At 35.5% G+C, this 72,089-nt stretch overlaps 1 protein-coding gene across 1 annotated transcript; it reads left to right on the forward strand.

Annotated features, from left to right (window-relative positions):
- Nucleotides 1-9,183: 9,183 nt before the first annotated feature.
- On the forward strand, nt 9,184-9,829 carry LOC108330372 (uncharacterized). The gene has a single exon (XM_017564856.2). It carries the CDS (start codon nt 9,271-9,273, stop codon nt 9,694-9,696), a length of 426 nt encoding a protein of 141 aa, XP_017420345.1. The 5' UTR covers nt 9,184-9,270; the 3' UTR covers nt 9,697-9,829.
- Nucleotides 9,830-72,089: the final 62,260 nt, after the last annotated feature.

Consider the following 72,089-nt stretch of genomic DNA (forward strand, 5'->3'; position numbering starts at 1 on the left):
ATCTCATAAGCATGTGGCACACGTTAATAGGTGGACTTAAATGATTTTTTAATTTAAAAAAAAGTCTCTGCCACGTCATCATCACCATCTCTAGACAAACCCTAATTTCTCTCTAAGAAACCCTAGCCGCGGCACCATCCAGCGCCGTCACCGCCATCCTTATCTGTAGCCGTCCTCTCCAACGCGTCACACGCCACCACCAAAGTTATGCAACAAGAACATGAGAAACCCTAGGTCTCCATAGTTTGCTTGCAGGTCTGATTGTGGTTGCAAGCAAAGGCAAGCAGCGGCGCGATTAGTGGTGGAGAAGAGTGGCGATTCGCGATCTGCAGTAGTTGGCGATTTGGCTAGTGAAGATTGGTGGTCGCGGCATAACAAGGGATCGAGTTGGGTGGTGGCGCGAGAACGAAGGTGAGATACGAAGGTGATGGAGGTGCAACAAAAGGGATAAGACACTTTGGTGGTGGCGCGTGATGTGTTGGAGAGGACGACTGTCGGCGAGGATGGCAGTGACAACGCTGGATGGTGCAGCGACTAGCGTTTCTTAGAGGAAATTAAGGTTTGTCTGCAGATGGTGATGATGACGTGACATTTGCACCGTTATGTTTTTAACAGCGTGAGCGGAGAGGACCGAATTGAACATTTTTTAACGAAATGTGGGGTCTTACTGAACTTTTTTAAAAAGGTAGGATTAATTTGAACCAAACCCCTGAAAGTAGGGACCAAATGATGTATTAAACCTTATCTTTTTTATCTTTTAGTGCTAATTGGGTGCTCTAGTGCAGTGTTCTTTAGTGTCTGCAGGATTAAATCCAAAAGTCTGTATTAGGAGTACAAGATCATATAAAAGAGAAGAAGGTTGAAGAAGGTCGCAGGGCGCCTGACTTCCCCTTTAAGGGCCCTCAGCGCAAGATGTCACGCATCACCGCCTGGACGCCCTATTGAGTGCGCTGAGTGCCAGCCTTCAAGTGCCATCAGAATCTTTGTTTTTAGGTCTGAAAGTAGAGAAAACTGCCAATTGTAGATGAAGAAGGCAAATAATGAAGAGAAACTAGTTCACCAAGACTCTGTGCATGAGTGGTTAAAGATATCAAAGAGAATGAAGTTATTGAGATTGAGGCTCCTTATTCAAGGAGGGTAAAGATGGTGAACAGGAAGGGTAAAGATGTATTAGGAGTACAAGATCATATAAAAGAGAAGAAGGTTGAAGAAGGTCGCAGGGCGCCTAACTTCCCCTTTAAGGGTCCTCAACGCAAGATGTCACGCATCACCGCCTGGACGCCCTATTGAGTGCGCTGAGTGCCAGCCTTCAAGTGCCATCAGAATCTTTGTTTTTAGGTCTGAAAGTAGAGAAAACTGCCAATTGTAGATGAAGAAGGCAGATAGTGAAGAGAAACTAGTTCACCAAGACTCTGTGCATAAGTGGTTAAAGATATCAAAGAGAATGAAGTTATTGAGATTGAGGCTCCTTATTCAAGGAGGGTAAAGATGGTGAACAGGAAGATGCTGCAGATAAGTTGGTGTGATGAAAGCAAAAGGACACCAACATTATAGATGCGAATTGTGCTTAATGGTGTCAGGCTCGTGACGTTAAACAAGCGCTTATTGGTAGGCAACCCAGTTTTTGACTTTTTCTTTTTAATTGATTATTTGTGTAGTTTGGATTTGATTTTGTGTTGCAGTAATGACAACACCTACTGAGGGATGCTATGAGGACTCAGATGACAGCATCTACTGATGGATGCTGCTATGGTGAGTGTGATGAATGATAGCGTCTACTGATGGAGGCTATGTGATTAAGCATCTACTAATGGATGATATGTGATTAAGCGTCTACTAATGGATGCTACTGATGATATCTACTGATGGATGCCGATGAAGATGAGAAAGATCAACATTTACTGATGGATGCTGATTAGAAGGATTAGACATCTACTGAGGGATGTTACTAAGAGCATCTACTAATGGATGCTGATGAGAAGGATTCACATCTACTGATGGATGCTGGAAGATTCAGATGGAAGCATCTACTGATGGATGTTACTAGATCATGATTTTTGAATTGTGTTTATTTTTTTGTTATGTACTTGGTTTAATGAATTGTGCTGTAATGGTTTGGTATGATGTGATAAATTGTTATTTGTGATGAGTAATATTCTTGTGTTTGCTCCATTGTTCTATGATGCATGTTGGGTTAATGACTGGTGAGGCTTTTAAGCATACATGGTGGTTGCTCATAGTTTTGTTAAAAATAGATGCATGATTCCAAGTGTGATTAATATGCTGGGCAGGATGTTATTATATTGAGGAACTTGATTGAACCTGTGTTGGACTTTAGAGTCTTTGATTGATTGAATGTTATTACTTTGGAAACATGATTGATTTTGCCTAATTTTCTATGATTGAACCACTTGCTTGCTTGTTACACATGATCAAGCCCATGTTTTCTTTTCCTTTAAAGCCAATGCCAATAGGTGAACCCAACAAAGAACAATGTTTCTCTTTACCCTTTGAACCTTGAGCCTAAATGTGAAATTTTGAATACCCTTTTTGAAATCCTTACCTTGAGTTAAGTAGAGTATGATTTTATGGTAATGGAGAATGGTTCAAGTTTGGGGTTGTGAGAAACCGGAAAGAACTTTTTGAAATTCATTAAAAAGCATTGAGAAAAAGAAAAAAAGCAAAAGAGAAGAAAAGAAAGAGAAGAAAAGGTTAAGCTCAATGAAAGGAAAGTTGGGAATAAATTGAAGATTGGTTTCTCACATAAAAGAAGAAAGAGAGATTATTGTTAATGTGAATAAATGAATTGTGCACTCTCTTAACTCAAGGATTTTGTTGTCTAGAAAAACCAATTTTCTTCTTAGCCCGGTCTCAATACAAGCCTTGAAAAGTCCTTGTGATGATAACTTGCTTGTAAGTGTGTTTGATATGTGGTTAAATGAAAGGCAAAGTTGATTCATGTGACATTGTGATGGTAGAGAGTAAGAGTGTCACCTCACAATACACCTTTGAGATTGAGTGAAAAACTTTTGAGTGCTTGAGTGAAACACTGTCTTTGGTGAGGAATAGTTCCATGTACATAGGGTAACATTTTGTATACTGGGTGATCACTCATAAGGTTGTTGCATCTGCTGTGTATTTCTTAATTATGTGAGCACCATAGTTGAAGCTTGATTTGCTAAAACATCATTATATCTTGATTAATCTTTCTATGATGAGCAAACATGAGTGATTTACTTGTCCTAGAGGAAAATGCTTTTTGGTGTGCTAGACCATTGTAGTATGATTATTTTGTTTAAGCCAAGTTCATTTTGCTTGAGGACAAGCAAAATTTCAAGTTTGGGGTTGTGATAACGGTTGAAAATATCGTTATCTGTGATTTAATTTTGATACTAAACGCATCCTTTTTAACTTAGAAACTTGCTTGAACTTATGTTTTTGCTTTAGTTTTGCGAATAAATGAGTAGAGGTTATACTTTATGAATTTATCACTAAATTCCCTTTATTTTGTAGCTAATAATGTGCCTGAAAGAATCTCCAACAATATATAGAGCTATATAGAGCTGAATCAGCCATAAAAGTAAGCAAAACAGCAAAAAAAAGTGAGTTTTGGAATGCTACCACCAGGGCTGAGCGCCCCTGAGGGGGGCTGAGCGTCAGTTTTCTTCCCACACCACGTCTGGACACTCTTCCAAGGGCGCTGAGCACCAGTTCTCTCCCGCACACCGTCTGGGCGCCCCACTTAGGGCGCTGAGCGCCAACGACGTGAATTTGGACCTGTTTTATGTTATTATTTTGATCTATTTAAGGACTTGGACGTCCTTGGGGGTAGATTTGGGGATGTGACAGTCCTCCTCTTCTCTTTCTAGGGTTTTTCTATCTCTTTCATTCCATTGTTCATCTAGTTTCTCCATGTTAATGGGGAACTAAATCTTATTTGTTGTTGGGGAAGATGTAACCTCTAAACTATCATGTATTTGAATTTGTTTTAAGTACATATGCTTCTTTAATTAATTGTTAGGGTAATTTTTCTTCGCTCAATGCTTGTTATGTTTAACTCATTCATGGCATGATGTATGATTTGCATGAGTACCGGTATCTTACAATTCAGGTTTTGGAGAATTACTCCCAAAAGCAATATTACTCACGGATGAGGATATGAGTTTTTGTCATCTTAAGCTTCTAATCGTAATGCAGAATTAATTATTAGGGGTGCAAGGGATTGTGGTCTAGTAATTAAGGATAGCTTTTCTTCGCCGATGGATCGAGTTTTATGTAATTTAGAAAGTGATGTTAACAATTGAATGAAGAAGAAGAATTCATATATGCATGAGAGTGATTAGGTGAAATCTAAACCCCAACAACATTATCATCTCTTATCATCAACTTCATCCATCAATTCTAGTGTTTAGTCTCAATTGATCAAATTGCATTCATGTTTATTTGTATTGCATTTGTATTCAAAAACCCCGAAATTGTTCTTAAGTTGTAAGTAGTTAAGTAATTACATAACTCTCTAGTGCCGTGAGTCTCTTAAGAAACGATACTTGGTCTTACCATTTATTATTACTTGATACGATTCGATACACTTGCCAATATCTTAACAAGTTTTTGGCGCCGTTGCCGAGGATCAAAAATTTTGTTTAACAGATAATTTATTAAATATTTTACAAAAATAACTAATTTAATTATATACGAAATTATCAATAAAACAACCTTCCAAATATTTTAAAAACTAATAAAATCTGTTAATTATTTGAGAGATTTATTAGAAATTACAACTATCATACAAGCATACAATTGGCTATTTCAAGTTATCTATCTATTAAAAATAGTGCAATGAGCTTCCCTTACCTGAAAGACAGACCAAACCACTCAAGAATCCTATCAACACATCTTGATGCATAAAAACTTTATTTGCCCCAATCAACACAAACACGATTAAGACATACTATTAGGATCATTGATCAACAAAGACTCTTATAGAAGACTCAAACACTCCATGAGAGCCAATATAGTCTACATGCATAAAAAGAACAAACAAACGAATAAAAGAGGCAGAAAATCAACTTACTTTATTGGAGAAACTAATTAGACAAAAATGGGGAGCTCGCCTTAAGGATCACCCTAGCGATCTCTGATCTTCAAACAGATGGACAAACGGTTAGAAAGTCTAGAGATAATGGAGAGAGCTTACATAAAAAGAGTTTAGAAAGATTATATCATTTTAAGATAATGAAACTCAATTATAAGAATTCCATTTATACTTTATATTTTTATTATTAAAATAATCAAATCTCACTATTTAAAATATATTTTAAAACATGATTTTCTAAACTCTTACATCAACTATTTATTTTATTAAGGCACCTCCAAAACTTTGTTTCTACACATCTAGTGCTGTCAAAATAGGTTAGATATCGCGGACCAACCCATTCACCACAGGTTTGGGCTGGGTTGAGTTTGAAAAAAATGTAACATTTTTATACGGAACAATTTTCAACCCGACTTACTTGAAATCTGGCTCACCCTGGTTGAACCTATCTCATCCAATTTGAACCCGTGGTGAGCCTGATTGGCTCACCAACCCACCTAATTTAGTTTAATTATTTATTATTTTGTTTTCCAATATTACTAGTTAACACTTTTTTATTGTATTGTAAATGGGGATAAAGAAGACGTTTCTAGAGAGAAAAATATTATGGATTTATCCATTCAAAACTCTAATCTTATAAATGGATAAGTGACACAAAAATGATCAATATTAGAAACTTATTTGTTTGTCTTTTGTGCTTGCTTTTATATTACATTTGGATTGTAGAGTACTTTTTTATATTAACTAGTCTTTTGGAGTTTAATACCATAGCGAAATTTATTTAGATTTGAATTACAAAAAAATTGTAATTTTTTTTGGAGTTGAAAAAAATACTTGTAGTTAAATGAGCTAGTGAGTCAATCCGTTTAACCCATCAACCCGTGGTAGGCTAACCAAATTCGAATTTTTCACTTGCTAATAAGTGAGTCAGGTTAGGTTAAGTCACGAAGTGACCAAACTATGATGTGTCAGGCCAGATTGAGACAAATTATTCGTTTTGACAACACTAACACATCCATAAAATTTTGTTTTTATATTGTATAATTTGGAATTCATTTTCGAAAGTTAAAAATGACCTCCAAAAAAATGATAGTTATATTTTTTGTAAACACAAATCTTTTATTCATATAATTTTATTTTTCAAAGTTTCATAGTAAATATTATATATATATATATATATATATATATATATATATATATATATATATATATAAAATGAGTTCCCCTTGTATATATATTTTTATTTCTAAGTTTTTTTTTGTCAATGTTTACTAATTTTACTATCTAAGTGACTTATTTTTTAAAATTTAATTAATTTTTTAGTTTAAAACTTTTTATAATTTAATCATATTTTTAAAGAAATATAATAAAATATTACATCAAAATAAATAAAAATGATGAAATATTTATATTCTCTTTTATAATTATAATTTTATTATTTTTGGTTCTTCAGAAAAGAAAAAATAAATACACGTATAGCATTCGTGTTTTCACTAGTCTATAATATATACTATTATATAAAAATATTCCCACTTTTAGGTGTATATATTTTATTTCCAATATTACCTTTCAATTATTTTACCAATTTTAGTCATTAAGTGATATTTTCTTAATTTATTCATTTTTGTCAATCTGTGTTATGAGAAAAGAAATGATAGGAATTGTATTTCTTATTCCATAAGAAGAGAGTACAATTTTACATGTATATAATTGTTTGAAACAATATATAAACGGAATATAAATATAAAAATAGAATATAAATATATGAAGATAAATGCACAGATATGAACGGAAAATAAATTAAATCCAATATCCCCTCAAGTTGTAACATATATATCCTTAATGCTCAGCTTGGACAACAAAGATTGAAATTGTGCTGGATGCAAAGCTTTAGTATGAATGTCTGCAAGTTGTGCTGAAGTAGGAATGGACAGGAGCTTAATTACACCAGCTTGAACTTTATCTCTTATGAGATGACAATCAATTGCAATATGCTTTGTTCTTTCATGCATGGCTGGATTTTGTGCAATTTGTATAGCAGATTGATTGTGACAAAACAGAGAAACTGGTTGTGGTAGAGGTTGTTTCAAATCATGGAGCAAATACAGAAGCCATTGAATTTCACATGTTGTGGAAGCTAAAGCTCTATATTCTGCTTCGGTTGATGATCTAGATATAGTACCTTGCTTCTTGGATTTCCAGCTAATTAATGATGCACCATAGAACACATTAAAACCAGTCACAGACCTTCTAGTGTCAGGGCAAGCAGCCCAATCAGAATCACTAAAAGCCTTGAGAGCATGTTCTGTGTTGGAGGGAAAGAATAATCCTTGTCCTGGATTGTTCTTGATATATCTCAGGATTCTTATTGCTGCTGCATAGTGATCTTCCAAAGGATTGGAAAGAAATTGACTGAGAGTACTAACAGCGAAACATAAATCTGGTCTTGTGTTGGTTAGATATAGTAACCTGCCAAGAAGTCTTCTATAGGCCTGCACATCTGAATAGGGTAATTAAATTGTCCTTAATAGTTTAATTATTGTTTTAAAACTAACATAACTATTATCCTTATGACAATTTAATTGTTTAAGTAATCGTTTCTTAATATTGCTATTTTTTCATTTGACTATTTTTTTAAATTAGCTTTTTTAATTAGAATAATTATCTATAATAAAATTATAAAAATTATTTATATTTAATTTTATAATTATAATAATAATAGTTTTATATTTTTTTGTTATAAATACAAATGAAGATGAATGGACGTAACACATGCATTTTTACTAGTATATTATATAAAGAGATTATCAATATTCATATATACATTTTATTTTCAATTTTACTCTTTAAATATTTTTCAAATAAAAATAATTATTTTATCAATTTTATTTGCAGTTTTTTTTAAGAAAATATTAAGTATTCTTTAAACTAAAATAACTATTTATAATAAAAAAATTATCTTAAGAAAGACTAGAGTTACCTATAATAAAATGTTAAAAAAGTATTTAAAATCACTTTTATAATTATAATAATAACAATTTCATAATATTTTGTTATCATACAAAATATAACACACAACACGTATGGTTTCACTGGTTTATACTACAAAAATGATTTATCATTTTGATATATACATTTTTTTTAAGTTTACCCTTTAGTAAATTACGGTTTACCAATTTTACTATTTAAGTTACTATTTTTGAAATTGAACCGTGTTTATTAATTCAATTTTTTTAAAATTTAATCATTTTTAAACTAAATTTTCTATCTATGGTAAAATATTGTGTATAAATAAATAAAAAATATCTAGAATAAAATTGTAAAGTTATTTATAATTATTTTTATATTTATAATTTTATTATTTTATGTTATCATAAAAAAACAAACGCACATGTTGTCAATATTATATAAAAGAGGATTTTCTCCTTTTTTGTGTATGCTTTTTTATTTCAATTTTTCTAATCATTATTTTAAACTAAAATAGTTACATTTTTATTTTTACTTTTTAAATAACTGCTAATTTAAATTTCATTATTTTATAAATTAAAATTAATGTTATACTATTTTATCATTTTAATAAAAAATTATTTAATAATAACAAATTATACAAATTATTTATTTTTTGTAATTATTTTTAATAAAAACTATTTTATAGTGCAATAAATTTTTACTAGAATAAAAGAAATGGACACTCTATCACGTGTGTTTTTCCTTTAAGGTTATAAAAATACAATTACTAATAATTTCTGACAAAAAAATAGCTTTGAAATTTGATACAATACAACCCAAATCCAGTTTGTTTCATTATCCCTTTGTAACCAAATATGTCCTTACATAGCTTGTCAATCTCCTCTTGGATGAGTCAAAACTATGGTTAAAAATATGGTTATTTCACAACATAATCCCTCACATATTGCGTGTTAATTTGTTTTTCATCAACCGCGTTTTACAAGAACAACTCCTGAACAAATTTCTACCGTTGGATTGAAAACCCCATTTGATGATCTTTTTCACAACTCATGAAGAAGAAAACTAGAAGGTCAACCCATTCCCAAACAAAACCCCTCCTCCCATAAAAAGTTAAACCTAATTGTTGAAGATGAAAAAGAAGAAACATTGATTTTGCCTTTCACCTGTTTGATCAAATTCCACACCTTGTGCTGAGAAAGAAACAAATGTCTGTGACACCTGATCGCAGTTACGGACGCACGTTGATATGGATCATTGCGATTATTTTGTTTACGTGTGTCCTCGTTGGAGGAGGGTGCCTTACAGAGTACATGGTTCTCCCTGAGTCAAAAGTTCCATCTTGGATCCTCGTTTTAGGGTTCTTCTTGCTTTCTTTGCCGTGGGTCTTTTGGTTACTCACCTTCTTGTACCAAATTTTCTCACGCTGTTGTGGATGTAGAATTGGTTTTGATGTTGAAAGAGAAGGATTAAAAGTTGGTGGCGGTGATCGTGGCAGTGGTGGTGGTGCAACTGCTACCGTAGATGATCCAAATGTTAAACCAAATGCTAATGGTATAGATAGGACTCTATCTGTTCTATCTGTTGCTTCACACGAGAGTCAAATGCCATTGGCAAAATCAATGGTCTCGTGATCAAATTCTGATGGCTGGGTTCATGCACACCCATTTCTTTCATTTGAAATAATTGTTTGTTATCAGGTGGTGTAGTACTAAGTTGAATTCAAGAAGCAAATTTATCTCGGATCATTTATGTAACTGCAAAATATTATAAACATAGATAAGTCATAAAAAAGTTGCTGTGTTTTCTAAACACCATTTTAAACTTAAAAATAAAGTAGTATTTTAAATAATTTTTATTATTATAAAAGTTGTGTACACTATCAACTAACTCTTTCATTTTTGTTTTTAGTTTTTTTACGTATACAGGAAAAAAATCAAAAGCATTTTACGTGTATATAGGTAAAAATTTTAAAAATTACGCATTTAGGCAAGTTGTGAGGTTCAGATGACTTCAAAAGAAGAAGTCGTGCTCCCTACACGACTTCACCTTGACACAGTGATCAAAGGTGAAGTCATGCACTCCCAAAACGATTTTAGGCCCTGAAAATCAATTATCATGCTTTGTAATCGATTACACGGTGCTAAACTTGTGCAGGGAAAGTACGAGTTCACTTGTAATCGATTACACCCTTCCCATAATCGATTTCCAGCAGTGTAAATGGACAAAAACTCTCTGATAACCAATTACAGTAGGATTGTAATTGATTACCAACCGTATAATTCAAGAAAAACTCTTTAGTAATCGATTACAGGTCTCTGGTGATTACCAGAGGGTATTAATGCTAAAAGAAAGAGTTTGTTGGCATACTTATTTACCATGTATGTTATTATTGTTTAATTATTGTAAAGGCATTCATGACATTGACATGTACTTTTTTTTTACCATGAATTCATTGTTTTAGGATAAATAGAAATAAAAAGCATAAAACAAAGTCATAAATAAAAAAAAATATAAACTATTTTATTAAATAAAAAATTCAGAACAAAAACCTAAAAATAAAAATAAAAGACAATACCATTAAATTAAAATCTATGAAGAAGATCTCCTTGTGGGCCAAAATGATGATGAAGATACTCTATGTCTTGCTCAAGATGTCCAACTCGAGCATCAATAATATCAAATTTGTCGCCCATGTTTAGCTCAAGATGGCCAAATCTAGCATTCATATCATTGAAGTTGTCGCCAACAAATGTTCGCAGAAGTATCTTGTTGAAGGGGAGATAATTGGTGCTGAGGACGTTGGCGTTGAGCAAGAACATCTATGTGAACCCACTGACTATCATGGTGTTTCTTAAATTCAAAGGGAAAAATGACGTCTGTCGCAATTCTAAACTTCTTCTTTGAGACAGGTTGCTCATTATTCAATGGAATTTCCAAACGTTCCATGATACGAGTGACAAAAAATGCATCCGGTAAAGGAACACCTGGCTCAAAGTCTTCTTCATCCTATGTCGGATGAGATGACCCCAATTTAGTCTTTATAGATTATCACGATGATTTCGGCTGTCTAACCAACTACAACAATATGTAGTGCAAAATCCATATGCTTTATCATACCAATAGGATCCTGATTTAAGAAGTTTTGGAGGATTTCGACACTTTAGAAGCAACAAAAGCTATTCTCGTTCTAGAGGTTGCGAGTTGAAAAAAAAAACTCTGGTGGCATTTGATTTTCTTCCCAAGACTTTTCATTATCCATGATTGAAGCCAAGTTTGAGTTATGATTGAAGAACTATTATATGTATGTTTTCCCCTAAATTAAAAATCGATTTTTTAACGGATATTGAGATCTGCATTTGACTTCAACCCATTTAACTTCAACCCATTTAACAAGGCGATGGAAGAAAGAATAAAATAATACTGAGATAAGGTGAACCCTTGATCGGTTTTTCCAGTGGGAGAAGGAGAGAGGAGGTTTGTGAAAGGGGAGAGAGGAAAAGACCGATCTTGCAGGAGACGATGGCGTTGTTGGTGATTGAGAATAAAAAGAAGAGAGGCGGTGATGGTTATAGAAAGAGTGAGAGTATACAACGTGACATACTATTAACCAGTTAAAGACAAAATTTAAAACTGTTGTTTTTGGAGGACGAAAGTAAGAAGAGGAACTAAACAAAAAAAATCTTAATAATTGAGAAATTAAAAATATATTTAAAAAAAAAATGAGAATTGACGAAGAAAAATCCATGGTAAATGTAAATCGTAATGCAATATTAAGTTTACAAAAATTAAATGGAGAAATCTGTCCATTTTCCTCTTTAATAGTACCCACCCGACAACAATAATAAATAATCGACGAAGACTTTTAAAAGATATAAACGTGGAAGTCGCATCCCTCAATCATACAGAGTATTAATAGTAGGATAATGATACTCAAACATCTTAATTCTTATCAACACCAATCTAATACTAATAAAGTAATATTAAATACCTTTTATGGTGTTGAAAAGAAGTATAAAGATTAAAAAGTATTCATAAAGCTTGTTTTATAATAATAATAATTCAATAAAAAAAAGACTCTTTCAAATTAGATATCAACTAGATCTGCTTCTTCTTATGGACGGTATTTGTTCTCGTGAGTCTCATAACTTGAAAGGAAAAAGAGTACTGAGTTATATAAAACTACGTAGAAACAAAAAAAGAAAACTGAAAAGAGAATAAAATCTGTTTCTAACTTATTCAAATAAAAAAACTAACAAAATCTGTTTCTATTAATATCCCATCAAGTTGGGGTTGGGGTGGTGAATATCACAAAGGTCTAACTTATAAATAAAAATATAAAAAAGATGTATGATGAAAGAGTTTGGTAAAGTCATTAAGAAGCTGATCCAAAGAAGGAAGCCAATGAATTATTTCTTATTAAAGCTTTTCATAAATAATCAATCTCAATAATATGATATGTTTATAAAACATTGGATTATGAGCAAAATGATAAATAATAGAATGTAAGTCAAGAAAGAGATAAATTCACTTAAACAAAGTTACAAATAATTAATTATACAAACTATTATTTTGTAATTATAATATACGTCCAAACACAATTCATTGAAAATAAATAATAAAAAATTATTTTAATATGTTTTAGTTTGAACGAAACAAGTTAGTTTAAGTAAAAACAAAATTATTGAGCGAAATTTGAGCTCTTTTTTTATTAGAGTGAAAATAGGATGGAGAGTTAGAATTGATTTCTTTTCTATATTGTCCAAGCGAAAGATTTTCATTTAACTAAATATGTGAAAAATCGGTAACAAAAACAATTACTTTATAAAGATGTCCAAAAAACATTTTAATAAAATAAATTTTAATCAATTCAAATAATCGCTTCGAAATCATGGTTGTTCAAACATTATCTTTTATTCATTTCAAATTAAACTTGTATGTGTATCATGTATGTGTATCATGCTATCCAATACATAAATATTCCTTATTATTTACTAGTAATTGTTATTAAATTTTATTTGAGTTTTTCTTTTTAAAAATTAAATTATCAAAATAAAGTTACTAGTGAAAAAAACATTAATTATCAATTTTTTTTTTAAAAATTCGATCTTTATATCTATAATTTTTTATCAACAATAAAGAATAAATAAATATGATAGACCGTTTTATATATTTAAATGTTTTAAATTTAAATCTATAAAATTAAAATTCATTCATAAAAATATTAAGTTCTAAACCTTATACTTTGATTCAACTTATTTAAATTTGTCTTTAAAAAGAAGACTACATTTTTTTTGCATTAAGAATTTAATGTATAATTTTATATGAATTATATTTTAAAATTAATATTTTTACCTAAATTTATACTTTAAAGATTTGTTGTTAAATAATTTTATTTAAAAGATAATATATATATATATATATATATATATATATATATATATATATATATATATTCAATACGTATGAAGAAAAAATCATGGGTACTTTTAACAAGTATGCATTGGAGGTGGTGTTGCAACTCAGATTGAGTCTGGTGGCGAGGACATACTTGCACTAGATTCCAAGGTAGGTAGTTGAAAAAGATGATAAGATGAACGAAGGCAAGCCAGGAATCCAAGTAGAAGAAGGGTTGAACCTTTTGCGTAAACAAGAGGGAATATATTTTGTTCCTAACAACAACATTGACATTTCTCAGGTTTCTGATTTCTTATTTTCTCATTTCCATCCAATATTTCTATATCACCCTCTCAAACTTTTTACAGCTTCTGTAGATATCTGTACAAGATTGGGAGCATATAAACATTTTGTTGATCTGGATGATGCACAGATTTCTCTTCTGGTGGAGGCAATAACAACATATCCTCATCTTTGGAATTCTTCCAACAAGTTTAGTGAGCGCTTTCATTCTTGGAGGTTGAAAATTTTGGCAGATATGTTGTCGTTCCTTCAGAAGGAAAGTGGCGATAGTGTTATTCCTGAAAGAGAATAAGAGTTCCATAAACTATGTGAAGAAGCTATTGAAATTGGATTCGAGAGTTCATGGGTAGAGGAAATGCGTCAACGTGTTCTGACGAGGGATCCTAAACTTGGAAGAAGGTTCTGACTTGGTTGATAAAGAAGGTGAGATAGGTGTTGTTTCTAATGACCACATTTTGGCTCCGAGAAATGAAGAACCAGAGCAAGAATTTGTTGCAAAAATTTTCACTTCAGAAATACCAAGAATAGCAACATCATTAACAAACTCGCAAACAGTTGAAAAGCCAACACCCTCAAATGTGAGTCTAATAAATCTTTTTATGAGTATTGGATGAGACTATTGTGATTTTACACCTGTTTATTACTTTGTTTTGCCATTGGTGGACACACAGCTGACTAGTGAACCGTGTTTGATGGAGCAGAAAAAACCACTTGGTGAAATTCCTAAGGTAAATAACAAACAAAAATACCATAAATTATTCTAAATTAATATGCATGTCCACTTGCCATCAACAATAACCCTGCTAGTATAAGTCATAGAAAGAAATCAAGTCTGCAACTTATTATACCAAAGCTACACATCATTTGTTCTTGCGCATAGTATTGAGCAAGTTGCTGTGGATGAAACCATAGCAAAGAACACCAATATGGCAGCTTCAACAATTTTTTCCGAATCCGCCAACTCTCAGCTGGACCCAACAGTTACTTTACAAAGTGTTTCATTTATCAATATCTCTAATTAAATATCTTTGGTTATTTTAACCATTTGTTGAACTTTTAGCCCAATAATGATTCAAACAGTAATTACTTAAACGTCAGCCCAATTATGGCCCAACATTGATGTAGCGATGGATCGAACGACCCTTAGTGGATGAACCGAATGGTGCTGAGTGTTAACCGTTCAGTCCATACTGTATATCATTCACAAAGTAAATCACTTCCACATGTAAGTTTAGGGTGTTGCTCCCTCCACCACCCCAAGTGCTCCTGCACCTCCCCACTATTTTCTTTTATTCCAAAAATACTTTACACCTCCTCACTATTTTCTTTTATTCCAAAAATACCCTACATCTCCCCACTATCCTCAATAATTTTTCTCTCTCTGCATTAATGGAACATTCATATGGTTCAGATTTGAACTTGTGATATATTGCAAAATATAAAATTCAGAGAAACTTCAATATTAGTGTTTCTACCACTTCTACTTTATAAACTTAAAAGTTAGATGCACATACAAAATAATAAACATAATAATATTAATAGTAAATAATAATATATTATTATTATTATATACTAACTTTATAATAATGAAATAACTAAATAAATTACAAATCTTTAACAAATAACTTTTCTTTTATATTTTAAGTATTTAATAATATTTTTATATTATTTATCTAATAAATTAAATACTTTATTCAAGTTATTTGAGTCATGTAAATAATATTCAAGTTATTTTACATTTTGCAATATATCACAAGTTCAAATCTGAGCCATGTAAATGCTCCATTAATGCTGAGTGAGAAAGAGAAAGATTGTTGAGAATATAAATGTTCCATTAATGCAGAGAGAGAGAAAGAGAAAGATTGTTGAGGATAGTGGGGAAGTGTAAGGTATTTTTGGAATAAAAGAAAATAGTGGGGATGTGTAGAGTATTTTTGGAATAAATTAAAATAGTGGAGAAGTGCAGGAGCACTTGGGGTGGTGGAGGGAGCAACACCCGTAAGTTTATTTTATGCAATTCACATTTCCAATATCTTCGGTCGGAATACAATTTTTAGGAGTGGAGTTTAAAAACAAAAAGTATTGAATTTCTAAGTTAGAATTTATATTTAATATATTGATAAATTTCAAAGAAAGAAAATTCATCCTCCTTTTATTTATAGGCTACCAATATATATGCATATACACTCAACTACATAAAAACAAAGAATACTATTCCTTAAAAAATTCATCAAATGTTCATAATTATATCTATAAAATAATGTCTATATAATAGTATCCATAATTATGTCTATAAATAGGTTAAGAATATATCTCTCAATATCCTCCCAAGTTGGATCAGGAAGATCTTCAATGTGAACTTGCACAAAAAAAATTACTTTCCTATAACATAAGTGACAAAACTCTTATATCTCGTCAATGGAATTTTGTTTCCCATCCCCTTCCCATATTTGTCTCCATATTTTTTATTTGCATCACCATATCAACTCCATGTGGAGACATTACATTACCATTTACACACCACTCATATTGTCTCCCTTATTTCATTATAGTCTTCAGACAATCCTCCTTTTGGTTGTTCTCCTCCTTGCAAGGCCACATATGCATTCCTTTTTTTGATGGGTGACCCAAACGCTTATACCACATGTGAATTAATGCTTATGCCACAAATCAATTAACAATTCCATTTCCAACGTCAATGTGTTCACCTTTGATATACCTAAAAAAAATAAAGTTAATTGATCCATTCCCATGCTCCAATCAAGTCTTCACTAGGCGATCCTGTATTATGAACAATGCATTAGCATTAGTGAATTGAACAATCCAATAAAAAACATCAATGAATTGTGATACAGAAATTAAGTTGAAAGTAAATTGATTCACAAAAAGAAAATTATCAAGTTGTAAACTACCATCCAAATCACACTACCCTTCTTCATAACAACGAGATCATTCCCATTCTGCAATCCCACTGGTATGTGTTACCAATGTGGAACATTGGTGTCTTGAAGTTAATGATTTTGATGATTCTACAAAGTGAAGTATATGAAGACTCTTGCTGTATGAAATTTAAAAGCACTTCTGTATAAGAAAAGACATCAAAACCGAGCATCTAAGACCGAACGGTCGTAACAATTGAACCGAGCGGTAAACATCGAATGGTAGAAGGCATGACCAAGATCAAGTAGGGCATGAACGAGACTGAGCGGGTGGACGTTGAAGTTGAGAACAAAGGCATAATTGTGACCGAACGGTTTAAGACTTGACTGAGACCAAGTAGTTCGGACTGAGCAGTAGCGAGGAATGACTCAGACCGAGCAGCTAGCACCAAACAGTGGAAAGATATAAGTAACCAAGCCGAACGACAAAAGGTGATAAGGGCTCAGACCAAACATACTTGAAGACCGAACGACAGGAGGTTGTGACAAACCAAACCGAGCGGCAGAAGATGAAGAACTCGAGCCGATCGATTGAAAAGTTAAAAACCCAAACTGTTCCATGTCTCGCATGTAATCGATTATCACTTACAATAATCAATTATCACTGACAGTTATAATCTGTCGTTTCAGTTTCGGACCAGTAGCCTATATAAACCTTTCCAAACACTTTAGAAGAGAACTTTGCGAATTTGAGAATACAGTGAAATCTAAGGAAGTTCTTAAGTGCCAGTTCCTGCTCTTGTTAGGAGAAGCTCGCGCTTTGTGTGTCAAAGGTCGGAGCGGTTCTCTTCAAGTTGGCAGAGTTGTTGCTTCCGGTTCGTTTGTCGAAGGAAGCTCTTCCAGTTTGTTTGTCGAAGGAAGGTTCTTGCTGCACTCTTTCGGTTCGTTTGTCGAAGGAAGGTGTTTTTGTTATTGTTATTTTTTATTCACTTTCATTGTAACCGTGAAACTATTTTAGTGAAAAAGTTAATCACTATTCATAGTGATTAACGACTGGACGTAGAATCTTTTGATTCGAACTAGGATAAAAATCATTTGTGTGATTTTTCTACTCCCTACACTCTTTATATTTTCTGCTCATCAACTGTTCGATAAAACGTTTAAGAGAAAATTAAAGGAACATTTTTTAAAGTGACCAACAATTGGTATCAGAGCTTGATTTTATATTCTTTCAAATTTTTCAAAAATGACTGGTCATCAAAATCAAGTATATGCCGAGGGTGCTTCCATCAACAGACCACCACTTTTTACGGGTGATAACTATGCCTTCTGGAAAGTCAGAATGGAAATTTTTATGGGGTCTGTTGACAGAGGCATTTGGGAAGCTGTACTAAATGGTCCTTATATTCCTAAAAGAATTGTTGATGGTGTAGAAGTAGAAAAATCATACTTTAACTAGACTCCTGAGGAAAATAGAAGAGCCCAATTTGATATTAAGGCTCACAATATTATTTCATCTGTTGTTGTAATTGATGAGTTTTTATAGAATTTCAGTTTGTAAGACATCACAAGAGATGTGGGAGGTCCTCAAAGTCACACATGAGGGTACAAATGATGTGAAACGCGCAAGGAAGAACACACTCATCCAGGAGTACGAGATGTTCAGAATGCAACTTGGAGAAACTATCTCTGATGTCTAAAAGCGCTTCACTCATATTGTGAACCACTTAACTAGGTTAGGTAAGACTTTTGACACTAATGAATTAAATGTAAAAATTCTGAAATCATTGGACAGGTCTTGGCAACCAAAGGTGACTACCATCTCAAAGTCTCAAAATCTCTCTCAAATGTCAATGGCAATATTGTTTGGAAAGCTTTGTGAGCACGAGCTTGAGTTAAATAGTTTGACAACGGAGGAGGATCAAGGTAAAAGGAAGACCTTATCTTTTATGTCTGAAATCTCAAAAGGAAAGAGTTCAAGAAGAACCGAGGATGATGACTCTGATGATGAGGAAAACATGAACCTCTTGATAAAGAAATTTGCCAAATTCATGAGAGCAAAAGGAAAGGATAAACATCGTGGAGATAGAGAGGAAACTCAAGAATCTCCATCAAGCATAAAGTGTTATGGATGTGGAGAAAGAGGACATGTAAAAACTGACTATCCTAAAAACAAAAAGAAGGAAAAGAAATTTCCCAAGAAGAAGAAGGCTTACATTGCTTGGGAAGAAAATGCTTCTAGTACTTCAAGCTCATGTGAGTCAGATGAGGAAGCAAACTTATGTTTAATGGCTGACTCTGATGATGCTGGAAGCCAAGTAAGTGATTCTAGCTCTGAATCTAATGAATTAGATTTTGAAAAAGCATTCTTTGAATTAATGAATGAATTTGAAAAACTTGATGCTGCACACAAGAAACTAAAGAAAGAACATAAGGAGTTGCAAATTAAATATGAGAAAGCATTAAATGAATAAGTATTATTAAGTAACAAAGTTAGTAATGTTGAAACAAAATTGATTGAATCTAATGCAAATGAAAAACCTATTGAGTGTTTATCTTGTAAAAGTCACATGTTTGACATTGACATACTTGAAAATTTACTTTCTAAAGCAACCAAGTCTGTCTTACATGTTCAAAATGATTTTAGAAAGAACAATTTTAGAAACAAAAGTATGCATCAACATAAGAATTCACAAAATAGGAGAACACATAGAGTTTGGGTTGAAAAAGGAACACTTGTGAAAACCAAACTGCATGGTGTTTGTTGCTTCTATTGTATGAAAAAGGGACATACTTCAAACAAATGTAACATTAAACATTTTCGAATTCCAAATTGAAAATATGCATGGGTTAAAGTTGTGAAATGATGTTTGCTTGCCTGTACTAACCCCTCGGACCCAAATGAGATTGTGGGGACCAAACCTCTATTGGTTGATTTTGTAGGTTAAGTTCTCAAAAAGAGAGGAGAGATTCATGGTATTCTACCTTTGAAATTGATGCTCTAGACCAGGGAGTGAATCCATCAAGTGGTCTTCAAAGCCTTGGTTCGAGCACCATGTGATTGAGCTAAGTGCTGTTTAAATTGTGTTGTTGCATTTTAGTTTGCTTATGTTTTTTATTTTCCATTACTCGATTACTATTATATTAATTTATGTTTGAGCAAATGATATGTCCATCACTGGTTCATTCATCCTGTTGTGTGTTCTTGTTTGTTTACACATTTTTAATCAGTAAAATTCATCACGTGCTGAATTTGATTTTTGTCATGTTTAGTCATGTGCATTGTTATCTCAGTGCTTTGGTTTTTAATTGTAAATTGAATCTATGTTCAACTGGTTTAGTATTCAATTTCATGAGTACTTTGAAAGTTAGTCTTGGTGTCATCTATATCAAGTTTTAAAAGTTATGAAAGATTCATTTGAATGAGCTGGTTAATAGATTTCCATTGGCATTTTTAGATGATTAAGTTATTTGATGATTGAATTGGCATTCCTGTTTCAAAGTTGTTTCTGTGGAGATCTGTTTATATGCATGCCATATGAGCTATGATATGTTTCGCATAAGCTTGATTGGCAAATGTGAAAATCACAACAGAATGATTTTTAAAAGTATTTTGGAGAAACAACATTTCCTCTTTTGAGTAAATTTTCTAGTTTCCAATTCTGGTTTACCACTAGTTCATTGCTGAACATCTTGAAATCATTTCATAGTGTCTTATTTAAGTTCTCTAAACTGTCCTTGAGACCAATTCGGTGTCCAAAAGTTATTTGACCCTTTATATCTAAAATTGATTGGTGGAGTTATTTGAATTGGATTTGGATAAGTGAATCTTAGAAACACTGTTGTTTAGCATTAATCAGTGTGATCACAAGTTCATTTCATTGATTCAAACATGTTCATGGTAAAGAATCTTTAGGTTTAACAACCTTGTGTGTTTTCACTCACGAAATCATTTTTAGGTCATTTGTTGATAACAAGTTGCTTATTTAAATTGTTTACTTCTGAGGTCTATATGCTGCATCTATATTTGTTCAAAATTACAGCAAAAGCTTGGTACATGTGTGATTTCTAAAATAAAATATTCAAAAAGCCACTTTTAAATCATTCTAAAAAGTTGAAAGACCAGTGCAAGCTCAATTCTCAAAAGGATGTTCTTAAAAGAGTTTTAGGGGTCATAAATATGTCTTAGAATTACAATTTCTGATTTTTTCAAGTTTTTCGTACTTCCAGCGTCTTTAATCGATTATCATAAGGATATAATCGATTATCCTGGCTTGAAATCAATACTGATTTTGTTAAGATATAGGAGGATAGGATTGTTAGGCTCTGAAATAGTAACTGAACAACAACATAGGTAACCGAATGGTATCAAATAGACGCTGAGCAGTAACAAAGGCATGCTGAACGGTATGAACACGGGGAAAAGTACGTCAGTTACCGAACGATTTTAAGAAGTAAACAGTAATTGGGCTTTCCTTCTTTTAATTAAACCGGACGGTTCCCTTGGTACATTAAGTTTCTCTTATTCTCATTTCTTGCATAATTTGATTTGTTGAGGGGGAGAACATTTTGAGGGGGAGTACTTCTACTTGCTTTTTGCTTATGATAAAAAAGGGGGAGAAGAACAAACTGAACAAACTTCTAGGGCAGTTACTATTAAGCTGTTTGTAAGTTTTTATTCTATGCAGATACACAAAGATGCTTTTAAACTAGGAATTTTTTATCATCATCAAAAAGGGGGAGATTGTTACCAATGTGGAGCATTGGTGTCTTGAAGTTAATGATTTTGATGATGCTACAAAGGGAAGTATATGAAGACTCTTGCTGTATGAAGTTTAAAAGCACTTTTGTATAAGAAAAGACACTAGGACCGAGCATTTAAGACCGAACGGTCGTAACAATTGAACCGAGCGATAAACATCGAATGGTAGAAGGCATGACCAAGATCAAGTGGGGCATGAACGAGACCGAGCGAGTGGACGCTGAAGTTGAGAGCAAAGGCATAACTGTGACTGAACGGTCGTAACAATTGAGGGACCTAGCATCTAAGACCGAACAGTTTAAGACTTGACTGAGACCAAGTAGTTCGGACCGAGCGGTAGCGAGGAATGACTGAGACCTAGCAGCTAGCACCGAACGTTGGAAAGATATAAGTAACCAAGCTGAACGACAAAAGGTGATAAGGGCTTAGACCAAACATGATTGAAGACCGAACGACAAGAGGCTGTGACATAAGAGAAAATTAAAGGAACATTTTTTAAAGAGACCAAACAAGCTCTTTACTTTTAACAATCTGTATTGAACTCTGCTTTAATATTTCTGCTGCGCAAAATCGATACCGGTTGTTCCAACAGGTTGAGGTGAAGGTGCTTGAGATGGTTGCTAGTGAATTAAGATGTTTTCTTAAAATTCTCACTGGCGTCCCACTAGTCCCTAGCTGATAACCATATATGGGGAGGCACAAGGTGGATTCAATCAGGTCATGATTAGGATAGCCAAACATGAAAGTACCTAGGAGGCACTGCTGAAAAGTGAGTGTATAGAGCATTTTGTTCAGTGACCATCTATCAAAGCGTATCAACTTGCCTCTAAGCTTGGAGGCTCGAGAACAAGTGATCGGGATGTCGCGGCCCATCAAATTTGATGTGCATTAAAAATGTAGTATAGTGCTAGGAAGTGACTCCTAGGTCGTCTCTCAAGGACCAAATGTGTTTCAAGACTTAGGTCAAACACGTAGGGGGGGTTTAAAGTGTTTTTGTGACTAGAAATAAACAAAATTAAAGCATGAAATAAAACACAACCATACGTAAGTAAAAACGCTGAAAAAGATGTGGAAAGATGGAACAGTTTTAAAGTGGATACCGAATGGTTTTAAAGTGGATACCGAATGACCCCTAAAGAAAGGAAATGGAGATGCAAGAAAGATGGAAACCGAACGGTAAAAGCACACTTAACAGTAAAGGTAAAGGCCGAACGGTCCTACAGGTGACCGAACGGTATTAAAGCAGAAATGCAGAAAAGGTTGCAGTTAAAACAGCGAAACGAATGGTAAACTAAAACCGAACAGTACTGACAGCAGAAAACGAACAAGTCGTTCGGTCTTTAACAGACCAAACGATGTAAAACAGTAAAACCGAACGGTCTAAATGCAAAAGCTTAGAAAATGTTGCAGAAATGAAGCAGAAAACGCGATGAACAGTAAATTAAACTAGAAGAAGTGGAATGAACATGCAGAGCTGGAACGAAGCAAAACGAACTTCTAAACACAACTAGAAGATGTAAATCAAAACACAAACAGATGCTGCAATGAAATTAAGCTGGGAAACATAAATGGGCAAAGTTGAAAAACGTGAAATGGAAAGCTAAAATCTGACAAAATTAAAATGCACAATTGGAAATAAGCAATGGAACTGGATGAAACGAAATAAGCAGATACGAGAAAGAAAGTGAACAATAAATTGATTGAAAATGAAGCAGCAAAAACTGGATGAAACAGAATGGAGAAGAAAAGTAAATGGAGGAACGATTCAACTCTTAAATTGCAATGTAAATAAGATTAATACATAGAAATGGAAATGAAAGCAAAACCTAACTGTTAGGCGATTATGTCGGCAAGTGTACCGAATCACTTCAAGTAATATAAAATGGTAAGTCCAAGTATCGTTTTCCCAAGAGACTCGTAATACTAAAGAATTGTGTGATTAATAACTCATCCAGACTCCAGAACATAATATCAATTTACAAAACAAGTGCAGAAACATAAATTCATACATAATTACAAATTTGGACTCTGGTAGTGAAGACACTAAGATATGGAAAAAGGTCAGAAATGATATGGAACGGCTTAATCCCTTAGGTGAAAAAGTCTAGGTTTTCCTTATCAAATCCCAATGTCTTGGAAAATCTAACAGGTGAAACTGCATTAAGAACTAGGATCTTAAGACAACAAGCGATCATCTTCCATCTCTAGAACCAATAATCACTAGGACTCTTGTTTCAATTTGTTCTAGGTTCCACCTTACGTCTCCATAACCCATGAAACCTCAAAATCAAGACATGAACGTGTCCATTACATGCAGGCTTTAAGCTCAGAAACAAGAAACTAGAAATTAACAGAGCAGGCATACATATATTCAAATCATTCATCCATTACACAAAAATTCAGTAATTATATCAATTCTTAACAAAATGAAACTGGTTCTCCATTTCCATGGAAGAACCTCAAGCTTACAAACATGGTGGATGGGAGAAGAAGAAGACCCAAGGAGGAGAAAAGAGATGCTTCCACATGCCCCAAGCGGCCTCCATGAGCTCCTACAGTGAAGTCGCGCCTCCACACCTTCGTCCTTGAGCTCTGGGAGGGTTTCCCCCCTCCAAAAAATGAGTTCTCTGCCTCTGGTTCGCGTTCTTAAAGAGATTAGTCGTAAGTGATTTTTCGCTGGGCGAACAGGGTTGGCTCGATGGGCGACTGGTGCAAGCTCGATGGGCGAGCGTCATTTTTCGCTGGGCGCGCACGCTCGCTGGGCGAGCGTCCACTGCGCGCTGAGCGAGCGTCCACTTTTGCGTCCTCGCTGGACGAGCGTCCACTGCTCGCTGGACGAGCGTCCTCGCTCGTCGACGAGCGTCCTCTCGCTGGGCGAGCGTCTACTTGCTGATCACGGGCGAGCGCTCGCTTGACGAGCGTTCGCTGGTCGCTGGTCGCTGGTCGAGCGTCCTCGCTGGGCGAGCGTGCGTCCTCTCACTGGGCGAGCGTCCACTTGCTGGTCTCGTTGGACGAGCGTCCACTGCTCGCTGGACGAGCGTCCGTTCGCTGGGCGAGCGTCCGTTCGCTGGGCGAGCGTCCGTTCGTCGCTTGGCGAGCGTCCGTTCATCACTGGACTCACTCGTTCTCTCCAATCCTTATTCTGATGTAAAAATAAACACACAAAAACACTCAAACTGATACAAAATCAACAATATATACATTTTATACAACTTTTCATGAGATTTTACTCCATAATGCATCAAAGGAGATTAAAATAAGTGCTCAGGATATGCAATTCTTGACACTTATCACACCCCCAGACTTGAACTTTTTCATGTCCTCATGAAAAGCAACAAATTACTTAGCCTAAAGAACAATTCAACTGCAATGGTTTAGCAACTCAAGATACAATTTGAATCAAAATGAGCCAATCAATCATGCTTGCTCAACTTGTAAATCACATTCAAGAGACAATATAGTCTTAGCAAGCTTCACTTCAATCGTGGTGCTAACGATTCAAAATAACAAGATAGATGCAATTTATAGATCAACAAAAATGACAAGATGTTTTCATTGAATGCATGGAACCAATCCTCACCAAGGAAAGTGTTTCACTCAAGCACATTGGTGTATAAGGATGTTTGTCGTACTCTCAACTATCACAGTGTTACACAAATCAACTTTGCATTTCATTTCAACAATATCAAACACATTCACAAGCAAGTTACATCACAAGGACTTTTTGAGGCTTGTATTGTGGCTGGGCTCAGAAGAAAATTTGGTTTTTCTAGACAACAAAGTACCTTAAGCTGAGAGACCAAACAATTTAATTCATGATATACATCGTCTCTCTTTTGCTCCAAAATTGAATAAACCACTTCTCAACCTATTTCCCAACTCTTTTCCATTGAATTCAAGTTTTTGTTTTTCTTCTTCTTTCTTCTTTTTCTTTCTTTTTAACTCAACTTATTGTTTTCTCAATGCTCCCTTATGACAAGAACTTCCCCAAACTTAAACCATTCTCCTCATTCTAACATATAGGTTCATCTCAACTCAAGGTAAGGAGGTTAATGATTTTTCAATAAGCTTAATGTTTCAGGAATGAGAAAGTTTTCTTCAGGTTCAAAGGTTATGCATTGGCTTTTAGGTTCAAAATGTAGAAGAGGTAGAAGAACAAGATGACCTTGATCATTTGTAAAATGCAAATAACTAGTTCTAATAGAGAAACTCATGCAAAATCAAATGTGATTCCAAAGTATTAGCATTCAACAATAAACTTTGAGGCACAACATCTCACATGTTTACTCAGGGTTCCAAAATTTGATAAACACCATGCCAAGAATATTGATCACAATTAAAAATAAGCATCCATCTAAACAGATACAAGCAACCACAATCTCTGTTCAACAAGCTCAACCACATAATCTCAGTCAGATTTTCAAAACAATTCTCAGGGATAAAGAGCAAGCACAACAGATTTGTATTCAATTCAAGCATAACAATTGATTCACTCAAATCACCAGACCAATTGCACAAGAACTATCCACAAGGCAAGTCAAAAAGAAATCAAAAACACAAAAGCTAAAAGCACATAAAACTTGAAATTAAAACGAAAAACCAATCAAAATGGACTCTTTGCAGCTCCAGCAGTGTAAGACACTAGCTTCACTTTCATCTGAAACATCTTCCTCCAACAGTAGCTTATACTCCACAACTACTCCACCTCCCCCATCAGTAGGGGCCTGGTCCCCAGGCCATGCTACATGAGCATCAAAATCTTCAAGTCACAAGGTGCTCAGCTCACACTTAGCTCAAAGATTGATTAATGGTGGTTTTGAATCCTGTAAAGTTCTAAGGAAGATCTTATCCTGTAACAAGAAAGCTCAAAGTAAAATTAGTATCTCATAGTCAACCATTGGATAGAAAGTTCCAAAAACACACTAAAAGAAATGTGCAAAAGAAAGCAAAGAAATAAACTAATGAAAGTCAAAACAAACAAAGACAAAAGCACATGAACATAGAGGGAAGTCTTAAAATTAAGACTTCCAAAGGTACAACAACACAAAAAGGTTTAAAAACACATCAAAAGGAGTGTGTGAAAGAGTGCAAAGCAAGAGAAAACTCAAAATCAATCAACAAAAACAAATGTGCAACACCAGTATTGGGGGCACCAATTCAGATTTTTGCAGTGGGTACCCAAAGTTTTTTTTTTAGCCTAAATCTCGCCCAGACGATTTAGGTTTAGCTTAAGCACAACCATTCCAGTGAGCACCTTAATTTGAATGCACTTACACACAATCCAAGCTAAAAATAACATAATACACCTATACAAACCACAAAAACAACATTACAACTCCAAAAATCACAAACATGCAATAAAATACAAACATGCATAACACAAATCACTAATTGAAATTGAAACACATACAAGCACATGATACAAAAACAACACTAACACAAGTAAAAAGGGTAAGAAAGTTGGGTTGCCTCCCAAAAGCGCTTGTTTAACGTCAGTAGCTTGACGGATTACTCAATGAAGTGCGGAAGTTGTTGTTGGTGTGCTCCGCTCACCAACTCTTGAATCACTTGCTAGCCACCAATTCAATTCTCAAAGTTTAATTCTTCATTTCAGCCCTTCCACTACCTTGACATCTTCAAACACTCTATCCTCTTCATCACAGGGTGGTGGTGACTAGTCTTTCTCTTTTTCTTCTCCCTTTCTTCATCTTACTTAGCACTTGGAGCATCCGCAAGGGAGGAAGAATTTGGGGCAGCTTGTGATGCTCAACATAGTTGTCTCCTTGTGTCCTATAATTCCTTCAATCTCAGGGTTTTCATGATGCTTTTGAGGCTGCAGTCCTCCTTAGGTGAAAAACTCCCTGCATACACTTAGACACAACTAGGCTAAAGCTAGAAATTAGCCCACATAAAAGTGAAAATCTATTTACAACAAAAGAGTTAGTTCTATATACAACAACAAGTCTAAACAAGTTAGAAACCTCACAAAAATCTAGTATTGACACGAGTCCCCGGCAACGGCGCCAAAAACTTGTTAGGCGATTATTTTGGCAAGTGTACCGAATCGCTTCAATTAATATAAAATGGTAAGTCCAAGTATCGTTTTCCCAAGAGACTCGTAATACTAAAGAATTGTGCGATTAATAACTCATCCAGACTCCAGAACATAACATCAATTTACAAAACAAGTGCAGAATTATAAATTCATACATAATTACAAATTTGGACTCTGGTAGTGAAGACACTAAGATATGGAAAAAGGTCAGAAATGATATGGAACGAGCGTCTCTCAAATTCACACATAATTACAAATTTGATGTGCATTAAAAATGCAGTATAGTGCTAGGAAGTGACTCCTAGGTCGTCTCTCAAGGACCAAATGTGGTTCAGTACTTAGGTAAAACACGTACGGGGGAGGGGGGTGATGGGGCTGTCGCGGCTTGTACAAATTTGATGTGCAATATAAATGCAATATAGTGCTAGGAAGTGACTCCTAGGTTGTCTCTCAAGGACCAAATGTGGTTCGAGACTTAGGTGAAAACGCAGTGGGGGGGTTTTGAAAGTGTTTTTGCAAGGAAAATTAAACTGGAAATTAAACATAACTAAACAAAACCGAAAGCATTGAAATAAATGTGCAAAACAGTAAAGCCAAACGATGTTCTTCACAAAGTCGAACGGTCCTATTCACAAGGCCAAACGGTTCTAACACAAGCGTGTTAGAGACCGAACGACTATGTTCTTAGGCCGAACGGTCCTGACAAGGAGACCGAACGGTCGTTTATAACCAACACGAACAGACCGAACGGTCCTACACAGAAGTGTATGACCGAACGATATTAAAATTATTGAAACAGAACGTTGCAGAATGCAGAAACGCAGAAATGAAATTACAGAAATGCAGGAGAGAAACCTAAGGCGCAACAGTACTGGAAATGAACATTAAATTTGAATGGAAATACACAATGAAAATGAAAGCTAGAATGTAAAAATCAAATGGAAAACAAAATAGAACATGGATTCAAAAGTGCTGTAATGAAAACAGAATATCTGAAGCTAGAATCTAAAATGAGAGAACGTAAATGAAAGTGCTGTAAATGGAAATGGAAGATCAGAAACTGAAACACAAATGCAATTTAATTAAAATGAGTTCATACATTCATTGAAAAGTAACGAAAACAAAACCTAAAACCTCCCCCAAGGAGGGAGAAGAGGAAGAACCAAGCTTGAAATCCTAGAGCTGAAAACGTAAGTGGCGGTTGTCCCCCCCTCAAGTAAGAGTGATTTTAGGGTATATAAACCCCAAATTACAAAACTGCCCTTCTAATGGGCTTATCCTACAAAATGACCTAAACCTGGGCCCAAAGTCCTAAGGTTTGATCCAATGCCCTTCTAAAACGAAATTAAACTACACTACTGACGTGGCCACCCTCTTGAAGTCCCAAAATGTGCTTCCAACACTACTGCTGAGTTTCTTTGGTTACTGCATCTGACCGTTCGATCCTTAAGGGCTCAGACCGATCGGTTAAGAAGGGCTCAAACAGTACTATGCAGTCTTCACAAGACCGTTCGGTCATCCACTCTTAGACAACAGCTGCTTGCCGTTTGGTTCATTAGTGTTCGGCCATTCTGTGTAAGCTTTCACAGACCGTTCGGTATATGCGTCCACAGACCGTTCGGCTCTGTGATGCTCGGCCATTCTGTTGACAGTGCTCAGCTGGTATCTGACCGTTCGGTGATGTAGTGCTCAGCTGGTAACCTACCATTCGGTTTGTAGTGCTCGGCTGGTAGCCTACCGTTCGGTTTGTAGTGCTCGGCCACTTGGTTCAGGCTTGCAACAGCCGTTCGGTCAAGGCTCCAACAAACCGTTCAGTCAATTCTTCAAACGACCGTTCGGTTCTGAGCAATACTTCCAAATATTTTCTCAACCTCAAACATTGATTGTCCTGCATATAATGATCGAAATAATTAAGCCCAAATAATTCAAATTAATTAAAATAAGAATTAGTCTTGAAATTAAGCCCAAATAGTGAAAATACAACAATAATTGAGAATTATGCACAATTCACTAACAAAATATGGTGCAAAAAGCTAAGTGAGTGATACAAAATAGTGACTCATTAGGGGGTTTAAAAGTGTTTTTGTGACTAGAAATAAACTAAAGTAAAGCATGAAATGAAACACAACCAAATGTAAGTAAAAACGCTGAAAAAGATGTGGAAAGATGGAACAGTTTTAAAGTGGATACCGAATGACCCCTAAAGAAAGGAAATGGAGATGCAAGAAAGATGGAAACCGAACAGTGAAAACAAATTGAACAGTAAAGGTAAAGGCCGAACGGTCCTACAGGTGAATGAACGGTATTAAAGCAGAAATGCAGAAAAGGTTGCAGTTAAAACAATGAAACAAACGGTAAACTAAAACCGAACAATACTGACACCAAAAAATGAACAAGTCATTCGGTCTTTAACAGACCGAACGGTGTAAAACAGTAAAACCGAACGGTCTAAATGCAGAAGCTCAGAAAATGTTGCAGAAATGAAGCAGAAAATGCGATGAACAGTAAATTAAACTAGAAGAACTGGAATGAACATGCAGAGCTGGAACGATCAAAATGAACTTCTAAACACAACTAGAAGACGTAAATCAAAACACAAGTAGATGCTACAATGAAATTAAGTTGGGAAACATAAATGGGCAAAGTTTAAAAACGTGAAATGGAAAGCTAAAATCTGACATAATAAAAATGCACTATTGGAAATAAGCAATGGAACTGGATGAGACAAAATAAGCAGTAAATTGATTGAAAATGAAGCAGTAAAAACTAGATGAAACGAAATGTGGAAGAAAAGTGAATGTAGGAACGATTTCAACTCTTAAATTGCAATGTAAACAAGATTCAATACATAGAAATAGAAATGAAAGCAAAACCTAACCTCTCAAAGGGGGAGGAAAAAGAAGATGCTCCCCAAGAATAAAAAACGTAAATGGTGGCTGGAAGCCTTCTCAAGTGAGAGTGATTTTGGGGTATATAGACCCCAAAAGACCAAACTGCCCTTCTATTGTGCTTGTTCTACAAAATGACCTAAAATTTTGGGCTCAAAGTCCTAAGGTTTGACCCAATTGCATTCTAAAATGAAACTACACTCTAACACTAACGTGGCCACCCTCTTGAAGTCCTATAATATGCTTCTAACACTGCTGCTGAGTTCCTCTGATTACTGCATCTGGTCGTTCGGTCCTTAAGGGCTTAGACCGATTGCTTAAGCACTGTTATGCAAGTTCACGAACTAGTGCGCGGTCATTACAAGACCGTTCGGTCATGCGTTCTCAGACAAGGTCGTCCAGGGCTTAAACCGCTCGGTCCATACGTTCGTCCATCTGGTTCAAGGCGCTTATGTAATCAGGCTTTGTCGCTCGGTAGAGGCTTCCGCAGATCGTTCGATTCAGTAGAGCTCGGCTTCCATCGAACGTTCGGTTTGTAGTGCTCGACCATCTAGTGCAGGCTTACAATAGGTCGTTCGGTCAAAGCTTCCAAGACCATTCGGTTGTGAATTTTGCAGACCGTTCGATCACGACTTTCTCGGATCATGCGGGTGCAACACTCCTCAGACCGTTCGACTTTGGCCTTTGACAGACCGTTCGGTCAAGCCTTTGACAAACCGTTCGATCAGGCCTTTGACAGACCGTTCGGTCAAGAGCAATAGGTTCAAACCTTCTTTTTCTCTAACTTTCAAACAATAATTGTCCTGCATATAATGATTGAAATAATTAAGCCCAAATAATTCAAATTAATTAAAATAAGAATTAGTCTTAAAATTAAGCCCAAATAGTGAAAATGAGATAAAAATGGAGAATTAAACACACTTCACTAACAAAATATGGTGCGGAAAGCTAAGTGTATAATGAACAATAGTGACTCATCAACGAGTTTATGAGTGATCGGGTTCCAAGGCATTTGCATAAAATTCCTTGACCAAAACCTCATCAATTTCATCTGGGAGGTTGGCTAAGACAAAATGTCATTTCCTCCTCCCAAACTCATCTTGGATATGGTCATATTCCCTAGGTTTCAGCTCAATCCTCCTCTTAGGTAATAATCCCCTGCCCATAATGTTTTGATGGAACCAAGCTGATGCTGCCTCTAAAACAAAACTGTCCTGATCATAGTTCAGGACAAGGTTCTCCTCCTAGGCTTCTATAGGTTGGGATCTAGAATAAGACCCTCCGATGGTCTTCCTGTTCTTCTTTTGAGGGTTCTTTGTAGGAGCCATATCTGCAAAACATTAGCTACACAAGAAGGATGGAACACAATGTAAGTAGTCAATCAATGAACAATGCAAAGATGCTGCCATTTGAATTAGCTATGCGCAAGCGTGTGCTATGCGAAAATGAAACTTTAGTGGTTGTTGTCAAGAACAATTCGCTATGCGACAAGGGTCGTTGTGAAAATATACTAATATCTGAAGTGCAGTGCTTAATATTCACTATGCGAAAGACTCGCTGTGCGAAACTTGTAAATCAGAGACATGCTGGAAATGAGATTTCGCTATGCGAGAAGGCTCGCTATGCGAATCTACATATATCAGAAACACTGCATCTAGACTTATAATTCGTTGCGCGAATCTTTCGCCTAGCAAGAGATAGTTCAGAGGACAACGCTTTGCAGCCATTTCGCTCTACGACTAAGACAAAATATATGACACGCAATAGAAGTCCAATTCGCTATGGGAATGCATATTCATCCTAGACCAGCGAAACCAGATTGGGATTGAAACTATATGCACAAATTGATTTTCAGATGAACAGAGCATGCCATGTAAACTACAAACCCTATGATATTCCTATTAACACTAAGAATAGAGAAGCAAAAGGAATAGAAATTGAAACCTGAAATAAAGTTTGTTAGTGAAAAGGGGAATGTGAAGCAGAGAATGAAACACTTGAATGGACCCAATCAAAGCCAAGAACCTTGGAAGTGGTGGCAATGGAGGAAAAAGGAAGAAGTTGGGAGATGGAGATGTTCTCCGTTCGCTGTGCGAAAAGGAGGAAGAAGTGTGGCTAAGGTAAAATGAAGAGTGGGGTAAAATGGAAAAGGACAAGAGTAAAACTGTTAAAAACCTCTGAGTGATTCACATAGGGCACCTGACCTGTGCGCTATTCAAATCTGCGTGCAATGAATGTTATCCCTCTTTTTCTGCACACTTTTAATATTTTATTATTTTTTGAATTTTGGAGTTTAGTCGCAAAGTGCACCTCATCTGTGCGTTGTGCAACTAATTTTAATTTTAATTTTTTTTTCAACAAGAACATTCGCATAGCGCACCTCAGCTATTCTCTGTGCGAATTAAAATACACAAGCCCCTCTCACATTTTTTTCCGCTCTGCGCAAAATTTCGCACAACGAATATTTTGACAGAGTGCTTCCTTTTTTTCTGCTAGCTTAACGCAATATGTGCGATATGCGAATTAAGCACTTAATTTCTCCCAGCTTGCTCCAGTGGTTTTGCTTACTTGGCAATTCAAATGCGCTGTGCAGAGTACATTATAGAGAGAAAATTAAATTTTAGGCTGCAAAGCGCATGTGGTGCGGTGTGCGAACCTTAATACAGTGAGCAATTTCTTTTTCACTGACGCATAGTGCATGGAATGCGCTGTGCGACCAAATCACTGCTTTATAAAATCATTTAGTCGCTTAGCGCACGTCAGCTGTGCGCTGTACGACTAAAGCGTCAGAAATCAACTTTCAAGCATTCTCAGAAATTCTTCTCCACACTCAAACTTAACAATTACAGAAAAAAAAATCAACAACACACTTATATACAGACATGTGCTAGGGTGCCTCCTAGCAAGCTTCTTTAACGTCACTAGCTTGACCCAGACATATCATGGTTCAAATAAATGAATAATTGTGGTGAGGCGTTCAACCTCACCACCCAAGTACTATTTCAGTCTTTGACCATTCACAATCCAACTTCTATTTAGATCCTCAGAATTTGGATCCATCAATTCTATAGAACCATAAGGCTTGACTGCCTTAATCACAAAAGTACCAGACCATTTAGATTTCAACTTACCTGAAAACAATTTGAATCTAGAATTTAACAACAGTACCTATTGTCTAGGTTGAAAGTCTCTTTTGATCAGCTTCTTGTCATGGTACATCTTGACCTTTTCTTTATACTTTCTTGAAGAATCATAAGCAGTCATCCTCGTTTCCTCCAACTCTTGCAACTGAAGCTTTCTTTTACCTGCACAAAGAGAAGAATCAAAGTTAAGGAATTTTAATGCCCAATATGTCTTATGTTCCATCTCAACCGGGAGATGACATGATTTGCCATAGACTAAGTGGAAGGGTGTTAACCCCACAGGAGTCTTTAAGGTAGTCCTATATGCCCAAAGGACATCATCTAACTTTGTAGCCCAATCTTTTCTTGATGATGAAACAGTCTTTTCAAGGATTCTTTTGATTTCCCTGTTGGAAACTTCAGCTTGGCCATTGGTTTGAGGATGATATGGAGAGGCAATCTTGTGCCTCACATCATAATGTGTCAAGACCTTAGTCAATTGAGCATTACAGAAATGTGATCCTCCATCACTTATGAGGATCCTAGGCACACCAAATCTTGAGAAGATTTGTCTTTTGAGAATTTTGACAATTGTCTTGGCATCATTCTTTTGGCATGTTGCAGCTTCCACCCCTTACTGACATAATCCACTGCCAGTAAAATATATTCATTGTTGTAGGAAGAAGGTAATGGTCCCATAAAATCCAATCCCCAAAAATCAAACACTTCAACCTCTAAAATAGCATGCAGTGGCATTTCATGTCTTTTTGAAATGCTTCCAGTTCTTTGACATTTGTCACAACCTTTTGCATGAGCATGTGCATCTTTAAATAAGGTTGGCCAAAAGAAACGAGATTGAAGCACTTTAGCGGTTGTCCTTTATAGTTTCCTCCATATGGCGAATTGTGATGATGCCATAGAATACCAACAGCTTCCTCTACTGTGACACACCGCCTCAGTAAGTGGTCAACACCCAACTTGAAGAGATAAGGATCATCTCAAAGATATTCTTTGGAATATTGTAAAAATTTCTTCTTTTGTTGCCAAGTCAAGTCATAAGGGAGAATTCCTGCAGCTTTAAAATTTGCCATATCTACAAACCATGGCCTTTGTTGAATGAGCATCAAACGCTCATCAATAAATTATCCCTTAATTTCTCCTTCTTTATTAGTCACCTAAGTGTTAAGGAGGTGAGATAAATGATCTGCAATGACATTCTCACTCCCCTTTTTGTCATGTAACATTAAGACCTATCTTATGAGATGTGGCTTTGAATCAGAATTTGCTAGTAAGTATTTTATGGCTTAATGATCAGTGTAAATGATAACTTTAGACCCTATCAGATAAGGTCTAAACTTTTCAAGAGCATACACAATTGCCAAAAATTCTTTTTCAGTTATGACATAATTCAATTGTGCATCATTCAGAACTTTACTGGCATAGTGAATAACGTGAAAAACTTTGCCACATTTTTGTCCCAACACAGCCCCAATGGCATAGTCACTAGCATCGCACATTAACTTAAAATCTTGAGTCCAATTTGGTGCGACTACAATAGGGGCTGAGACTAGCTTCTCTTTCAATATTTCAAAAGCTTTCAGACACTACTCATCAAACTCAAACTGAGTGTGTTTCACAAGCAAATTGCAAAGGGGTTTAGCAATCTTGGAAAAGTCTTTTATAAATTTCCTGTAAAATCCAACATGTCCAAGAAAGCTTCTTACCCCTTTGACATTTGTAGGAGGTGGTAGCTTTTCAATCAAATCTACCTTAGCTTGATCTACGCCTATCCCCCTGGATGAGATCTTATGTCCTAAGACAATCCCCTCACGAACCATAAAATGGCATTTTACCCAATTCAACACAAGGTTCGTGGCAATGCATCTTTTCAAGACTACATCTAGGTTCTGCAAGCATAAATCATAAGATTTTACAAAGACTGAGAAATCATCCATGAAAACTTCTATGCAATTCTCAACAAGATCAACAAAAATGGCTAGCATGCAACGTTGGAATGTGGCAGGAGCATTACATAGACCAAATGGCATCCTTCGGTATGCAAACACACCAAAGGGACAAGTGAAAGCAGTTTTTTCTTGGTCTTCAGGATTCACTACTATTTGGTTGTACCCGGAATAGCCAATCAGGAAACAATAGTAGGTTTGTCCTACCAACCTTTCCAACATTTGATCCATAAAAGGGAGAGGAAAATGGTCTTTCCTGGTGGCTTGATTTAATTTCCTATAATCAATACACATTCTCCACCTTGTGACTGTTCTTGTAGGAATTAATTCATTCTTATCATTTTGAACAACAGTCATACCCCCTTTCTTAGGAACAACATGCACAAGACTCACCCAAGAACTATCAGAGATCGGATATATCATTCCTGCTTCAAGCAATTTAAGTACTTCCTTTCTCACCACCTCTTTCAAAGTTGGATTCAATCTCCTCTGTGGTTGTACTATGGGTTTATAGCCCTCTTCCATCATAATCTTATGCATGCAATAAGTTGGACTTATACCTTTCAGATCAAAAATATGCTAACCTATTGCCTTTTTATTCTCTTTTAAGATTTCAACCAATTTTGCTTCATCATTCTTTGATAGAGAATTGATAATGATAATTGGCTTCTTGGAATTTTCCTCTAAAAACACATACTTAAGATGATCAGGCAATATTTTCAATTCCATCTTTTCCTTATCATCTAAGTTAGCCTTTTCTAATTTTTCCACTCTCACATCAGTGGATTTTTCTTCTTTCAATCTTTCCAGATGTTGTGAAATCTCCTCTACTTCAGATTCCTCTTCTAAAGTAAGTTCCTCACATGAATTTATCAAAATACGCTCTAAAGGAGATTTCACGTACATCTGACTCTTTACCTTCTCAACCACATCATCCAAAACTTCTACTCTGAAACAATTTCCTCTATCTATTGGGTGTTGCATTGCTTCCACAAAATTGAAAGTTATTGTCCCATCATGCAAACTCACCTTAAGATGGCCATCATCAACATTAATTATCACCCTAGAAGTTTTCATAAAAGGTTTACCAAGTATAAGGGGGACTTCAGTATCCTCTTCCATATCTAAAATAACAAAATCCACTAGAAAAGTGAATTTGTCAACTTTCACTAAAAAATCTTCAATAACTCCATATGGGTACTTGACAGACCTATATGCTAGTTCAAGTGTCATCCTTATTGGTTTTACTTCCATGTCCCCTATTTTCCTTAACATAGACAAAGGCATCAAATTGATACTTGCACCTAAATCTATCAATGCTTTTCCAATGGGGAGTGTTCCAATTGTGCATGGAATAGTAAAACTACCAGGATCTTTGAATTTTGGTGGTAGAAGTTTTTTGATGATTGCACTACAATTCCCCTTCACCTCAATTGTTTATTCTTCAATGTACTTTCTCTTCTTGGTCAACAAATCCTTCATAAATCTAGCATAAGAAGGCATTTGTTGGAGTGCTTCTGAAAAGGGAATTGTGATTTCTAACTTTTTAAAGAGAGCCATGAACCTGGAAAATTGACTTTCCTTTTCCTTTCTTGAATAAGTCTTTGGATAAGGTAAAGGATTCAAAACTTGTTTTCCTTTATGACTCTCTTCCTCTTCCTTCTTTTTATCTTCTTCTTTATCAACTTTCTCTTCTTTCTCTTTTTTCTCTTCATTTAACTACTCCTTCTAACACTTTACCACTCCTTGTAGTTATAGCTTTACAATGCTCTTTTGGATTTGGTCCACTGTTAGCTCCAAATGTATTTGTAGGCTTATCTTCTAATTTCTTGGCCAATTGACCAATTTGAACTTCTAAATTCCTTATAGAAGATTTTGTGCTCTTTTGGTTTGATATGGACATTTGCATGAATTGTTGAAGAGTTTCTTCAAGTTTAGATGTTCTATCATATAAAGTAGGTTGTTGTTGAAACTGTTGTTGTGGTTGTCTACTAGAATTAGCCTAACCCATGCTAGGATGAGGTCTCCATCCTTGATTATAATTTCCATAGTTGCCTTGACGGCCTTGATTACCCATATAATTTACCTCTTTCTTAGCATTGGACTGGATATCACACTGTCCATTTTGGTGATCACCACCACACAATTCACAACCTTGCACAGTTTGAATATAATGTGCCTGAGATTCAAGTTGACAACTTTTTCATTAATGATTCAAGTTGTTGATTCATGATTTTATTTTGGGCTAGCAAGGCATCTTGGGATTGCAATTCAAACATTCCTTTCTTTTACATTTGCACTTTCTCACTTTGGACATCGTTATCACTAGATGCCATATTCTCTATTAACTCATATGCCTCATCAGGTGTCTTCCACCTAATGTTACCTCCACCTGAGGCATGTAACATTAACTTAGAGTGAGAGTTTAAACCTCCAAAGAAAAGATTTAATTGAGTAGGCACATCAAATCCATGAATTGGAGTTTTTCTTAACAATCCCTTGAACCTATCCCATGTTTGACTCAACAACTCTTTAGGCTCTTGTTGAAAGGAGGATATTTCTTGTTTACCCTTATTGATCTTGGATTGGGGAAAATATTTATGCAAAAAATTTGCCACAACATCCTCCCACACAGTCAGACTTCCCTTAGGGAAAGAATTTAGCCAAAGCTTTGCATTTCCAGCTAATGAAAAGGGAAAAAGACTCAGTCTGATTGCGTCATCTGGCACATGAAGAATTTTCAGTGTTGCAGATCTCATTAAAATTTGCCAGATGGTTGTAGGGATTTTCATGTGACATTCCAGTAAATAGATTGCTCTGGACAAGGTGAATCAGCGTTGGCTTCATCATATGAGCAACATTCACCACAAGTCAGGCTATACTATTGAAGGTTGAAGGTATTGACACAATAGCATAGTCCTCCAAAGTACGCCTAACTCTATCTTGTCCATCATCTCTATTTTCCGAATATCCTTATCTTCTAGTTCAGATGAAGAAAAAGTATTGGATGTAGAACTCAATCTAGCCTCTTTTTTCTTCTTTTTTTCTTTCCTACTCCTACTGTTATTCTTACGGGCTGTTCTCTCTATCTTAGAATCAAATAAAAAATTTTAAGAGTTTGTCTTGCTTTTATGCAGAGTAAGCAAGCTCACAAAATCAACCCCAGGAAATAACACAGAAACAAAATACAACCTATCTACAAAAATTAAAATAACAATGGATATATACAGATAGTGGAACACAATTGAAATTGATAAAGAATCAATAATTGAAATAACAATAACAATCAAATTCCCCAGCAACGGCGCCAAAAACTTGATAACTTTTTGGCAAGTATACCAAATCGTTCAAGTAATACAGTGAATTAAGTTAAGAGTATCGTTCTCCCAAGGGAATTTGAGTCACGTTATTCAATTAAAATTATTTATCAAGATCAATTACTGATGATAACATTTTTTATTACAATTTGGAAATTAGCATGAAATTAACAACGTAAAAAAATTTAAGATTGAAAAATACGATAGAAGATCACTAGAATTGGTCTTTGACTAACATTATAGTAAAATCCTAGACAACATACATTCTCTGTTCAAGCATTCACATAAGAGTATCTTGGTTTAATTCCTTAAAACAAGTTCTAAAATTATCTATTAAATTATTAATTCCTTAATTAATTCAACAGATAATTTTTCATTAAATTCAGATGTTGAGAATGACCAAAAACATAGAAGTTATTCCTAGCGTAGTTACTTTTAGTTTCTTTTATTACGTTTCTAGTTCTAAAAATACTTCCCAATACAAAAGAACTTTTAAAGAGAATTATACTTCCGTATAATCAAAAGCAAGTCAAGAAAAGACCAAGAACAGAAACATATATTGCACAAGAAATTTACATTAATGTATCGTCATACAACCAAACGTATTCTTTACAGCAATTTCTAGACACCTCAAACGCATTCTTTAAAACATATCCTTGCAGAAAGTGAAGTCTTGATGTCTTGAAAGGTCTCTTGAGTGTCTCCTGAAGTTCTCCAGTATTTTTCTCGCTTTGTTTGTGTGTCAGAAGAAGGTTTCTACCTTTATGTCACGTCTTTTTAAGCCACTTAACTTAACTAATTCACTCAGCGCACAAGCATGTGTGCGCTCTACGAATTTTCAAACTGTTGCTTCTTTAACTGGTGTTTTTTGCTTAGCGTACAGATGATGGTGCGCTATGCGAATTTCTTCCTGCTGGCTTTGCGAATTTTGGCTTGAACTAAGCAAGAATTGGCTGACAGAGTTCAAATAATACACCCTTTCCTGTACAATATTTTACATAACAATCTACATAACAATATACTCCCTATTACAACTTTTCATTGAGAAACAACATGAATAATTACAATATTGAGCTCATTTATAAGTGTAAAAACAACTCTTTTTCACACTTATCAGCAATACTCAACACAAAACACAACACAGTTGAATCAAAGCTGTGTGGTTCATTCAAGAAAAATACAATAACAAAAAAATTGATTAAAAAGAAAGGTTTAGAAAGTTGGGTTGCCTCCCAATAAACGCTTCTTTAACGTCACTAACTTGACACCATCTTCATCATCATAGCATCCATCAATAGATGTTGTCAGGAACATCCATCAATAGATGTCTAATCACATAGCATCCATCAGTAGATGCTAATATTTCTTATCTTCATTCGTATCCCTCAGTAGACACCAATCTTTCTCATATTCATCGGCATCCATCAGTAGATGTTGTTAACCCTCGGCAAGTGTACCGAATCGTATCAAGTAATAATAAAATGGTAAGACCAAGTATCATTTCCCAAAGGACTCACGACCTAGACAATTATATGATTTGTTTATTAAATTAGACTTGTAAACGAAAACATTGTTGTTGAATTACTAAAAATAAACATGAATGCAAGGTTTTGATCAATGGAATAGAAAGATGCAAAAACGCTTAATGTAGAATATGAATGATTATGTTGTTGGGGTTTCCGATTCATCCTATCCACTCTCATGTATTCAAGAATTCATCTTTCTTCATTAATGTTAATGCCACTTTCTAATTTACCTTAAACCCGATGTCTCGATGAAGAAAGCCTACTCCTAATCACTAGTTTACAATGTCTTGTCTGCCTAGCAATTATTCATGCATTACATTCGCACAGAAGCTTAAAGGCAACCAATCCTCCTATCCCTATGTCTAGGCAATATTACTCTTGGGAGAATTTCTTCAGTTCTAGATTTACTTATATGTGTCCATACAAATAACATTAATGATCATGCATTTGAATGAGTTAAACAAAGCATGCATAGAGTGTAGAAGAAAAACCCTAACAATTAATGAAAGAAAGCATATAGATTAAAGAACCAATTCAATACATGAGAGTTTCAAAGGATTACATCGGTTCCCCCAACAACAATGAAGGTTTAGTTCACCATAATCATGGTGAAACTAGATGAAAAACAATGAAAGAATGAAGATTGAACCCTAGAATTTGAAGAGTGGAGCTTGAGCATCCAAAATCCTCCTCCAAGGGGTGAAGAAAGTGTGATTTTGCTTCGTTCTGTCCAAAGATACTAACCCTAATTCGGCTAAAACGTTATATAGCTTCCTAAAAATTACAGAAAATTGGCCCAAGGCCCAATAAAATGGCGCTCAGCGGTAAGGGCGACTCTTCTATTTTGACGCTCAGTTGCAGTTTTGCCCCTCAGCGTTGACTACACTTCTTTTGTGCACTTTTTCTTCCTTTTCTGAGTCCAACTTCTGACTACTGCATTTCTTTCATTCAATTCATCTTAAAACCTCCTAAAACAAGAAAAACCAAGCATAAAACCCATCGAAGCATAAAACCAAGCATAAAACCCATCCAAACATGATTCGAAGCTAAATTCTAAGTCATAAAGGTTGTCTTTAAGGTCAAAATTAAGTATAAAAATAACAGTTTTTAACCTATTATCACAACCCCAAACTTAGAACTTTGCTTGTTGTCAAGCAAACAAGATGTAACTCAATCTTCCACCAATCCATACAATGGTTCACCACATTCAAAACTCCTTCTTTCAAGATAAGTAATTACTCAAATCAGCTCAACACAAAGAATTCAGTCAAGATGCACACATGCTTTAGTGTTCACATAATCACATAGTATCCAACAAATGCTATTCTCATGAATGATCAATCAACTAAGCATAGATGTAATCATGTGCTCATGGAATCTTTCCTCACCAGATAAAGTGTTTCACTCAAACACAAGAGTGTATAAGAGGTCACTCCTTCACTCTACTATCACAATGTCACATGAATTAACTTTGCCTTTCATTTAACCACAATCAAACACATTCACAAGCAAGTATCATCACAAGGACTTTTCTATGGCTTATAATGTGGCTGGCTTAACAAGAAAATTGGTTTTTCTGGATCACAAAATCCTTGAGTTAAGTGAATCATCTAAACACAACCATTCTTCCTTCTTCCCAACTTTCTTTTGCATTGAGCCTTTCTCTTTTACTTTCTTTTCTTTCCTTTTTATTTTGTTTTTCATATGCTTAGCTCAATGCTTTCCATATTCCCTTTTTAGACTTCCCAACAACCCCAAACTTGAACATTTATCAATACCAATATCTTCAACTTAACTCAAGGTAAAGTTTTTCAAAATGGGTTTTCTATCTTGTTCAAAGCTAAGGGTTCAAAGGATAGAACATATTGTGCTCTCTTTTATTGGGCTCAAATCATGCATTTGGCTAATAAGGGTAGCAACAAATGGCCTTGATCATATGACACATACAAGCAAGTAATTCAACCATAGAAACCTGGGCAAAATCATTCTTGCTTTCAAAGTAATAACACTCATTCACAAAAACTCTAGAGTTCAAAACCTCACATATAGGCTCATTCAACATTCCACATACACATCTTGCTTAGCATCATAATCACAATCACAACATCATGCATTTATTCACATAGCTCGTGAACCACCACCTGTATATCAGCATATAGTGCATAATCTCAACATCAATCAATATTCAAGCATCATCAAGCAATACTCATCATGCATAAATCACAAGCAAACCATCATAGTAGATAAAGTTTCGAGCTGAGTACATCACACCCTATTCTAATAACAGAAGCAAATAAGTTCAACAGTACAAAACAAAAGATAAAAAAGATCCTGCTCTAGAGGTGATAACATCCATCAGTAGATGTTATCTCAGCTCCTCATCAACGCATGTTGTCATTTGATTCTTCCTCCTCTTCATCATCCTCAACATCTTCAAAAGCATCCTCATCATCCATAGTCGAAGCTCAAGCTGGTCCAGCTCTACTGCCTTGGGCTTGCTCCTCTGGCCATGCCACCACATTATGAAACTCATCCATGGTTCACCTATGTGCTGGGGGTGTATCATACATCCCAATAATCATCTCAGCTGTGGTCACCTGCCATCTGTGAATGGATTGCATCCTAGCATCTATAAGAGACATATACATGTTCCTCATCTGAAATGGCTCTGCCTCCTGAGGCTCTATAGATGTCTGGCCTTGTGGTGGTCCTCTTTCTCTACGAGGACGACGTGGTGGTACTGGCTGAGCTGCCTCATCACCTCCACAATACTGTCTGTAATAGGCCTCATCAGTAGCTTTCTTAGGCCTCTCAAATGGTGGAGCAGAGATATTCACCCCAGTAGCTCACATAGATGTGTAATCAAAGAGGGATGCCCCAAGGGTGCTTTATTGTTCATAGTGTTGGCACACACCTATATCTCATTGGCTATGACCTAGCCAATGTTAATGCACATCCCTCTAAGCACACAGTTCAAAAACAGCGCCCTATTGATAGTAATATCTGAGACATGTGAGCACAGTTGGATCTTGGCATGAGAGAATGCCATCCAATACTTTGCTAGAAGAGTCAGATCAGCTCTCCTGATGTTCACAACTACACCATTCCTATTTCTCTGAAAGTGCCCTCCAGGCACACATAGCACATTCTCCACATAACCAAAGTCTGCTCCTTCTTCCATATTTAGAGCAAACTGACACTGCTCACCGATAACGGTTGAAAAACCATTATTTTTAAACTTAATTTTGATATTAAAAACACTCTTTTTGACTTAGAAGCCTGCTAGAACTCATGTTTTTGCTTTAGTTTTGTGAATAAGAGAGTTGAAGGTGAATTTAATGGTTTTGTGCTAGAATCTCTTGATTTTGTAGGCTATTGGAATGATTTGAAAGAAGAGTTAAAGTAACGAATGGTTGGAATGCAGAAGAGTCAACCAGAATGTAGAAAAGTCAACCAGTCAACCAGAAACGTCAACCAGAAAAGTCAACTAGTCAATGAGAATGCAGAAAAATCAACTAGAGCGCAAAAAAAGTTGCGTTGAGCGGCAGTTTTAAAGTGCCGAAATTACCGCTGAGGGCTAAAAAATGCAGTTGAGCTTCATTCTAAAGAGCCGTACTTACCGCTGAGCGGCAAAAGTGCCGTTGAGCGCCAATTTTATGGGCTTGGACCTGTTTTCTGTTATTTTTATGGGCTTTGACATGTTTTCTGTTATTTTTATGTTCTATTTAAGGACTTGCACGTCCTAGAGATGGTATCTTTTGATGGCTTAAGCACATAAACACACTTTTCACCCCTTGGGCGTAGATTTGGGGATGGTGACAACTCTCCTCTTCTCTTTCTAGGGTTTTTCTATCTCTTGCATTCTTTCATTCCATTGTTCATCTAGTTTTTCCATGACGATGGAGGGCTAAACTTCATTGTTGCTGGGAAAGATGTAACCTCTTAAACTCTCATGTATTGAATTGATTCTTGATTATATATGGTTTACATCATTAATTGTTAGAGTTTTTCCTCTTTGCTCTTTGCATGCTTTGTTTAACTCATTCAATTGCATGATCATTGATTTTGTCGATATGGACACATACGGGGAAATCTAGATCTGGGGAAATTCTCCCAAAAGCAGTATTTCCTAGACATAGGGATATGAGGGTTGGTTGCCTTTAAGCTTCTGTACGAATGTAATGCATGAATAATTGCTAGGGAGACAAGACATTGTTAACTAGTGATTAAGATTAGGCTTTCTTCACCGAGACATCGGGTTTAAGGTAAATTAGAAAGTGGCACTAACATTAATGAAGAAAGATGAATTCATATATGCATGAGAGTAAATTAGGTGAAATCTAAACCCAACAACAATATCATCAACTTCATCCATTCATTCTTGTGTTTAGCCTCAATTGATCAAATTGCATTCATGTTTATTTTTTTTCCTTTTATCTTTTTATCTTTTTATCTTTTCATCCTTTTATTTTTTTCTATCGTTTTCTCTTTTTCTCTCTTTATCTTTTTCTCTTTTTATTTTTTCATCCTTTTATCTTTTTATTTTTTTCTCTTTTTTATTTTTTTTTATCTTTTTATTTTTCTATTTTCTTTTTATCTTCTTATCTTTTTCTCTTTTATTTTTTTTCTCTTTTTATCTTTTGATCTTTTTATCTTTTTAGTTTTTTTATCTTTTTCTTTTTATTTTTTTATCTTTTTATTTGTATTTTTATTTTTTCATCGTTTTATCTTTTGACCTTTTTATTTTTATTTTTTCATCTTTTTATGTTTTTATCTTTTGACCTTTTTATTTTTTTTTCTTTCTATCTTTCTATCTTTTTCTCTTTTTATCTTTCTTTCTCTTCATTTTTTTTTCTTTTTAATTTTTTATCTGTTTGTGCTAATTGGGTGCTCTAGTGCAGTGTTATTTAATGTTTGCAGGATAAAATTCGAAAACTTGTACTAGGAGCACAAGATCATCAAGAGAAGAAGCATAACATCTACTGATGGACGCTAGGTGATTGAGTATCTACTGAAGGATACTATGCTATCAGACACTTACTGATGAATTTTGATGAAAAGGATTTGCATTTACTGATGGATGCTAGGTGATTGAGTATCTACTGAAGGATACTATGTTATCAAACACTTACTGGTGAGTGTTGATGAAAAGGATTTGCATCTACTGATGGATGTTGGTGGAGAAGTATCCACTGAAGGATACTATGTTTGTATACACCTACTGATGGGTGTTAGTGATAAAGATATGCGTCTACTGAAGGATGTTGAAGGATTTTGGGTCAGGCTCGTGACGATAAACAAGCGCTACCTGGGAGGCACCCCAATTTTCTAAACTTGTCTTTTTATTTTTGTGAACTTTAATTTGCTTCTGTTTCTAGAATAGGTTATGATTTACTTGGCTTAGAATTTAATCTGTGATGCAATGGTTTGATGATGATGTTATGTTTGTGATGAGTGTTGCTTTATGATGCTAATTATATTGATTGATATTGAGATGATGCATGATGCTAATAACACAGGTGGTTGCTCATAATATTGTGAAATAGATGCATGATGAATTGAGATTGTGATTATGATACTGAGAAGGATATTTATCTAAATGTTGGAACTTGAGTTAACCTGTGAGAGATTGGGCTCTAGAGTTTTTGATTGATTGAGTGTTATTGCTTTGGAAGCATGAGTGATTTTGCCTAATTTTCTATGATTGGACCACTTGCTTGCTTGTTACAAATGATCAAGGCCATGTTTTTTTTTTCTCCCTTAGAGCCAATGTTTATAGGTGAACCCAATAAGGATCAATGTTTTCTCTAACCTTTGCACCTTGAGCCTAAATTTGAAAAGTGGAAAAACCCTTTTTGAAATCCATACCTTGAGTTAAGTAGAGTATGTTTTGTGGTAATGGAGAATGATTCAAGTTTGGGGTGGTGAGAAACCGGAAAGAACTTTGTGAAATTCATTAAAAAGCATTGGGCAAAAGCAAAAAGCGAAATCAAAAAGCAAAGGAGAAGAAAAGAAAGAAAAGAAAAGGTTAAGATCAATGCAATTAAAGTTTGGGAATAAGTTGAATATTGGTTTCTCACATAAAAGAAGAAAGAGAGTTGAGATTTAATGAGAATAAATGAATTGTGCACTCTCTTAACTCAAGGATTTTGTTGTCTAGAAAAACCAATTTTCTTCTTAGCCCAGCTTCAATACAAGCCTTGAAAAGTCCTTGTGATGATAACTTGCTTGTGAGTGTGTTTGATATGTGGTTAAATGAAAGGCAAAGTTGATTCATGTGATAATGTGATGGTAGAGTGTAAGAGTGTCACCTCACTATACACCTTTGAGTTTGAGTGAAACACTTTTGAGTGCTTGAGTGAAACACTGTCTTTGGTGAGGAATTGTTCCATGCACTATATGATAACATTCTTGCTTGCTTGGTTGATTATTCATGAGGTTTGCATTTGTTGTGTATGTCTTGATTATGTGAGCACCATAGTAGAAAGTTAATTGGCTAAAGCATCATTATATCTTGACTAATCTTTCTATGATGAACATTCATGAGTGATTTACTTGTCCTAAGAGAAAAATGCTTTTTAGTGTGCTAGACCATTGTAATATCATTATTTTATTTAAGCTAGGTTTTGTTTTGCTTGAGGACAAGCAAATTTTCAAGTTTGGGGTTGTGATAACGATTGAAAAATCGTTATTTTTATACTTAATTTTGATATTAAAAACACCATTTTTGACTTAGAAGCTTGCTTGAACTCATGGTTTTGCTTTAGTTTTGTGAATAAGAGAGATGAAGGTGAATTTAATGGTTTTGTGCTAGAATCCCTTGATTTTGTAGGCTATTGGAATGATTTGAAAGAAGAGTTAAACTACCGAATGGTTGGAATGCAGAAAAGTCAACCAGTCAACCAGAATGCAGAAAAGTCAACCAGAGTGTAGAAAAAGTTGCGTTGAGCGGCAGTTTTAAAGTGCCGAAATCACCGCCGATGGCTAAAAATGCAGCTGAGCTTCATTCTAAAGAGCCGCACTTACCGTTGAGAGGCAAAAGTGCCACTAAGCGCCATTTTAATGGGCTTGGACCTGTTTTTTGTTATTTCTATGGGCTTTGACCTGTTTTCTATTATTTTTATGTTCTATTTAAGGACTTGCACGTCCTAGGGATGATATCTTTTGATGGCTTAAGCATAGAAACACACTTTCACCCCTTGGAGGTAGATTTCGGGATGGTGACAACTATCCTCTTCTCTTTCTAGGGTTTTTCTATCTCTTCCATTCTTTCATTCCATTGTTTATCTAGTTTTTCCATGACGATGGAGGGCTAAACCTTATTGTTGTTGGGAAAGATGTAACCTCTTAAACTCTCATATATTGAATTGATTCTTGATTATATATGCTTTACTTCATTAATTGTTAGGTTTTTTCCTCTTTGCTCTTTGCATGCTTTGTTCAACTCATTCAATTGCATGATCATTGATTTTGTCGATATGGACACATACGGGGAAATCTAGATCTGGGGAAATTCTCCTAAAAGCAGTATTGCCTAGACATAGGGATATGAGGGTTGGTTGCCTTTAAGCTTTTGTGCGAATGTAATGCATGAATAATTGCTAGGGAGACAAGACATTTGAACTAGTGATTAGGCTTTCTTCATCGAGACATCGGGATTAAGGTAAATTAGAAAGTGGCATTAACATTAATGAAGAAAGATGAATTCATATATGCATGAGAGCAAATTAGGTGAAATCTAATCCCAACAACCATATCATCAACTTCATCCATTCATTCTTGTGTTTAGCCTCAATTGATCAAATTGCATTCATGTTTATTTTATTGCATTTGCATCCAAAAACCCCAAAATTTGTTCTTTAGAGTCTTAATTAGTTGAGTAATCACATAACTGTTTAGTGTCATGAGTCTCTTGGGAAACGATACTTGGTCTTACCATTTATTATTACTTGATACGATTCGGTACACTTGCCGAGGTCTTAACAAGTTTTTGACTCCGTTTTCGGGGATTAAAATTTTTTTTATCACTCACCAGCCCATTCAGTATATATAAATATGTTAATGGAGTCAAGGTCATACCGAATGGCGTGTCCTCTAACATAGCTCAAATAATCCTCAACAAGATGATCACCCTACCTCCTTTCGTTGGTGTAAAATTCTTTCACCACTGCTATTTTAGCTGGTGTAGGATAAGTGGCTAGCTTCCCCCAGTTCCTGTTCTCCAATTACTCCCCAAATTGGGGAGCAAAATCAGATATTAGTCCAGCCTTCCTTTCCATTAATAGCCTCTTATCTTGGACAACATTGAAGTGTCACTCATGCTTGCGGGAAAGGAACTTGTTGGAGTAAGAGCGGTCTGGTTCCTTATCCTTCCTATTTGATCCCAAAGTCTTGATCCTCTTGCCCAATGAGGAGGCCATCCCTACATCAAACACAATTCACAAAAGCACAAGAAACATCATTAAGCATTAGTAAACCACAAACAACACCCTAAAACCATTCGTATCACCGCTGAGGGCAAACAACACCCCTCAGCACAACCTGTGCAGCAAGCAAGTAGCCAAAACAAGCTAAAAAATCACTCTGCAGGAATCGCGCTCAGGGGAAATTTCCGTTGAGCAGCGATTCTGCAGATTCTTAAAAAGTACCCAAAACATGTTCTCATCTCCACCCACATGCAATCTTCCTAGTTCCAGACCCAAATCAAGCATTTTAATCGGTTCAAACAACAATTAATTCATCTAATCATGCATAAAAATCGAAATCCCTAAAGAATCATGCTTAGACAACCATGTTCATATCAATTCATGCTTTCAAAACCCTAGAATGTGAAATGCTTGTACTTACTTGGGTGGAGATGCTAATTTAGTGAAAAATGCTCTAGGAATGTGAAGAAATCAGCCCCCAACAACAATGCTCTCACCAAACCCCAAACTTGAGTGGAAACTTAGTGCAAAAGTGTTTGAAAGAGAGGTTTTTTGAAGGGGGGAGAAGGGAAAAGTGAAGAAAACTCTTTGGATAGTGCTTAAGAGTGTGTGGGAAGAGTGAGATCTGAAAGTGGAAGCAAAGCCGCGCCCTAGGGTATAAAAATAACCTAATGGGCCTTATCCCACTGAGCCCAATTGAACCAAAATGGTCCACCCAAGTCTGCAGCAGTCGCGCTCAGCAGTAATTACCGCTGAGCGGGATTTGCGGCACCAACTCTCCTTCTTCCTAGCTTATCCTAGGTGTCTTATACTCATGCCTCTCACTTACCCAATGCATTTAAGTTCTCACAACACTCAAACATTCAATACCTATAATGCATCTAAAGCAGAATCAAAACAAACAAACAAAGATAAAGTGAATCAACTGGGTTGCCTCCCTGGTAGCGCTTGTTTAACGTCATGAGCCTGACCCAAAATCCTCCAGCACCCTTCAGTAAGTGCAAATCTTTCCTACCAACACCCATCAGTAGGTGTAAACAAACCTAGTATCCTTCAGTACATACTCAACCACCTAGCATCCATCAGCAGATGCTATACCATAAAATCTCAAACAAAATAAATTAATGTCCCAAAGTTTATAAAATTACATCACCAAAATAATAAAATTAAGGAAATTAATGTTCTCAAATCACTGGGTTGCCTCCCAGTAAGCGCTCTTTTAATGTCATTAGCTTGACCCAATAAAGCTCAAGTTCCATCTTCAATGTTGGTGTTCCTCTTTCTTTCATCACATCAACTCATCAATTGTTTCCGGTCCACCTTTTTTACTCTCCTTGAATATGGAGCTTCAATCTCTATCACTCCATTCTCTTTATAGTCTTTCACAACCCACAACTTGTTCTTGAATCTTACCGGTGTGCCAAGTTTGAGTTGTGCCTTCATCAAGTCATCATGAACCTTCCTTTCTTTGCCATCTTTTTCGACTTCCCTAACCTGTGACAAGAAACCATTTTTACCTTTGAAGACCGGCTTTGCAACTTTTGAACTAGTCAAGGGTGCATCCTTACATGCAGCTTTATGACTAGCCTCCTTCTCTTGAATCTGCTACTCCACTTTGAAAACATTAAAGATCACCTTTTCTCCTCGGTCTTGAAGCACTATCATCTCATCATCCACATTGATGATTACCTTTGTCGTTTTCATAAATGGTGTTCCAAGAATGATTGGGACCTTCTCATCCTCCTTCATCTCCATCACCACAAAATCTACTAGGAATTTTAGTTTGTCTATGCAAACCACCACATCTTCCGCCACACCATAGGGTTTCTTTGAAGATCCATCCGCCATTAGGAAAGTCACCTTTGTTGGTTTGACTTCAAGATCACCAATCCTTTTGAGCAGAGATAAAGGCATCAAATTAATACTTGACCCTAAATCAATTAGGGCTTTCCTTATATTCTCCTTCCCAATGATGCAAGGAATAGTAAAACTTCCTAGATCTTTCACTTTTGGAGGAAGTGGCTTCTTTACAATATCACTGCAATCTCCCTTTTCATCTAGATATCTCTTCTTTGTGGAGACTTGTTTCATGTGCTTTGTATAAGCTGGAATTTCTTGAAGTGCTTCATTCAAAGGTATAGTAATCTCCAATTGCCTGAAGATATCTTTAAAGCGCCCATATTGTCTCTCTTTTTCAATCTTTTCACTCCCCTTAGGATAAGGAAGAATTTTTTCATTTTTTTCAATTTTTTTCTCTCCCCTCTTCTTGTCTTTCTCTTTTCTCTCATCCCCACCTATTATCTCTTCTTTTCTCTCCACTCTCTCTTTTCTCTCTTCTTTTTCTTCTTTTGTTTCTAACTCAACTCTCTCTTTCTTTTCATCCACCCTCTCAACATCTGCACTTACAATAGCTTTACACTTTTCCTTAGGGTTAACCTCAGTATTAGCTCCAAAACTCTTGTCAGGCATATCTTCCAACTTCTTAGCCATTTGACCAACCTGTATCTCCAAATTTCTAATTGCAGCTTCAGTGCTTTTATGGTTGGAAATAGTCACCTGAATAAATTGCTGAAGAGTTTCTTCAAGCTTTGATGATTTCTCATTCAATGCAGATACCTGTTGCCATATTGATGGTTGCTGCTATGGTCTATTGAATTGTCATGCTTGTCCAGCTTGTCTATTCTGACCTTGACCATGCTTGGGTGAGGTTTCCACCCTTGGTTAAAGTTACCTTGGCGGTATGGAAATGTATTGGCCATGAAATTTACGTTTTCTAAAGCCTCCACTAGAAAAGCACATTGATCATTGATATGGTCACCACCACATAGTTGACAAAGTTGTTGTTGAACCTGTGCAATATTCTTTAGCTCCTTTGGCAACTGAGAAAGTGTTTTTGTCAAATTCTCCAACTGTTGATTTATGATTTTGTTCTGCGCAAGCAAGGTGTCATTTGATTGCAATTGTAGAACTCCCTTCTATTGAATTGAAGCTCTTCTCTCATTATACGACTCATTATCATTAGTAGCCATGTTGTCAATCAATTCAGTGGCTTCCTCTGGAGTCTTGCATTTAATATTACCTCCAACTGAGGCATCTAGCATCAACCTTGTTTGTGAACCAAGACCTCCAAGGAAAAGAATGACTATTATTGCTTCGTCAAAGCCGTGAGTGGGTGTCTTTCTCAACAAGCTCTTGTACCTATCCCATGCTTGACCTAACGTCTCCTCCATGCCTTGTCTAAAAGAAAAAATCTCTTGTTTCCCTTTGTTGATTTTGGATTGTAGGAAGTACTTGCTTAGGAACTTTGAAACCACGGCTTCCCATTCAACAAAGCTACCTTTCGGAAAAGAATTCACCCATAACTTAACATTGCCTCCCAATGAGAAAGGAAAAAAACTAAGCTTTATCGCTTCATCCGGCACATCATTGATCTTTACAGTGTTGCAAATCTCGTTGAATATGGTTAGATGATCATATGGACTTTAATGTGATAACCCATTAAATTGTTTGCTCTTTACCAATTGTATCAACACCGGTTTCACCTCCATGTTTGTAGCATTGACCATCGGCCTAACAATGCTATTAAAGTGATGAGGGCCAACAACATTGGTGTAATCCGCCAGAGTACATCTAACATTGTTCTCTTCAGCCATTTCTTCAGTGCTCTGGTTAGATCTTTGTGGTGAGGGTTGTAGAACTGTTTCTAGAGAAGGAAATAGTTCTCTAGAAGTTCGGATCCTCCTTCTCCTTCTACTTTCGTCCAATCCTTCAAGAAGAGGTTCCGAAGTTTTCTTGCTCCTAGTCCGAATTGTATCCTACATACACAAGAACACAAAACCCTAGAAACAATTGTTAGCACAAAAAGATAGAAAAGATAAACTAAAATGATAACAAGATAACAAGATAAAAACAAAAAGATAAAAAGATAAAAAAAAAATTAAAAAGATAGAAAGATAAAACAAAAAGATAAAAAGAACAAAAAGATAAAAAGATAAAAAGATAAAAAAAAATAAAAATCAAGTCAAAGTTAATCAATAATCACACAAATAGAATAGTTAAACCACGAGTCCCCGGCAACGGCACCAAAAACTTGTTAACCCTCGGCAAGTGTACCGAATCGTATCAAGTATCGTTTCCCAAAGGACTCACGGCCTAGACAGTTATTTGATTTGTTGATTAAATTAGACTTGTAAATGAAAACATTATTGTTGAATTACGAAAAATAAACATGAATGCAAGGTTTTGATCAATGGAATAGAAAGATGCAAAAACGCTTAATGTAGAATATGAATGATTATGTTGTTGGGGTTTCCGATTCATCCTATCCACTCTCATGTATTCAAGAATTCATCTTTCTTCATTAATGTTAATGCCACTTTCTAATTTACCTTAAATCCGATGTCTCGGTGAAGAAAGCCTACTCCTAATCACTAGTTTACAATGTCTTGTCTCCCTAGCCATTATTCATGCATTACATTCACATAAAAGCTTAAAGGCAACCAATCCTCCTATCCCTATGTTTAGGCAATATTACTCTTGGAAGAATTTCTTCAGTTCTAGATTTACTTATATGTGTCCATACAAATAACATCAATGATCATGCAATTGAATGAGTTAAACAAAGCATGCATAGAGTATAGAAGAAAAACCCTAACAATTAATGAAAGAAAGCATATAGATTAAAGAACCAATTCAATACAAGAGAGTTTCAAAGGATTACATCGATTCCCCAACAACAATGAAGGTTTGGTTCACCATAATCATGGTGAAACTAGATGAAAAACAATGAAAGAATGAAAGATAGAACCCTAGAATTTGAAGAGTGGAGCTTGAGCATCCAAAATCCTCCTCCAAGGCGTGAAGAAAGTGTGATTTTGCTTCGTTATGTCCAAAAATATTAACCCTAATTCGGCTAAAACCTTATATAGGTTCCTAAAAATTACAGAAAATTAGCCCAAGGCCCAATAAAATGGCGTTCAGCGGTAATTACCACTCAGCGGTAAGTGCGATTCTTCTATTTTGACGCTCAGCTGCAGTTTTGCCCCTCAGCATTGACTGCGGGACTTCAGAGTGCCGCTCAGCGGTAAAAGTGGCGATGAGCGGTACTTGCGGCTCTTCTTTTGTGCACTTTTTCTTCCTTTTCAGAGTCTAACTTCTGACTACTTCACTTCTTTCATTCAATTCATCTTAAAACCTGCAAAAACAAGGAAAACCAAGCATCAAACCCATCCAACTCTCTTATTTCCAAAACTTAATCAAAAAACATGATTTCAAGCTAATTTCTAAGTCATAAAGGTTGTCTTTAAGGTCAAAATTAAGTATAAAAATAACAGTTTTTCAATTGTTATCAGATGTGTAGTCACCGTCCTCTTCCATAACAACATCCATTAGTAGATGATGTCATTCATCATCCTCATCATAGCAACATCCATCAGTAGATGTTGTAGATGCATCTATCCGTAGATGCTATCATTACTACCATCACAAGCAGCATTTAACCTAAAAAAAAAACTCAAACACAAAAAAAAAATCAAATCAAAACCACACAATTATATCAACTAAAAATAAAAGTTCAGAAAAATGGGCTATCATTCATCGTAGCAGCATCTATTTTAGCATCCCTCAGTAGATGTTGTCTAGCATCAATTAGTAGATGTTGTCATTACTGCAAAACAAAATCAAATCCACACCACACAACTAAATAAAAAAAAAAACAAAATCAGAAACTGGGTTGCCTCCCAACAAGCGCTTCTTTAACGTCACTAGCTTGACCCACTGCAATTGCCCTATGCCTCAATTGTTCCCTTTTCTGGATATTTTTTCTTTTTGTTGAATTTTTTCAGGAATTTATTATAACCAAGAACCTGTTACAGTGTCCCAATCATAGGAATTTTAATCTCCAATTTCTTGAAGATTTCCATGAAACACTCAAACTCTTTTTCCTTCTCCTTCCTATGATACTTCTTTTGGTGAGGAAAGGGTTTTTCATATGATTCTTTCTTTTTTTTCTCATCCTCCTCCTCTCTCTTTTTCTTTTCTTCCCTATCTTTTTCCTCCTTGGAACACTCCTTAGGGTACAGAAGATTTTTCTCAATTTTTTTCTTTTCTCTCTCAACCTCTTCTGTTTCTTTTCTCTCTTCTTCCACATTTTTCCCCTTTTCTTTTCTCTCAACCTCACTTTTTCTCTCTTCTTTTTCTTCCTCTTCCTTTACATCTTTCCCTTTCTCACTCAACCTTTCTTCTTTTCTCTCTATTTTTCTCTCATCTAAAACTTTGTCACCTCTAGTGATAATAGCTTGACATTCCTCCCTAGGGTTAACTTCCATATTGCCCCCAAAATCATCTAGCTTCTGAAGTATGTGACCAAGCTGCATCTCCATTCTTTTGCGTGTCGCTTCAGTGTTTTTGTGATGAGAATCAGACATCTGCATTAACTGTTGAAGTGTGTCATCCATCTTAGCTATTCTTTCCGATAGAGGTCCCATAGTTGAGTGAGGTTTCCACCCGTGGTTGAAATTACCTTGTCCGAATTGCATCCTGTAAGTAATAGACACAAAAACCTAGAAAACATTGTTAGCACAAAAACAAAAACAAATGACACTAAACACAAATTAAAAATAAGACAAAAATAAAAAATAAAAATAAAAAAAGTCAAAGTTAATCAACAATCACACAAATAGAATAGTTTAAACCGTGAGTCCCTAGCAACGGCGCCAAAAACTTGTTAACAACATTTTTTATCCCCGACAACGGCGTCAAAAACTTGTTGATGGATCGGCAAGTGTAACGAATTGCACAAGTAATATAAAATGGTAAGACCAAATATCGTGTCCCAAGAGACTCTCAGCACTAGACAGTAGTGTGATAACTTGATTAATTAAGACTTAGAGAAAATGAGATCATTGGTTTCAGATGAAAAGACAGAAAATTAAATATGAATGCAAGTTGATCAATAGCAGAGTAGCATAATGATGAACGGATGTTGTTTAATATGAGATGAGTATGTTGTTGGGGTTAGATTTTGCCAAGTTCCCTCTCATGTATGTAAGACTTCTTCTTTATGCATTAATGTTAATGTCACTCACTAAATCACTTAAACTTGATCCCTCGGCGAAATAAGTTTGTCCTTAATTACCAGTTCATACAATTCCTAGCATTCCTAGTAATTAATTATGAACATCAACAGCTTAAGACGACCAAGACTCATACCCCCATCCCTAAGAAGTATTACTCTTGGGAGTAATTCAACAAGAACCTGAATTGTAAGGAACCTCCCGGAACTCATGTAATTCATACACCGCGCAAAGCATGCAATAATCACAGATGAATTACCGTAACAATTAATGAAAAAGCATATATTATTAAGAATCAATTCAAATACATGAGAGTTCACAAGGTTACATCATCCCCCAATAACAAATAGTGTTTACTTCGCCATATGACATGGTGAAACTAGATGAATAATGGAGAAGAATGAGATAGAAAAACCCTAAAAGTAGAAGAGGAGAGTTGTCACATCCCCAAATCTACCCCCAAGGGGTGAAAAGTTTGTTTTTGTGCTCCTCCTGCCAAAGATACAAAACCTAGGACATCTGGGTCCTTTAAATAGAGCGAAAACAGAACAAAAACAAGGTCTAGCCCATGTCGCTGGCGCTTAAGCGCCCTAAATGGGGCGCCCGGGCGTCGAACGGTACTTTCTGGCGCTTAAGCACCCAAAAGGGGCGACCAGGCGGTGTGTGGTGCAATTCTGGCCCTCAAGCGCCCTTGAGGGGCGCCCGGGCGCGGTGTGGGAAGAAAACTGGCACTTTGGTTGACTTTTCTGCACTCTAGTTGACTTTTCTGCATTCCGAATCCTTCATACTTTCACTCCTCTTCCAAATCACTTCATTAACTTACTAAAATAAGGGAATTTAGTCATAAAATCATTAAGTTCAACCTCAACTCTCTTATTCACACAACTTAACAGAAAATCATGATTTCAAGCAAGTTTCTAAGCAGAAAAGGGTTCATTTAGTATCAAAATTACATCACAGATAACAGTATTTTCAACTGTTATCACTAGGCTTTTTACACTGAGACATCGGGTTCTAAGTAATTTAGAAAGTGACATTAACATTCCAATGAAGAAGATGAATTCTAATATGCATGAAAGTCAAGTAAGTGAAATCTAACCCCAACAACATCATCATCTCATATTATCAACATCATCCATTCATTCTTGTGTCAAGCCTCAATTGATCAATTTGCATTCATATTTACTTTTGTTGCATTTGCATTTAAATACTAACAAAATAGCTTTTGAGTCTTAATTAATTAAGGTATTACACACTTGTTAAACACGAATCTCTTGGGAAACGATACTTGGTCTTATCAATTTATATTACTTGATACGATTTGGTACACTTGCCAATGTGTTAACAAATAGCATGCATAATCAAAAGGCAAAAATTAAACCAGCAAAACATGACTGCAATGGAAGAACGAAACTGAAATTCTAAAAGGTAAATGGCCAGATTAAAACAAAATTGGAAATAGAAATGAAAGCAAGAAACGAAAATGAAATTGCAATTGAAAACATAAATGATTCATTACAAAGAAAGGGAAAGAGAGCAAAACCTAAAATCCCCCAAAGGGGGGGAAAGAAGAAAATGCCCCTTTTGCTCCCCAAAACTTAAGAAGCTCCAACGTGAAAAATGAGGGAGAGCCATTCTAAAATCTAATTTTGGGTGCGAAAAGCTATATTTTGGTGCGGAAAGCTAAGTGAATAGTATCAAAATAGTGATTCATCACCCCAACCCAACTTCATCTGATTGGGTGGGCTTTCATGTAAGCGTTTGTCGTCGTATTCAAGGCCTTGGATTTGACTCTGACGCCAACATTATTTTTGTAATTTTTCCACACTAGGCCACACTCTAACAAGTTTTGGGTGTCTCTTATTTTAGAGAAGGATCAAACATTATTTACCCTTTTCACTACTTCGTATAAGGGGTTTAAGAAAAACTTTATTAAAGTTGTAATAATAGAGTCTGGTCGATTGATATTTTTTACAAATAACGATCAACCCAAATTTCTCTTCTATTGGGTCGAGCATCTCAGGGTTGCACGCCCTTCCCCTCAATCGTCTAACTCGACACCTTTGACGGTCGTTCCATTGCCATCCAAGCATAAAGCGAAAAGGAAATCTTCCAAAGATAAGTATGGTTCTTCGCATAAGAGAAGCAAGAGAAGTTTGCTAGAAAGGCCTCTTCTTGTCAGGCTGTTCGATTTGAATGTACGGGTCGCTCATTGTGCGGCCTTGAATCTGTTCCCCGAAGAGAAGGTGTTCTTCAAGAGGATGACTATTGAGGAGGCTGTAGATATGACTTATGAAATCAAATTAATGTGCGATTAAGGTGCAATATACTAGGAGAATGACCCTTAGGTTGTCCCTTAAGGATCGTCAGAGCGGCTGCAACGGAGTGGTTAGCGTGGGATAACAAACCAAGAGGGGGTGAATTGGTCTTTAAATAAAATGTGTGCCTTTTAAAATTTCTACTTAATTAAACTTACTAAGCAAATAATAATAACAAATAAAGAGAGTAAGGTTGAGAGAAATTTGCACAGATGATTTTATCCTAGTTCGGATCTTACCAATCCTATGTCTAGTCGCTTATCTCAAAACAAGATAAACAGTTCACTACTCAAAAAATAATTACAAATTACAATCACACAGATACAGTTTGTAAAAGTTTAGAAAACACCTCTCTTGATGCCACAAGAGATGAACTTACACCTCCTTTGAGTCTTCACAAAGGATGAAACACATCCTCCTAATACTTCACGAAGGATGACTTTCTCTTCCGAACAATTCCTCAGACGCACCAAGGATGAACCAGCTATTCCTTTGTCACTGTAGCAGCATTTCAACACCTTCACAGACGAGAGTTTCTTTAGCGGAACAAGAACACACAATTTTCAAGAGTTTCTGAGTTCTAGAGCACAAGGGAAGAGTTGTTGTTGAAGGAAAAAGAGAATCTATTTATAGACTCAAGCAAAGACTCTTCCATTTTTCGTTTTCTACCATTTGACGCTTTTAATCGATTATCTAATCGGTTAAAATGACTGCAACGGCTAGTTCAACGGTTAGAAAACTCCAACGGTCAAATTTAATCGATTAACCTACTTGTTAATCGATTAACTGATCGATTAAAAAATAGTTTAATCTATTATTCAAGAGATAGTTTGAGTTTTCAGCTCTTACTATGATTAATCGATTAATACTAGGTTTAATTACTGTGTTTTTTACTCTGAACATCAATTTTATAATTCGAAAATACATGGAATCAAAACCAGTAAGAATCTTAGTCCTAGACACTAAATTACAATTATTACAAAAGCTTTTCATTACAATACAAGTCCTTAGAAGATCTTTTTGAATCTTGATTTCTCTTGACTTGATTTGGGCATCATCAAAACTTCATCTTCAACATTTTGCTAACACAAATGTGGTTCAAGCAATAGGTCAAACACATAGTAGGGGGTTATGTGGACAATTTTACTAACTAAATTAACGAACTAGAACACTAATTGAAACACTGATTGAGGACAGGTTGGTTTATTGATTGCACTACAATGAATCCAATCCTTGATTACCTATAATTATGCACTCATATCACCCTAATCCAACACTAATTAGCCTACTAAGTGAAGACTAAACACAGTTTTCATAATGCATATGCTTAATCAGTTTGCTCTACCACAAATTAAGCATCTGCGGTTCCCATCTATTAAGCGAAGATTCAATACAGATAAGCAGTTAAGCTTATAACATCTTTTGGATACATTGCAAAATTGGCTCAATCACAATGATAGCATAACATCTCATGGATACATTGGAGATTCATCAATCACCAACTCAGCACAATTAAGCCAGCATTAAAAACGTCCTCCAAAAATCAAAACAGAATTGAAACATCACTAAGCAATGCAAACAAAACCTACAAAAACACAAACCCAATCCAGAAAAATGAAAACTCAATCCAGAAAAACGCTACCAAATCCAGAAAAGCAAACCAATCCAAAAATGGAAACACAAAACGAAGTATCACTGAAATTAGAAATAAAAAACGCATCAACAACCTAAAAACGTAACAACAAGTGGGAAAAAAATTGGGGGAAAACAAAATTCAAAATGAAGAAAGGAAGTGAAGAGACATAAATGAAAATGGAGAATGCAATTTAAATGGAATTCAAATTCAATACAAAGAAAGGGAAAAACAAAATTAAGAGCCAAAACCTAAGGGAGCCTTCTCCTCTTCCAGAACCCTAAAACGTGAATGTCCAAAATGAGGGGGGGAGAAGGGGTTTTCCCCCCTTTGACACACATAACTAGGTCAGCCACAAATGGGCCTTTTTCTAATTCTTCCCCAAATTGAGCCTAATGTTCCAAATCTGACCCAAAAGCCCTTAAAACGAATTTATAGTATAATTAAATCAAAAACGCTGATGTGTCGAGTGAAGAATGAGATGATAGCTCTCTTGATGTCCCAAAATAATATCCAAATAATTCCCTCCAATTAATAATGGAAATAATTAGCCTCAGATAATTCAAATTAATTAAAATAAGAATTATTGGCCAAATTAAGCCAAAATATCAAAATTGAGGAAATATTGACAATTAAGCACAATTCCCTATTCAAATGTAGTACAGAAAGGTAAGTGAATAATAGAAAATATTGATTCATCACCGAGAAGGTGTTCTTCAAGAAGATGATTATTGAGCAGGCTACCAATATGCCTTATGAACTAAACGTTCGGGGTAGTATTTGCATGGTAGACTTGGTGGGTACCCCTAAGGACACTGTTAAGATGTCGGCAAGTGTATCGAATCATATCAAGTAATATAAAATGGTAAGACCAAGTATCGTATCCCAAAGGACTCACATCACTAAACAATTGTGTAATTGCTTAACTAATTAAGACTTAAGAAGAACAATTTTAGGGTTTGAATGCAAAACAAGAAAGTAAATATGAATGAAAATTGATCAATTGAGGCTAAACACTTGAATGAATGAATGAAGTTGAAAATATGAGATGAATATGTTGTTGGGGTTTAGATTTAACCTAGTTTACTCTCATACATATATGAATTCGTCTTCTTCATTCAATTGTTAACGTTACTCTCTAAATTACTTAAAATCCGATCCCTCAGCAAAGAAAGCATATCCTTAATTACTAGACCACAATCCCTTGCATCCCTAATAATTAATTCTGCATTACGATTAGGAGCTTAATACGACCAAAACTCATATCTGCATCCATGAGCAATACTACTTTTGGGAGCAATTCTCTAGAACATGAATAGTAAGATACCTCCCGGTACTCATGCAAATCATACATCCTGCCATGAATGAGTTAAACATAACAAGCAATGAGCGAAGAAGAATTACCTTAACAATTAATGAAAGAAGCATATGTAAATCATAATCAATTCAAAATACATGAGAGTTTAAGAGGTTACATCTTTCCCAACAACAAATAAGGTTTAGTTCTCCATTATCATGGAAAAACTAGATGAACAATGGAATGAAAGAATGAAAGAGATAAAAAAACCCCAGAAAGAGAAGAGGAGAGTTGTCACATCCCCAAATCTACCCTCAAAGGGATGAAACGTGTGTTTCTATGCTTAAGCCATCAAAAGATAAATCCTTCGGTAATTATTGAAGGCTAAATCCTTCGGTAATTACCGAAGGACAGATTCTGTCGCTAATTGTTACCGACACGTGTATTACCGATAGAATACGGGCTGTCGGTAATCCACCGCTAAATTCTGATCACCGACGGAATATATCTCTTAGTGACGGAATTTGACCGTTGGTAATACCAACTTTTGTTGTAGTAAATAAAACTAAAAAATAACAGGAAACAGGTCCAAGCCCACTTTGCTGGCGCTTAGCACCCTAAGAGGGGCGCCCAGGCGTTGTGCGGGAGAAAACTGGCGCTCAGGCACACTGGGTACAAAGTTGGCGCTCAAGCGCCCAAAATGGGGCGCCCTCCGTGACCTCCTGTGCTCCTTTTTTGATGCTTTGACTGTCCCTCTTGAATTCCAACTCCTTGATACTTTTGCTCTTCTTTTAAATCATTCCAATCACCTACAAAATCAAGGGCATTTAGTGATAAAATCATTAAGCAGATGAAGATCGAACAGTCACTATCAGTCAACAGCCGAACACAGATGCAGACCAAATGGCTACAATCAGATGAAGGCCAAACACAGCTAAAGGCAGCACACTATTCATGGCCGAACACAACTAACAGACCGAATGACATAAAATAGTTGAAGGTTGGACAGTGTATAGCAATTCACTGGCCGAACACAGTTCAGACCGAACGGAGTTGAACATGGGCGAAACTCAGCTGAAAACCAAATGGTCACTAACACTGACTGAAAACAAGTTAAGGACTGAACAGTGTTGAACACAGTTGAAGGTTGAACACTGCTAAAAGGCTGAATGACGGATAGCAGTTGAAGACCGAACGGTGTCTAACACAAGCCAAACGAAATTGTGTGCAACTAACACTGTAGAAGAAAATGTTAAGAGTTAGAAAGTTTACAAGTATTGAGCCGATCAGTGAAGAGCATGATCGAGACCTAGCAGTTAGCACCGAACGCTGAAAAGCTGTAAGGAGACAACCCGAACGGCAGAAGGCAATCAGGGCTGAAACCGAACCGTAGAAGGAGTTGAAGAACTGAAGCCGACTATTTTGAAATGTCAATACTCAAAATATTCCAAGTCTCGCAGATAATCGATTATCACTTACAATAATCGATTATCATTGGCAGTTGTAATGTGTCTTTTCAGTTTCGGACCAGTACGCTATATAGATCTTTGGCAAACAATTTACAAAATAACTTTGTGTAACTGAGAATACAATGCTATCTTAGGAAGTTCTCAAGTGCTAGTTCATTGCTATTGTCAAGTCTTGTGCAGGAGAAGCTCGTGCTTTGTGTGTCAAAGGTCGGAGCGGTTCTCTTCAAGTTGGCAGAGTTGTTTTCTTTTGGTTCGTTCGTCGAAGGATGTTGTTTTTGTTAGCAAAATGATGAAAATGAAGTTTTGATGATGTCCAAATCAAGTCAAGAAGAAATCAAGATTCAAGATGTTATGAAGACTTGTATTGCTATGGAAAGCTTTTGTAATAATTGTAGTTTAGTGTCAAGGACTTAGATAAGGAAAAAGAAAAGTGTTTTGTAAAATTACTACAGTAAATCATTGCAACAAAACACTATAGTACTATTCACATGAATAGTAACACTATTCACGTGAATAGTGACGTTTAACGGTAAGAGTATCGCACTTAACACGGACGTGGGAGAAACTAGTCGTTGAAGAAACTAGCCGTTTATGATTATTGAAGAAACTAGCCGTTTATGACCGTTGGACAAACTAGCCGTTTATGACCGTTGGACAAAGTAGTCGTTTATGGCCGTTGGACAAAGTAGCCGTTAAGTTTGTCTTTTAGTAAATGGAAGAGCCTTTGGATGAGTCTATATATAGACTCTCATTTCCTCTCAAGAAAATGATCCAGAGACACAGAAACTCTTCCCTTGTGCTCAAAATACTCAGAAATTCTTGAGACTTGTGTGTTCTTGTTCGGCTTGTGAAACTCTTGTCTGTGGAGCTGGTGAAGTGTTGCTACGGTGACAGAGGAAAAAGCCGGTTCATCCTTGGTGTGTCTAAGGAGGTGTTCGGAAGAGAATCATCCTTCGTGAAGTATTCGGAGGAGGTGTTCATCCTTCGTGAAGTATTCGGAGGAGGTGTTCATCCTTTGTGAAGACTCAAAGGAGGTGTAGTTTCATCTCTTGTGGTATCAAGAGAGGTGTTTTCTAAACTCTTACAAATTGTATCTTTGTGATTGTAGTTTGTAATTGTTTTGTGTTAGTGAAACTGTTTATCTTGTTTTGAGATAAGCGACTGGACGTAGGATTGGTAAGATCCGAACCAGGATAAAATCATCTGTGCAAATTTCTCTCAACCTTACTCTCTTTATTTGTCAATATTAATTGCTAAGTAAGTTTAATTGAGTGGAAATTAAAAGGCACACGTTAGTATTAAAAACCCTCTTGGTTTGTTATCCCACGCTAACCATTCCGCTGCAGCCGCTCCTGACAATTGGTATCAGAGCTTGCTTTGATAGTCATTCAAATGGCAGGATCACATCAAACCTTTGCAGAGGGTGCTTCTATCAATAGACCACCACTATTCACAGGTGAAAATTACGCATTCTGGAAGGTAAGAATGCAAATTTTTATGGAATCTATTGATATAGATATTTGGGATGCTGTTGCATCTGGTCCTTTTGTTCCAATTAACAATATGCAGGAACCAAAGCCCCGTGACCAATGGACTGCTCAAGATAAGAAAAAATTTGGTAATGATGTAAAAGCTCGTAATATTATTTCATCTGCTTTAACTGTTGATGAGTTTTACAGGATTTCTATTTGTAAAACTGCACAAGAAATGTGGGAAGTACTTAAAGTAACCCATGAAGGTACAGATGATGTTAAGAGAGCTAGAAAGAATACCTTAATCCAGGAATACGAAATGTTCAGGATGAAGCAAGGGGAAACAATAGTAGATGTTCAAAAACGCTTCACCAACATTGTCAATCATCTCATTGGACTAGGTAAATCTTTCGATACTGATGAGCTTAATATAAAAATTCTGAAATCTTTAGACAGGTCTTGGCAACCAAAAGTGACTGCAATTTCTGAGTCACAAAATCTGAACACCATGACTATGGCGGCACTTTTTGGAAAGTTGAGGGAACATGAACTTGACCTCGGAAGACTAGATGAAGAAGAAGCAAAAGCAAAAACTAAGAAAAAGAGTCTAGCCTTGAAATCTGAGGTTGAAAGAAGCAAAGGTAAATCGGAAGATGAAGACTCAGACGAAGAAGAAGAATGGAGACTCATGATAAAAAGGCTCAACAGGTTCATGAAGTCTAAAGGCAAAGGAAAATTTAGATACGAAAAGAAAGATAATCCAGTATCTTCCTCAAATTACCGATGCTATGGTTGCGGAGAAAAGGGGCATCTAAAAGCAGACTGCCCAAATCAAAAGAAAGGTGAAGAAAAGAAATTCTTCAAGAAAAAGAGAGCGTACATCGCATGGGAAGACGAGAATGAGACCATTTCAGATTCAAGCTACTCAGATGAAGAAGCAAACATCTGTTTAGTGGTAAATGACGACGCTGGAAGCCAAGTAAGTACATCTAGCGATTCTGATAATTCTAGTCAAATTAGTGAAAATGAATTGCATGAAATTTATGCTGCTTTAATAGTAGAATATGAAAAATTAGATAAAGCCCATCAGAAATTGAAAAAGGATTTCAAAGAGTTAAAATTGAATTTTGAAAATACTCTTGAAGAAAATCAAAATTTAAAAACAAATTTTGAAACTATTATTGATGAAAATAAAACTTTGAAAAATAGAGTTTTATTTCTTGAAAAGGGTAAATTTACTAGTAGTGATAAATGTGCATCTTGTGTTAATCATAAGAAACTACTAGATGAAACAACCTCAGGAGAATGTAGTAAAACTAATGAAAATAAGGTTGTTAAAAATAAGTATGTTCCTAGAATTAAAAATAAACATAATCATAGAACCCATAGAACTTGGGTAGAAAAAAGAACAACTTATAGGAACACAAATGTTGTATCATGCTTTTATTGTATGAAAAAGGGTCATACTTCAAATAAATGTAAAATTAAGCATTATGGTGTTCCAAGTGGTAGATATATTTGGGTTGTAAAATGATTTCAAATTTTTAAATTAACCCAAAGGACCCATACAAAATAGTTGGGTACCTATTGTTTAAAATTTAGAATTTCCTTAAAACAATATTTAAGAAAATTTTTAAAAATTGTTTTTGTTCTAAATATTTGAAAAGAAGAATTAAGAAATTTTTATTCCAAGGTAGATGGAACTATTTTTCAAACGGAAATCATTTGAAATAGAAGAATGTGTGCATGTTGTCTTTGATGAAATTGTAGACCTTGAGGCAAAACCTCTTGAGTCATTTGAATTACATGCAGGTAATGACAAAGATTTTTAGAAGACAACAAATGAAGCAAAGAATGATGACAATCCTCAAGATGAAGATCTCAACAATGTTTTATAAGCTCTTTCTCCTAAAAATATTTGCTTTAAATATCCTATTGTGCATGTTTGAATGAATCTTTAAAATTGAAATATTTTTACCTCATATGCATACATTCTTTTATTAAGGGGGAGTATTATCTTATGGGGAGAACATCAAACACAACTTTTTAATTATGATCAAAAAGGGGGAGAAAATGTTTAAAGCTTATTTTCCTATTTGTGCTATTTGTGCTCATTCACTAATGCACTCTTTCTTCCATAAGTTGTGTTTTAAATACAGATTATTACCAAAAGCTTTAAATCAAGGAGTTTTTGATCATCATCAAAAAGGGGGAGATTGTTAGCAAAATGATGAAAATGAAGTTTTGATGATGTCCAAATCAAGTCAAGAAGAAATCAAGATTCAAGATGTTATGAAGACTTGTATTGCTATGGAAAGCTTTTGTAATAATTGTAGTTTAGTGTCAAGGACTTAGATAAGGAAAAAGAAAAGTGTTTTGTAAAATTACTACAGTAAATCATTGCAACAAAACACTATAGTACTATTCACATGAATAGTAACACTATTCACGTGAATAGTGACGTTTAACGGTAAGAGTATCGCACTTAACACGGACGTGGGAGAAACTAGTCGTTGAAGAAACTAGCCGTTTATGATTATTGAAGAAACTAGCCGTTTATGACCGTTGGACAAACTAGCCGTTTATGACCGTTGGACAAAGTAGTCGTTTATGGCCGTTGGACAAAGTAGCCGTTAAGTTTGTCTTTTAGTAAATGGAAGAGCCTTTGGATGAGTCTATATATAGACTCTCATTTCCTCTCAAGAAAATGATCCAGAGACATAGAAACTCTTCCCTTGTGCTCAAAATACTCAGAAATTCTTGAGACTTGTGTGTTCTTGTTCGGCTTGTGAAACTCTTGTCTGTGGAGCTGGTGAAGTGCTGCTACGGTGACAGAGGAAATAGCCGGTTCATCCTTGGTGTGTCTAAGGAGGTGTTCGGAAGAGAATCATCCTTCGTGAAGTATTCGGAGGAGGTGTTCATCCTTTGTGAAGATTCAAAGGAGGTGTTGTCTCATCTCTTGTGGCATCAAGAGAGGTGTTTTCTAAACTTTTACAAATTGTATCTTTGTGATTGTAGTTTGTAATTGTTTTGTGTTAGTGAAACTGTTTATCTTGTTTTGAGATAAGCGACTGGACGTAGGATTGGTAAGATCCGAACCAGGATAAAATCATCTGTGCAAATTTCTCTCAACCTTACTCTCTTTGTTTGTCAATATTAATTGCTAAGTAAGTTTAACTGAGTAGAAATTAAAAGGCACAAGTTAGTATTAAAAACCCTCTTGGTTTGTTATCCCACGCTAACCATTCCGCTGCAGCCGCTCCTGACAGTTTTTGTTACTGTTATTTTCAATCACTATATTGTAACTGTAAAACTGTTTTTAGTGAAAAGGTTAATCACTTTTCACAGTGATTAACGATTGGATGTAGAATCTTTTGATTCGAACCAGGATAAAAATCTTTTGGTGATTTTTCTACTCCCTGCACTCTTTATATTTATTGTTCATCAACTGTTTGATAAACGTTTGAGAGAAAACTAAAAGAACAATTTTTTTTTAATTTAAACGAACACGCTTTCTGTAATTTTTTATTCCGCTGCGCAAAATTTGTACCGGTTGTTCCAACAATTGGTATTAGAGTTTGCTTTGATATTCTTTCAAATTTTTCGAAAATGGCCAGTCATCAAAATCAAGTATATGTCGAGGGTGCTTCCATCAACAGATCACCACTTTTTACTGGTGATAACTATGCCTTCTAGAAAGTCAGAACAGAAATTTTTATGGGGTCTGTTGACAGAGGCATCTGGGAAGTTGTACTAAATTGTCCTTATATTCCAAAAAGTACTGTTGATGGTGCACAAGTAGAAAAACCATATTTTAACTGGACTACTGAGGAAGATAGAAGAGCCTAATTTGATATTAAGGCTCGCAATATTATTTCATCTGCTGTTGTACTTGATGAGTTCTATAGAATTTCAGTTTCTAAGACAACACAGGAGATGTGGGAAGTCCTCAGAGTCACACATGAGGGTATTGATGATGTGAAACGCGCAAGGAAGAACACACTCATCCAAGAGTACGAGATGTTCATAATGCAACCTGGGGAAACTATTTCTGATGTCCAAAAGCACTTCACTCATATTGTGAATCACTTAACTGGTTTGGGTAAGACATTTGATACTGATGAATTAAATGTAAAAATTCTGAAATCATTGGACAGGTCTTGGCAACCAAAGGTGATAGCTATCTCAGAATCAAAAAATCTCCCCTAAATGTCGATGGCAATTCTCTTTGGAAAGCTTCGTGAGCACTAGCTTGAATTGAATAGATTGACTGCGGAAGAGGATCAAGGAAGGAAGAAGACTCTTGCCTTCAAATCTGAAATATCTAATGGAAAAAGTTCAAGAAGAACTAAGGATGATGACTTTGATGATGAGGAAAACATGAGCCTCATGATAAAGAAGTTTGCCAAGTTCAAGAGAGCAAAAGGAAAGGACAAATATCATGGAGAAAGAAAAGAGAATCAAGGTTCCATCAAGCGCGAAGTGCTATGGATATGGAGAAAGAGGACACGTGAAGACTGACTGTCCTAAGAACAAGAAAAGTGAAGAAAAGAAAGAAAGGAAATTTCCCAAGAAGAAGAAGGCTTACATTGCTTGGGAAGAAAATGTGTCTAATTCTTCAAACTCAAGTGAGTCAGATGAAGAAGTAAATCTTTGCTTAATGGTTGACTTAGAAGACGCTAGAAGTCAAGTAAGTGATTCTAGTTTTGAGTCAAGTGATGAATTTGATTTACAAAAGGCCTTTCTTGAATCTTTAAATGAATCTAAGAAACTAGATTCTGCTCATAAAAATTTGAAAAATGAGTTTAAGGATTTGCAAATTAAATATGAGAAAGCTTTAGATGAAGAAGTAATTTTGAAAAATGAAATTTGAAACAAAAGTATTTGATTTTAATGAAAATAAGAATCTTGTTGAATGTTTATCCTGTAAAAGTCATATGTTTGATATTGACATACTTGAAAACTTACTTGCAAATGAAACTACAGCTATCTCACATGTTCAAAATAATTTTGGAAAAAGTAACGTTAAAGACAAGAACATGCATCACCATAAGAAATCTAAAGTTAAGAGAACTCGTAGAGTTTGGATTGAAAAAGGGACTTTTGTGAAAAATAAGGTGCATGATGGTTGTTGTTTTTATTACATGAAGCATGGTCATACATCCAAAGTGCTTAATGTTGCATTTGTTTAAACAAATGCAACATTAAACACTTTGGAATTCCAAATGGAAAATATGCATGAGTGAAAACTGTAAAACGATGCTTGCTTGCATGAACTAACCCCAAGGACCCATAATGAGATTGGGGACCTAAATTCTTGTTTAACTTGTTTTATAGGAACCTACAAAGTCAAAGAAGTCATTGTGGTATCTTGATAGTGGTTGTTCAAGACACATGACTGATGACAAGAAAAGGTTCATCTCCTTTGAGAAGAAGAAGCAAGGATTTATGACATATGGGGATAACAACAAAGGAAGAATTATTGGAATAGGAGACATTGGAGGAGGAAACACGTTGACCATAAAAGACATATTTTATGTTGAAGGTCTCAAACACAACCTCCTAAGCATAAGTCAGTTATGCGACAAAGGTCTCAAGGTAACATTTGAAAGTGATAAATGTATTGTTTATTTTAAGAATTCTTTAGATGTTGTTGTGCAAGGTGTTAGGCATAATAATATTTATTTTATTGATATTGAAAGTGCATCTAGTCATAGTATAACATGTTTAGTCGCTAAAGAGGAAAATCCTTGGTTATGGCATAAAACAGCTGCACACATTCATATGCAACGTCTAAATAAATTGATTTCAAAAGATCTTGTAATTGGATTGCCTAAGTTAAAGTTTGAAAAAGATAAATTATGTTCTGCATGTCAAAAGGGAACACAAACAAAATCTTCTTTTTCATCCAAATGCATGATCTCTACATTAAAACCTTAGAACTTTTGCATATCGACTTGGTTGGTCCATCTAGAATTAAAAGTTTTGGTGGGAACTATTATGCACTTGTAATTGTTGATGACTATACTATATTTACTTGGACCCTTTTTTTAACTTTGAAAAGTGAAGCTTTTAAAGCATTCAAAACTTTTGCAAAACGTGTTCAAAATGAAAAGGATTTGAAAATCAAAACTTTGAGAAGTGATCACGGTGGTGAGTTTCAAAATGAATCCTTTGAAAAATTTTGTGACAAGTATGGAATTACTCATAATTTTTCTGCTCCTAGAACTCCTCAACATAATGGGGTTTTTGAATGGAAAAATAGGTCATTAGAAGAATTGGCTAGAACTCTTTTAAATGAATCTGATGTACCTAAATATTTTTGGGCTGATGCAGTTAGTACTGCTTGTTATGTGATGAACATGATGCTTATTAGACTCATTCTTAAGTTAACTCCCTATGAATTGTTTAAAGGTAGAAAACCGAATGTGTCTCATTTAAGAATCTTTGGATGCAAATGCTTTGTATTGAATAACGGTAAAGATAATCTAGGAAAATTTGATGCTAAATCTGATGAAGCTATTTTCTTAGGATATTCATTAACTAGCAAAGCATACAAAGTATTTATTTAATAGAAGAACTTTAATAATTGAGGAGTCAATACATGTTGTCTTTGGTGAAATTCTAGACCTTGAGGAAAACGCTCTTGAGTCGAACAAACCTATTGCAGGAGATGAGGATTACTTAAGGGAAGCTCTTGAAGAGATGTACTTAAATGAAAATATTCATAGACAAACTCAAAATCAAGAAGTGGATCCTAGGAGCTATAAAAAACCACGTGGCCTCTCCCTGGACAACATCATTGGAGACATTTCAAAAAGGGTAACTACTAGACGTAATTTAAATAATTTTTGTCTAACAGTAGCTTTTGTGTCTCAAATAGAACCCAAGAACATAAAAGAAGCTCTTCAAGATGATAAGTGGTGCATTCTTATGCAAGAAGAGCTAAACCAATTTGTAAGGAATGGCGTTTAGGAACTTATTCCTAGAAAAGAAGACTATCAAGTCATTGCCACAATGGGTGTTCATAAATAAGCTTGATGAACATGGAAATATTACAAAGAACAAAGCAAGGCTAGTTGCAAAGGGCTATTGTCAAGAAGAAGGTATAGATTATGATGAGACCTACGCCTCGGTAGCCAGGTTAGAAGCAATTAGACTTTTACTTTCTTATGCATGATTGATGAAATTTAAATTGTATCAAATGGATGTAACTTGTGCATTTTTGAATGGTTCTATAAAAGAGGAAGTATATGTTAGTCAACCTCATGGATTTGAAGATTTTAAATTTCCTGATCATGTGTTTAAACTGAAAAAGGCATTCAATGGCCTTAAACAGGCACCTAGGTCTTGGTATGAAAGACTTAGTACTTTCTTGATTGAAAATGATTTTTCTAGAGGAAAGGTTGATTCAACCTTATTCATTAAGAAAGTAGCAAAACATATTTTACTTGTTCAAGTGTATGCGGATGATATTATCTTTGGATCTACTGATGATTCATTATGTGAGGGTTTTGCAAATATAATGCAAGGTGAGTTTGGGATGTCTATGATGGGTGAACTGAATTTCTTTTTAGGACTACAAATAAAGCAAATGGAAGGGGGAACCTTTGTGTCCCAAACCAAATACTGTAGAGAAGTACTTAAGAAATTTGGAATGGATACTTGTAAAGAAGCCAACACTCCTATAGCGACTTCTTGTTACTTAGATAAGGATGAATCTGGAGAATAAGTTAATCAAACTTTGTTTAGAGGGATGATAGGATCTTTGTTGTATCTTACTGCTAGTGGACCAGATATTATGCAAAGTGTGTGTATGTGCTAGGTACCAAGCAAATCCTAAGGAATCTCATTTAACTGTTGTTAAGAGAATCTTGAAATACCTTAAAGGAACTATCTCTTTTGGACTTTGGTATACTTCTGATGCATTGCCTAGCTTAGTTGGTTATTCTGATGTAGATTATGAGGGCTGTAAAATAGATAGGAAAATTACTAGTGGTACTTGTCATTTTCTAGGCTGTTCTTTAGTGTCTTGGCACTCAAAGAAACAAGAATGTGTAGCCTTGTCTACCACTGAAGCTGAATATATAGCTGCAGGCAACTGTTGTGCCCAAATCTTGTGGATG

The sequence above is a fragment of the Vigna angularis genome, chromosome 4 (assembly GCF_016808095.1).
Source record: "Vigna angularis cultivar LongXiaoDou No.4 chromosome 4, ASM1680809v1, whole genome shotgun sequence".
Lineage (NCBI taxonomy): Eukaryota > Viridiplantae > Streptophyta > Magnoliopsida > Fabales > Fabaceae > Vigna > Vigna angularis.

Bases quoted from the DNA above. Each gene is read 5' to 3' on its own strand.
- LOC108330372 (XM_017564856.2), top strand. From the start codon at position 9,271: ATGTCTGTGACACCTGATCGCAGTTACGGACGCACGTTGATATGGATC.